This window comes from Leguminivora glycinivorella, chromosome 18, assembly GCF_023078275.1.
Source record: "Leguminivora glycinivorella isolate SPB_JAAS2020 chromosome 18, LegGlyc_1.1, whole genome shotgun sequence".
Taxonomy (NCBI): domain Eukaryota; kingdom Metazoa; phylum Arthropoda; class Insecta; order Lepidoptera; family Tortricidae; genus Leguminivora; species Leguminivora glycinivorella.
Window position 1 is genome coordinate 371,517 of NC_062988.1, and position 67,387 is coordinate 438,903.

Genomic DNA, 67,387 nt, shown 5'->3' on the forward strand with positions numbered 1-67,387 from the left:
GGATTACATCACTGGGTTTGTTAAACCCATACTGACTGAGGCAGTCTACGCGTGACGGTGCTAGCAGGATTTTATATTTCTTTAAAAAGGTACCACTACTTCCGTAGCAACCCAGTGACAACCACAAATATTGCGTGTTTATCCGCGTTGTGGGTAAATTCTGTAGCACACTGTTCCTCACCACTGCTGTTACTAACAACTCGTGTACAGCTCGAGACGGCTCGTTCCGTGACGCTCAATCGCATCAAGCAAACAAGTTCCAAGAAAATACTCGCCACACAGTGCAACAGCAGTCAGCACGTGGAACCATGGTCAGTTGACAGGAATGCCAACTGTTGTACAGCTCAGTGTACTTAGGGAAATCAGAAAACGAAAAGAACTGTGACAGTATAAACACTGGCAAGGACGACTACGGAGTAGGCTACGCACATCCCTAGAAATAGAAAACATACTCGTATTGGTCGAAGATCGTCAATCAAACATGGCACGTGACTTGCAACGACTGCAGTTAATGTGGCGGGAGCTGCCGTTAGACAGAAGCAACTTTCGTGACGGATCGCGCGAAAATTATAAGTGAAGAAACAGCCTCAGCGAGAATATGTCTTCACCTGCTGGAAGTCATGGAGCAACTAGTATGCATCTGTATAGTCTGTGTCGTTTTAAAAACCATGTCAAAAAAAACCCAATGAATATCAGATCGGCGGATCTGATAACGCTGGTAGTACAGTATCAGTTGTCCACCGCAACACCGGATTACATCACTGGGTTTGTTAAACCCATACTGACTGAGGCAGTCTACGCGTGACGGTGCTAGCAGGATTTTATATTTCTTTAAAAAGGTACCACTACTTCCGTAGCAACCCAGTGACAACCACAAATATTGCGTGTTTATCCGCGTTGTGGGTAAATTCTGTAGCACACTGTTCCTCACCACTGCTGTTACTAACAACTCGTGTACAGCTCGAGACGGCTCGTTCCGTGACGCTCAATCGCATCAAGCAAACAAGTTCCAAGAAAATACTCGCCACACAGTGCAACAGCAGTCAGCACGTGGAACCATGGTCAGTTGACAGGAATGCCAACTGTTGTACAGCTCAGTGTACTTAGGGAAATCAGAAAATGAAAAGAACTGTGACAGTATAAACACTGGCAAGACCGACTACGGAGTAGGCTACGCACATCCCTAGAAATAGAAAACATACTCGTATTGGTGGATCGAAACCGCAGAGAATCTATCGTGTACTAGAACTTTAATAACTGCATGGGGCCTTCGAGAAACATTCGCAGATTTTTATACCACTTCAATATCTATGCTGTACATTAAAGTTATCAATTAATAAGAAGACTGCCTTTCGAAGAACCAGTAGTGGGGTAATCCGCTACGGTCCTTTCAAAAGCCACATCAGATTATCGATGGCTGGAATCCAATAAATGAAGATCGTCAATCAAACATGGCACGTGACTTGTAACGACTGCAGTTAATGTGGCGGGAGCTGCCGTTAGACAGAAGTAAATTTCGTGACGGATCGCGCGAAAACTAATATAAGTGAAGAAACAGCCTCAGCGAGAATATGTCTTCACCTGCTGGAAGCCATGGAGCAACTAGTATGCATCTGTATAGTCTGTGTCGTCATAAAAACCATGTCTAAAAAAACCCAATGAATATCAGATCGGCGGATCTGATAACGCTGGTAGTACAGTATCAGTTGTCCACCGCAACACCGGATTACATCACTGGGTTTGTTAAAGTACTACTGACTGAGGCAGTCTACGCGTGACGGTGCTAGCAGGATTTTATATTTCTTTAAAAAGGTACCAGTACTTCCGTAGCAACCCAGTGACCACCACAAATATTGCGTGTTTATCCGCGTTGTGGGTAAATTCTGTAGCACACTGTTCCTCACCACTGCTGTTACTAATAACTCGTGTACAGCTCGAGACGGCTCGTTCCGTGACGCTCAATCGCATCAAGCAAACAAGTTCCAAGAAAATACTCGCCACACAGTGCAACAGCAGTCAGCACGTGGAACCATGGTCAGTTGACAGGAATGCCAACTGTTGTACAGCTCAGTGTACTTAGGGAAATCAGAAAATGAAAAGAACTGTGACAGTATACACACTGGCAAGACCGACTACGGAGTAGGCTACGCACATCCCTAGAAATAGAAAACATACTCGTATTGGTGGATCGAAACCGCAGAGAATCTATCGTGTACTAGAACTTTAATAACTGCATGGGGCCTTCGAGAAACATTCGCAGATTTTTATACCACTTCAATATCTATGCTGTACATTAAAGTTATCAATCAATAAGAAGATTGCCTTTCGAAGAACCAGTAGTGGGGTAATCCGCTACGGTCCTTTCAAAAGCCACATCAGATTATCGATGGCTGGAATCCAATAAATGAAGATCGTCAATCAAACATGGCACGTGACTTGCAACGACTGCAGTTAATGTGGCGGGAGCTGCCGTTAGACAGAAGCAAATTTCGTGACGGATCGCGCGAAAATTATAAGTGAAGAAACAGCCTCAGCGAGAATATGTCTTCACCTGCTGGAAGCCATGGAGCAACTAGTATGCATCTGTATAGTCTGTGTCGTTTTAAAAACCATGTCTAAAAAAACCCAATGAATATCAGATCGGCGGATCTGATAACGCTGGTAGTACAGTATCAGTTGTCCACCGCAACACCGGATTACATCACTGGGTTTGTTAAACCCATACTGACTGAGGCAGTCTACGCGTGACGGTGCTAGCAGGATTTTATATTTCTTTAAAAAGGTACCACTACTTCCGTAGCAACCCAGTGACAACCACAAATATTGCGTGTTTATCCGCGTTGTGGGTAAATTCTGTAGCACACTGTTCCTCACCACTGCTGTTACTAACAACTCGTGTACAGCTCGAGACGGCTCGTTCCGTGACGCTCAATCGCATCAAGCAAACAAGTTCCAAGAAAATACTCGCCACACAGTGCAACAGCAGTCAGCACGTGGAACCATGGTCAGTTGACAGGAATGCCAACTGTTGTACAGCTCAGTGTACTTAGGGAAATCAGAAAACGAAAAGAACTGTGACAGTATAAACACTGGCAAGGACGACTACGGAGTAGGCTACGCACATCCCTAGAAATAGAAAACATACTCGTATTGGTGGATCGAAACCGCAAAGAATCTATCGTGTACTAGAACTTTAATAACTGCATGGGGCCTTCGAGAAACATTCGCAGATTTTTATACCACTTCAATATCTATGCTGTACATTCAAGTTATCAATCAATAAGAAGAGTGCCTTTCGAAGAACCAGTAGTGGGGTAATCCGCTACGGTCCTTTCAAAAGCCACGTCAGATTATCGATGGCTGGAATCCAATAAATGAAGATCGTCAATCAAACATGGCACGTGACTTGCAACGACTGCAGTTAATGTGGCGGGAGCTGCCGTTAGACAGAAGCAACTTTCGTGACGGATCGCGCGAAAATTATAAGTGAAGAAGCAGCCTCAGCGAGAATATGTCTTCACCTGCTGGAAGCCATGGAGCAACTAGTATGCATCTGTATAGTCTGTGTCGTTTTAAAAACCATGTCTAAAAAAACCCAATGAATATCAGATCGGCGGATCTGATAACGCTGGTAGTACAGTATCAGTTGTCCACCGCAACACCGGATTACATCACTGGGTTTGTTAAACCCATACTGACTGAGGCAGTCTACGCGTGACGGTGCTAGCAGGATTTTATATTTCTTTAAAAAGGTACCACTACTTCCATAGCAACCCAGTGACAACCACAAATATTGCGTGTTTATCCGCGTTGTGGGTAAATTCTGTAGCACACTGTTCCTCACCACTGCTGTTACTAACAACTCGTGTACAGCTCGAGACGGCTCGTTCCGTGACGCTCAATCGCATCAAGCAAACAAGTTCCAAGAAAATACTCGCCACACAGTGCAACAGCAGTCAGCACGTGGAACCATGGTCAGTTGACAGGAATGCCAACTGTTGTACAGCTCAGTGTACTTAGGGAAATCAGAAAACGAAAAGAACTGTGACAGTATAAACACTGGCAAGGACGACTACGGAGTAGGCTACGCACATCCCTAGAAATAGAAAACATACTCGTATTGGTGGATCGAAACCGCAAAGAATCTATCGTGTACTAGAACTTTAATAACTGCATGGGGCCTTCGAGAAACATTCGCAGATTTTTATACCACTTCAATATCTATGCTGTACATTCAAGTTATCAATCAATAAGAAGAGTGCCTTTCGAAGAACCAGTAGTGGGGTAATCCGCTACGGTCCTTTCAAAAGCCACATCAGATTATCGATGGCTGGAATCCAATAAATGAAGATCGTCAATCAAACATGGCACGTGACTTGCAACGACTGCAGTTAATGTGGCGGGAGCTGCCGTTAGACAGAAGCAACTTTCGTGACGGATCGCGCGAAAATTATAAGTGAAGAAACAGCCTCAGCGAGAATATGTCTTCACCTGCTGGAAGCCATGGAGCAACTAGTATGCATCTGTATAGTCTGTGTCGTTTTAAAAACCATGTCTAAAAAAACCCAATGAATATCAGATCGGCGGATCTGATAACGCTGGTAGTACAGTATCAGTTGTCCACCGCAACACCGGATTACATCACTGGGTTTGTTAAACCCATACTGACTGAGGCAGTCTACGCGTGACGGTGCTAGCAGGATTTTATATTTCTTTAAAAAGGTACCACTACTTCCGTAGCAACCCAGTGACAACCACAAATATTGCGTGTTTATCCGCGTTGTGGGTAAATTCTGTAGCACACTGTTCCTCACCACTGCTGTTACTAACAACTCGTGTACAGCTCGAGACGGCTCGTTCCGTGACGCTCAATCGCATCAAGCAAACAAGTTCCAAGAAAATACTCGCCACACAGTGCAACAGCAGTCAGCACGTGGAACCATGGTCAGTTGACAGGAATGCCAACTGTTGTACAGCTCAGTGTACTTAGGGAAATCAGAAAATGAAAAGAACTGTGACAGTATAAACACTGGCAAGACCGACTACGGAGTAGGCTACGCACATCCCTAGAAATAGAAAACATACTCGTATTGGTGGATCGAAACCGCAGAGAATCTATCGTGTACTAGAACTTTAATAACTGCATGGGGCCTTCGAGAAACATTCGCAGATTTTTATACCACTTCAATATCTATGCTGTACATTAAAGTTATCAATCAATAAGAAGACTGCCTTTCGAAGAACCAGTAGTGGGGTAATCCGCTACGGTCCTTTCAAAAGCCACATCAGATTATCGATGGCTGGAATCCAATAAATGAAGATCGTCAATCAAACATGGCACGTGACTTGTAACGACTGCAGTTAATGTGGCGGGAGCTGCCGTTAGACAGAAGCAAATTTCGTGACGGATCGCGCGAAAACTAATATAAGTGAAGAAACAGCCTCAGCGAGAATATGTCTTCACCTGCTGGAAGCCATGGAGCAACTAGTATGCATCTGTATAGTCTGTGTCGTTATAAAAACCATGTCTAAAAAAACCCAATGAATATCAGATCGGCGGATCTGATAACGCTGGTAGTACAGTATCAGTTGTCCACCGCAACACCGGATTACATCACTGGGTTTGTTAAAGTACTACTGACTGAGGCAGTCTACGCGTGACGGTGCTAGCAGGATTTTATATTTCTTTAAAAAGGTACCAGTACTTCCGTAGCAACCCAGTGACCACCACAAATATTGCGTGTTTATCCGCGTTGTGGGTAAATTCTGTAGCACACTGTTCCTCACCACTGCTGTTACTAATAACTCGTGTACAGCTCGAGACGGCTCGTTCCGTGACGCTCAATCGCATCAAGCAAACAAGTTCCAAGAAAATACTCGCCACACAGTGCAACAGCAGTCAGCACGTGGAACCATGGTCAGTTGACAGGAATGCCAACTGTTGTACAGCTCAGTGTACTTAGGGAAATCAGAAAATGAAAAGAACTGTGACAGTATACACACTGGCAAGACCGACTACGGAGTAGGCTACGCACATCCCTAGAAATAGAAAACATACTCGTATTGGTGGATCGAAACCGCAGAGAATCTATCGTGTACTAGAACTTTAATAACTGCATGGGGCCTTCGAGAAACATTCGCAGATTTTTATACCACTTCAATATCTATGCTGTACATTAAAGTTATCAATCAATAAGAAGATTGCCTTTCGAAGAACCAGTAGTGGGGTAATCCGCTACGGTCCTTTCAAAAGCCACATCAGATTATCGATGGCTGGAATCCAATAAATGAAGATCGTCAATCAAACATGGCACGTGACTTGCAACGACTGCAGTTAATGTGGCGGGAGCTGCCGTTAGACAGAAGCAAATTTCGTGACGGATCGCGCGAAAATTATAAGTGAAGAAACAGCCTCAGCGAGAATATGTCTTCACCTGCTGGAAGCCATGGAGCAACTAGTATGCATCTGTATAGTCTGTGTCGTTTTAAAAACCATGTCTAAAAAAACCCAATGAATATCAGATCGGCGGATCTGATAACGCTGGTAGTACAGTATCAGTTGTCCACCGCAACACCGGATTACATCACTGGGTTTGTTAAACCCATACTGACTGAGGCAGTCTACGCGTGACGGTGCTAGCAGGATTTTATATTTCTTTAAAAGGTACCACTACTTCCGTAGCAACCCAGTGACAACCACAAATATTGCGTGTTTATCCGCGTTGTGGGTAAATTCTGTAGCACACTGTTCCTCACCACTGCTGTTACTAACAACTCGTGTACAGCTCGAGACGGCTCGTTCCGTGACGCTCAATCGCATCAAGCAAACAAGTTCCAAGAAAATACTCGCCACACAGTGCAACAGCAGTCAGCACGTGGAACCATGGTCAGTTGACAGGAATGCCAACTGTTGTACAGCTCAGTGTACTTAGGGAAATCAGAAAACGAAAAGAACTGTGACAGTATAAACACTGGCAAGGACGACTACGGAGTAGGCTACGCACATCCCTAGAAATAGAAAACATACTCGTATTGGTGGATCGAAACCGCAAAGAATCTATCGTGTACTAGAACTTTAATAACTGCATGGGGCCTTCGAGAAACATTCGCAGATTTTTATACCACTTCAATATCTATGCTGTACATTCAAGTTATCAATCAATAAGAAGAGTGCCTTTCGAAGAACCAGTAGTGGGGTAATCCGCTACGGTCCTTTCAAAAGCCACGTCAGATTATCGATGGCTGGAATCCAATAAATGAAGATCGTCAATCAAACATGGCACGTGACTTGCAACGACTGCAGTTAATGTGGCGGGAGCTGCCGTTAGACAGAAGCAACTTTCGTGACGGATCGCGCGAAAATTATAAGTGAAGAAACAGCCTCAGCGAGAATATGTCTTCACCTGCTGGAAGCCATGGAGCAACTAGTATGCATCTGTATAGTCTGTGTCGTTTTAAAAACCATGTCTAAAAAAACCCAATGAATATCAGATCGGCGGATCTGATAGCGCTGGTAGTACAGTATCAGTTGTCCACCGCAACACCGGATTACATCACTGGGTTTGTTAAACCCATACTGACTGAGGCAGTCTACGCGTGACGGTGCTAGCAGGATTTTATATTTCTTTAAAAAGGTACCACTACTTCCGTAGCAACCCAGTGACAACCACAAATATTGCGTGTTTATCCGCGTTGTGGGTAAATTCTGTAGCACACTGTTCCTCACCACTGCTGTTACTAACAACTCGTGTACAGCTCGAGACGGCTCGTTCCGTGACGCTCAATCGCGTCAAGCAAACAAGTTCCAAGAAAATACTCGCCACACAGTGCAACAGCAGTCAGCACGTGGAACCATGGTCAGTTGACAGGAATGCCAACTGTTGTACAGCTCAGTGTACTTAGGGAAATCAGAAAACGAAAAGAACTGTGACAGTATAAACACTGGCAAGGACGACTACGGAGTAGGCTACGCACATCCCTAGAAATAGAAAACATACTCGTATTGGTGGATCGAAACCGCAAAGAATCTATCGTGTACTAGAACTTTAATAACTGCATGGGGCCTTCGAGAAACATTCGCAGATTTTTATACCACTTCAATATCTATGCTGTACATTCAAGTTATCAATCAATAAGAAGAGTGCCTTTCGAAGAACCAGTAGTGGGGTAATCCGCTACGGTCCTTTCAAAAGCCACGTCAGATTATCGATGGCTGGAATCCAATAAATGAAGATCGTCAATCAAACATGGCACGTGACTTGCAACGACTGCAGTTAATGTGGCGGGAGCTGCCGTTAGACAGAAGCAACTTTCGTGACGGATCGCGCGAAAATTATAAGTGAAGAAACAGCCTCAGCGAGAATATGTCTTCACCTGCTGGAAGCCATGGAGCAACTAGTATGCATCTGTATAGTCTGTGTCGTTTTAAAAACCATGTCTAAAAAAACCCAATGAATATCAGATCGGCGGATCTGATAACGCTGGTAGTACAGTATCAGTTGTCCACCGCAACACCGGATTACATCACTGGGTTTGTTAAACCCATACTGACTGAGGCAGTCTACGCGTGACGGTGCTAGCAGGATTTTATATTTCTTTAAAAAGGTACCACTACTTCCGTAGCAACCCAGTGACAACCACAAATATTGCGTGTTTATCCGCGTTGTGGGTAAATTCTGTAGCACACTGTTCCTCACCACTGCTGTTACTAACAACTCGTGTACAGCTCGAGACGGCTCGTTCCGTGACGCTCAATCGCGTCAAGCAAACAAGTTCCAAGAAAATACTCGCCACACAGTGCAACAGCAGTCAGCACGTGGAACCATGGTCAGTTGACAGGAATGCCAACTGTTGTACAGCTCAGTGTACTTAGGGAAATCAGAAAACGAAAAGAACTGTGACAGTATAAACACTGGCAAGGACGACTACGGAGTAGGCTACGCACATCCCTAGAAATAGAAAACATACTCGTATTGGTGGATCGAAACCGCAAAGAATCTATCGTGTACTAGAACTTTAATAACTGCATGGGGCCTTCGAGAAACATTCGCAGATTTTTATACCACTTCAATATCTATGCTGTACATTCAAGTTATCAATCAATAAGAAGAGTGCCTTTCGAAGAACCAGTAGTGGGGTAATCCGCTACGGTCCTTTCAAAAGCCACGTCAGATTATCGATGGCTGGAATCCAATAAATGAAGATCGTCAATCAAACATGGCACGTGACTTGCAACGACTGCAGTTAATGTGGCGGGAGCTGCCGTTAGACAGAAGCAACTTTCGTGACGGATCGCGCGAAAATTATAAGTGAAGAAACAGCCTCAGCGAGAATATGTCTTCACCTGCTGGAAGCCATGGAGCAACTAGTATGCATCTGTATAGTCTGTGTCGTTTTAAAAACCATGTCTAAAAAAACCCAATGAATATCAGATCGGCGGATCTGATAACGCTGGTAGTACAGTATCAGTTGTCCACCGCAACACCGGATTACATCACTGGGTTTGTTAAACCCATACTGACTGAGGCAGTCTACGCGTGACGGTGCTAGCAGGATTTTATATTTCTTTAAAAAGGTACCACTACTTCCGTAGCAACCCAGTGACAACCACAAATATTGCGTGTTTATCCGCGTTGTGGGTAAATTCTGTAGCACACTGTTCCTCACCACTGCTGTTACTAACAACTCGTGTACAGCTCGAGACGGCTCGTTCCGTGACGCTCAATCGCATCAAGCAAACAAGTTCCAAGAAAATACTCGCCACACAGTGCAACAGCAGTCAGCACGTGGAACCATGGTCAGTTGACAGGAATGCCAACTGTTGTACAGCTCAGTGTACTTAGGGAAATCAGAAAATGAAAAGAACTGTGACAGTATAAACACTGGCAAGACCGACTACGGAGTAGGCTACGCACATCCCTAGAAATAGAAAACATACTCGTATTGGTGGATCGAAACCGCAGAGAATCTATCGTGTACTAGAACTTTAATAACTGCATGGGGCCTTCGAGAAACATTCGCAGATTTTTATACCACTTCAATATCTATGCTGTACATTAAAGTTATCAATCAATAAGAAGACTGCCTTTCGAAGAACCAGTAGTGGGGTAATCCGCTACGGTCCTTTCAAAAGCCACATCAGATTATCGATGGCTGGAATCCAATAAATGAAGATCGTCAATTAAACATGGCACGTGACTTGTAACGACTGCAGTTAATGTGGCGGGAGCTGCCGTTAGACAGAAGCAAATTTCGTGACGGATCGCGCGAAAACTATAAGTGAAGAAACAGCCTCAGCGAGAATATGTCTTCACCTGCTGGAAGCCATGGAGCAACTAGTATGCATCTGTATAGTCTGTGTCGTTTTAAAAACCATGTCTAAAAAAACCCAATGAATATCAGATCGGCGGATCTGATAACGCTGGTAGTACAGTATCAGTTGTCCACCGCAACACCGGATTACATCACTGGGTTTGTTAAAGTACTACTGACTGAGGCAGTCTACGCGTGACGGTGCTAGCAGGATTTTATATTTCTTTAAAAAGGTACCAGTACTTCCGTAGCAACCCAGTGACCACCACAAATATTGCGTGTTTATCCGCGTTGTGGGTAAATTCTGTAGCACACTGTTCCTCACCACTGCTGTTACTAACAACTCGTGTACAGCTCGAGACGGCTCGTTCCGTGACGCTCAATCGCATCAAGCAAACAAGTTCCAAGAAAATACTCGCCACACAGTGCAACAGCAGTCAGCACGTAGAACCATGGTCAGTTGACAGGAATGCCAACTGTTGTACAGCTCAGTGTACTTAGGGAAATCAGAAAATGAAAAGAACTGTGACAGTATACACACTGGCAAGACCGACTACGGAGTAGGCTACGCACATCCCTAGAAATAGAAAACATACTCGTATTGGTGGATCGAAACCGCAGAGAATCTATCGTGTACTAGAACTTTAATAACTGCATGGGGCCTTCGAGAAACATTCGCAGATTTTTATACCACTTCAATATCTATGCTGTACATTAAAGTTATCAATCAATAAGAAGATTGCCTTTCGAAGAACCAGTAGTGGGGTAATCCGCTACGGTCCTTTCAAAAGCCACATCAGATTATCGATGGCTGGAATCCAATAAATGAAGATCGTCAATCAAACATGGCACGTGACTTGCAACGACTGCAGTTAATGTGGCGGGAGCTGCCGTTAGACAGAAGCAACTTTCGTGACGGATCGCGCGAAAATTATAAGTGAAGAAACAGCCTCAGCGAGAATATGTCTTCACCTGCTGGAAGCCATGGAGCAACTAGTATGCATCTGTATAGTCTGTGTCGTTTTAAAAACCATGTCTAAAAAAACCCAATGAATATCAGATCGGCGGATCTGATAACGCTGGTAGTACAGTATCAGTTGTCCACCGCAACACCGGATTACATCACTGGGTTTGTTAAACCCATACTGACTGAGGCAGTCTACGCGTGACGGTGCTAGCAGGATTTTATATTTCTTTAAAAAGGTACCACTACTTCCGTAGCAACCCAGTGACAACCACAAATATTGCGTGTTTATCCGCGTTGTGGGTAAATTCTGTAGCACACTGTTCCTCACCACTGCTGTTACTAACAACTCGTGTACAGCTCGAGACGGCTCGTTCCGTGAAGCTCAATCGCATCAAGCAAACAAGCTCCAAGAAAATACTCGCCACACAGTGCAACAGCAGTCAGCACGTGGAACCATGGTCAGTTGACAGGAATGCCAACTGTTGTACAGCTCAGTGTACTTAGGGAAATCAGAAAACGAAAAGAACTGTGACAGTATAAACACTGGCAAGGACGACTACGGAGTAGGCTACGCACATCCCTAGAAATAGAAAACATACTCGTATTGGTGGATCGAAACCGCAAAGAATCTATCGTGTACTAGAACTTTAATAACTGCATGGGGCCTTCGAGAAACATTCGCAGATTTTTATACCACTTCAATATCTATGCTGTACATTCAAGTTATCAATCAATAAGAAGAGTGCCTTTCGAAGAACCAGTAGTGGGGTAATCCGCTACGGTCCTTTCAAAAGCCACGTCAGATTATCGATGGCTGGAATCCAATAAATGAAGATCGTCAATCAAACATGGCACGTGACTTGCAACGACTGCAGTTAATGTGGCGGGAGCTGCCGTTAGACAGAAGCAACTTTCGTGACGGATCGCGCGAAAATTATAAGTGAAGAAACAGCCTCAGCGAGAATATGTCTTCACCTGCTGGAAGCCATGGAGCAACTAGTATACATCTGTATAGTCTGTGTCGTTTTAAAAACCATGTCTAAAAAAACCCAATGAATATCAGATCGGCGGATCTGATAACGCTGGTAGTACAGTATCAGTTGTCCACCGCAACACCGGATTACATCACTGGGTTTGTTAAACCCATACTGACTGAGGCAGTCTACGCGTGACGGTGCTAGCAGGATTTTATATTTCTTTAAAAAGGTACCACTACTTCCGTAGCAACCCAGTGACAACCACAAATATTGCGTGTTTATCCGCGTTGTGGGTAAATTCTGTAGCACACTGTTCCTCACCACTGCTGTTACTAACAACTCGTGTACAGCTCGAGACGGCTCGTTCCGTGACGCTCAATCGCATCAAGCAAACAAGTTCCAAGAAAATACTCGCCACACAGTGCAACAGCAGTCAGCACGTGGAACCATGGTCAGTTGACAGGAATGCCAAATGTTGTACAGCTCAGTGTACTTAGGGAAATCAGAAAACGAAAAGAACTGTGACAGTATAAACACTGGCAAGGACGACTACGGAGTAGGCTACGCACATCCCTAGAAATAGAAAACATACTCGTATTGGTGGATCGAAACCGCAAAGAATCTATCGTGTACTAGAACTTTAATAACTGCATGGGGCCTTCGAGAAACATTCGCAGATTTTTATACCACTTCAATATCTATGCTGTACATTCAAGTTATCAATCAATAAGAAGAGTGCCTTTCGAAGAACCAGTAGTGGGGTAATCCGCTACGGTCCTTTCAAAAGCCACATCAGATTATCGATGGCTGGAATCCAATAAATGAAGATCGTCAATCAAACATGGCACGTGACTTGCAACGACTGCAGTTAATGTGGCGGGAGCTGCCGTTAGACAGAAGCAACTTTCGTGACGGATCGCGCGAAAATTATAAGTGAAGAAACAGCCTCAGCGAGAATATGTCTTCACCTGCTGGAAGCCATGGAGCAACTAGTATGCATCTGTATAGTCTGTGTCGTTTTAAAAACCATGTCTAAAAAAACCCAATGAATATCAGATCGGCGGATCTGATAACGCTGGTAGTACAGTATCAGTTGTCCACCGCAACACCGGATTACATCACTGGGTTTGTTAAAGCCATACTGACTGAGGCAGTCTACGCGTGACGGTGCTAGCAGGATTTTATATTTCTTTAAAAAGGTACCACTACTTCTGTAGCAACCCAGTGACAACCACAAATATTGCGTGTTTATCCGCGTTGTGGGTAAATTCTGTAGCACACTGTTCCTCACCACTGCTGTTACTAACAACTCGTGTACAGCTCGAGACGGCTCGTTCCGTGACGCTCAATCGCATCAAGCAAACAAGTTCCAAGAAAATACTCGCCACACAGTGCAACAGCAGTCAGCACGTGGAACCATGGTCAGTTGACAGGAATGCCAACTGTTGTACAGCTCAGTGTACTTAGGGAAATCAGAAAACGAAAAGAACTGTGACAGTATAAACACTGGCAAGGACGACTACGGAGTAGGCTACGCACATCCCTAGAAATAGAAAACATACTCGTATTGGTGGATCGAAACCGCAAAGAATCTATCGTGTACTAGAACTTTAATAACTGCATGGGGCCTTCGAGAAACATTCGCAGATTTTTATACCACTTCAATATCTATGCTGTACATTCAAGTTATCAATCAATAAGAAGAGTGCCTTTCGAAGAACCAGTAGTGGGGTAATCCGCTACGGTCCTTTCAAAAGCCACATCAGATTATCGATGGCTGGAATCCAATAAATGAAGATCGTCAATCAAACATGGCACGTGACTTGCAACGACTGCAGTTAATGTGGCGGGAGCTGCCGTTAGACAGAAGCAACTTTCGTGACGGATCGCGCGAAAATTATAAGTGAAGAAACAGCCTCAGCGAGAATATGTCTTCACCTGCTGGAAGCCATGGAGCAACTAGTATACATCTGTATAGTCTGTGTCGTTTTAAAAACCATGTCTAAAAAAACCCAATGAATATCAGATCGGCGGATCTGATAACGCTGGTAGTACAGTATCAGTTGTCCACCGCAACACCGGATTACATCACTGGGTTTGTTAAAGCCATACTGACTGAGGCAGTCTACGCGTGACGGTGCTAGCAGGATTTTATATTTCTTTAAAAAGGTACCACTACTTCCGTAGCAACCCAGTGACAACCACAAATATTGCGTGTTTATCCGCGTTGTGGGTAAATTCTGTAGCACACTGTTCCTCACCACTGCTGTTACTAACAACTCGTGTACAGCTCGAGACGGCTCGTTCCGTGACGCTCAATCGCATCAAGCAAACAAGTTCCAAGAAAATACTCGCCACACAGTGCAACAGCAGTCAGCACGTGGAACCATGGTCAGTTGACAGGAATGCCAACTGTTGTACAGCTCAGTGTACTTAGGGAAATCAGAAAACGAAAAGAACTGTGACAGTATAAACACTGGCAAGGACGACTACGGAGTAGGCTACGCACATCCCTAGAAATAGAAAACATACTCGTATTGGTGGATCGAAACCGCAAAGAATCTATCGTGTACTAGAACTTTAATAACTGCATGGGGCCTTCGAGAAACATTCGCAGATTTTTATACCACTTCAATATCTATGCTGTACATTCAAGTTATCAATCAATAAGAAGAGTGCCTTTCGAAGAACCAGTAGTGGGGTAATCCGCTACGGTCCTTTCAAAAGCCACATCAGATTATCGATGGCTGGAATCCAATAAATGAAGATCGTCAATCAAACATGGCACGTGACTTGCAACGACTGCAGTTAATGTGGCGGGAGCTGCCGTTAGACAGAAGCAACTTTCATGACGGATCGCGCGAAAATTATAAGTGAAGAAACAGCCTCAGCGAGAATATGTCTTCACCTGCTGGAAGCCATGGAGCAACTAGTATGCATCTGTATAGTCTGTGTCGTTTTAAAAACCATGTCTAAAAAAACCCAATGAATATCAGATCGGCGGATCTGATAACGCTGGTAGTACAGTATCAGTTGTCCACCGCAACACCGGATTACATCACTGGGTTTGTTAAAGTAAAGCATAGTTAATTTAGAATTGGTACGCGATGGGAGGAATTTAATTTTTAAATGAAAAAAAAAAGTAAACAATATTTTTAATTGCAGAATATAAAAGATCGTTTATTAATTTATAGCGTGTCACATATATTTCAATCATTCAGTATGTTTATGCACAAAATTACGGACTTTTCTGAAAATAGTATTCATCATCCTCTGAACAAGATTTTCATCCATCTTTTTTGTCTGTTGATTCCGTGTGGACCGCAAGGAGTGGATATTTTGAATTATTTTGCCACTATTATTTAATTGTCCTTTAATGAAATAATGATTTGGGCAATAATTATTGCCTAGTAGTTTTCTGGAAATTCAACAATTTAGCAATCATTGACCCAGACCAAGGGGATTTTTCACGTATTTGTTCACAGTGCATTTTCGCCGGTCAACGTCCATCATCAATAACTTACAAACGCAAAAAGTTAGATCAACCAAATTTCTAATATAGAGTTATCAACGTATTAAAATTAAGATGTGATTATCAGTTTTTTTTAATTTTTAAATATATTTTTTTATTCGTCGCTAAACGCGTGCCAATACTATGTTAACTATGCTTTACTACTGACTGAGGCAGTCTACGCGTGACGGTGCTAGCAGGATTTTATATTTCAAGGTAAATTCTGTAGCACACTGTTCCTCACCACTGCTGTTACTAACAACTCGTGTACAGCTCGAGACGGCTCATTCCGTGACGCTCAATCGCATCAAGCAAACAAGTTCCAAGAAAATACTCGCCACACAGTGCAACAGCAGTCAGCACGTGGAACCATGGTCAGTTGACAGGAATGCCAACTGTTGTACAGCTCAGTGTACTTAGGGAAATCAGAAAATGAAAAGAACTGTGACAGTATAAACACTGGCAAGAGTTAAGAGCATTATGTTAATGCCTAAATTGAAGAATAAAGAATTTCATTTCATTCATTTCAGTTCATTTCATTTCAAACGAAAAAAAGCTGAAGTGCTGCACATGTACCTACAGCATTTCTTGACAAGACTAGGGTTGTAAATAGAAAAAAAACCAAATGTTTTTTTTCAGAATTGTGAAAAAAAACATGACAAAAAACCGAGCACCATGGTTTTTTTTAAATATGGTTTTTTTTCAGATGAACAAATATTATAATACGACAATAACGGTTTTTCGTTGAGTTGTAACGTGTTTCAATAACAATAACGTACATTTTAATTCAATTAACATTCAGTATACAAACGTTTATTGGGGAATTCCCGATGCTGCGTGTAGCGTGGAGAGGCGGTGGTGTTGCCAACAGTAAATAGTGATAACTAACAACTACAGATTTCGTAAAATGTTACTTTTATAAGACCAGAAATTAAAGGTTTTTGATTAAATTCGTTTAATAGTTAACATTAAGTCTAAAAAAACCGGCCAAGTGCGAGTCGGACTCGCCCACCGAGGGTTCCGTACAAACTTTTAATGGTCAAAATAATCTAATACTACTCATACTCATTTATTTGTAACGCCATTTTACACGTCAAGATTTGATTTAAAAAAATAATATTCATACAACAATAATACTTAGAAAATAAATAGACAGAAGATTGAAATTACAAAAAGTTAGGCAATATTCACATAAAAAATTAACAAAAATATTTTTCTAATTAGGTAATAAAAAAATTGTCATAAGTGTAGAACGGGTGCTCGACCAGCCAATTTTTTAAGCAATACTTAAAGTTCGACACTCTAGGTACTTCAACCACATATTGCGGCAATTTATTATAGACGGCAGGGTCCATCACATGTGTTAACTTGTTGGATTTCGCCAATATACGGTCCATACCTACTAACTTTCCGGCATTTAGAGTGTTGTACTTGGAACACATGTTGTTAGTGTTGTCACAGAATATATACAAGTACAGAAGGCTCACTCCTTTGATGTTCACAAAATACCGCCATTCTAAATTATTACCTTCATTAACAAACGGACCGTACGCGAGCAGCCAACATTGCATTTTATTTCGCCGCGCGAAGGTCGTCGCCAATGAATGGGCCGCGAACTCGCGGCCGCTGACATGTACTTGTAGCGCGGCGATAGAATCGCGGAGTCAGCCACCCCTGGTTTTGTATGCTTCCAAGTTCTCTCTTACATAAATGGCTACCCGCATGATAACTATTGCAGGCAGTCTCAGGATTCTTATTTTTTAAAGAGTTCTTTGGCCGGGGTGTCTACAGGTACCTGAGTAACGATCCTGATAGCTCGTTTCTTAAAGCGAAAGACCCTCTTCCATTCAGCACAACGCGCAACGTCCCCAGAGCTCCACACCGTACTGTATTAATGAATGGACAGTGGCGAAATAGGATGTCCAGGCTACTTCTGGAGCCACAGACTTTGCAACTCGACCTAAGGCAAAGCACGCACTGCCCAGACTATCACACAGTTTATCTACTTGCTGGTCCCATTTTAAGCCGTGATCTGTAGTCGTGGATGCCATCTATAGTCCCGTCTGGCAGAAAACATGAAACTTGGCATGTATATAGCTTATAGGATTATAAGAAAAAAATGAAGTAGAAACACGCCGAGGTGTCAATGTTTCCCCTCCTCCCCACTTTTGTATCCCTGTTTTCAGTTTTTTTATATTTCCATGAAAACCGTAAAAGCTACAACAATAACGTCTAAGAGAAGTATATTCTCTATAAAATTCTCTACAATACTGTCTTTGGAAGTATATAGCTAGAACTTATAATTTTCAAACTATGCTCATTTTACCTTTGCCATATTTGTGTTTGGTGACCAGTAGGATAAGTAAGGCCCAGCGACTTTGCACTTTTGCCTGTGGCGATGCTGCTTGGCAAAATTGTTCCTTGGGTCAAACTGATCCGATTTATCCCAATAGTCATGAAATCGCACGTGACTACTCCCCACAAAGAGAAGGGGAAGGGGCCGGTTCCCTCGATGAAATCTATGCAACCGACGCCAACGACGAGCGCCAACGCCATCTATCAATGGCTATTTCACGAAATTGATGAACGCTCTAAGGAATAAGGGCTCTTAGTGTAGTGGTTATGCCAGTCGACACTAGATGGCAGCATTAAAAAACACTGGGTTACACTGTATGACATTTTTTCATTTCAACATTAAGTAAATAGCATTCGTTATAAGTAAATAGTATACGTTAATTCGTCGCTCAGTTTTGCCGTGAAGGACGGACAAATAAATAGACACACACACACTTTCCCGTTTATAATATTAGTATGGATTAAAATAAACATTAAGTTAATAAAAACAAAATGCAGTATTATTGTGTGCTATTTAAAACTTTCCTTGTTAGTATAAAACCCGGAGTTCTTAAAAAAACCGGCCAAGAGCGTGTCGGGCCACGCTCAGTGTAGGGTTCCGTAGTTTTCCGTATTTTTCTCAAAAACTACTGAACCTATCAAGTTCAAAACAATTTTCCTAGAAAGTCTTTATAAAGTTCTACTTTTGTGATTTTTTTCATATTTTTAAAACATATGGTTCAAAAGTTAGAGGGGGGGGGACGCACTTTTTTTTTCCTTTAGGAGCGATTATTTTCGAAAATATAAATATTATCAAAAATCGATCTTAGCAAACCCATATTCATTTTTAAATACCTATCCAACAATATATCACACGTTAGGGTTGGAATGAAAAAAAAATTCAGCTCCCACTTTACATGTAGGGGGGGTACCCTAATAAAACATTTTTTTCCATTTTTTATTTTTGCACTTTGTCGGCGTGATTTATATACATATTGGTACCAAATTTCAGCTTTCTAGTGCTAACGGTTACTGAGATTATCCGCGGACGGACGGACGGACGGACGGACGGACGGACGGACGGACGGACGGACGGACGGACGGACGGACGGACAGACAGACATGGCGAAACTATAAGGGTTCCTAGTTGACTACGGAACCCTAAAAAGAGACAGTCAAACGATATTTTTGTATGAAACCGGCAAAAAGAAAGTGAAATTTTTAACTTGGTACTCAAACACTTGCATTGTAGTAAAGAAAAAATTACATCATATATTCGATTAAGTATATCGAAAACAGTTCACAGAAGTACAATTCATCCATTGAATTACTATGTACTAACATACTAGAAATTACACCCCAAACAATGTCTGTGCTCCGGCCGGCAGCGCGCGGCGCATGCGTGGGGAGGTACCGTGTCATAGAGTAAGACTTGACCAATGACCACCTAGACGCGACACTCTTAGTGTAGACCTTTTTTATACTTTTTGTAAAATACTAACCCTTTATTCATAAACGCACACTAAAGTTATCAAGCCGATAAAGTTCGTTTGTCCCTTTTCGGCGTATTGGTGTGATAGAAAGGGACAAACGAACTTTATCGGCTTGATAACTTTAGTGAACGTTTATGAATAAGGGGGTAAGTAGTTTAATTTTAGCACTATCATACATTGTGCTATGTTTAAGTTCTACTAAGTGAAACAAAAATACATTATTGATTTTTTTCATATACCTACTTTAATTGCCCTTGAAGAAAATCATAGGTTATTATTGCAGTGGCGGTACAGCCATATAAGCCCAAAAGTCGGGCTTGCCCTAACATTTTTAAAATCGCGCGCTAATATTAGATATTATTAAGTTCTCCATAAGTGAAGCTCACGGCCGACCGACCATACGGTACAGACCACAGCATGTTGCCATGTTTTGCCGTGGCGCTAGTGCAGCGCGGAAGAGCACGTTCACTACGTTCAGCTATATCTTGCTCGCTCGCACTCGTTGGCTTGCAATGGGGCTTGCTCTTGCATCCTTTTTTTCCTAGCTTTTAGCCTACATTCTGCCTAGCAACTTATATAACTATTTGTAGGTATATATAGAACATTTGTTCCACGATTTAAGCCGGGCTTTTGGTATGAAGTGAGGAACAAGATTGAGCGCGCGTTTGATTGACAACTTCAAGTGTATTATTATTTAGTCGAAAGTTTTATTTGCGTTAAGTGAATGTGCTCTTCTTCGTTTTCTTGTTATTAAGTGTTTAATTCGTTTAAAAATCCAATTGACAATGGATGAATTTGTTCCTTGTGACGGTGACAAATGCGTGGTACACATATTACTCGACGAAGGCAAGGTAAAGTAGTTAAATTTTGCCCAAAAACGAGACATTATTTCCGCGCGAAAACCAACGCCCGGCTTGTGTATTTCTCAGAAAAGTGCGGCGCGTAATAGAACATTTTGTAGGGCTGTGAGTTCGAAAATTGAAGATTAAGTAGTTAGATATTGCCAAAACGTACCTTTCGGCTTGCCTCACTTTGAAACCCTAGGCACGCCACTGTATTATTGTATGAAAATATCGATTACAACTCGTGTTAGAACTGTGTAGTATTCATAAGTATAACGTGAAATAAATTTAACATTTCTCTTTTATATATTACAAACAGAATATAATCACAATTACTATACTTCATTACCTACATGTCAAGTCTGTGCGATTATGATGCGATTAATCTATGATTTCGTTCAACAAAATGGCAGCGATAGCTTCGCGTTTGAGGAGCGCGTCCCTTCATTGAAATAATTACTTAAATAAAGATCGATTAACATAGCGTGTATACTAACCGATGAAATGTGACACGTCAGTTTTATTCGATTTTCTCGTATGGCTTAAACAGCATCTTGTTGCGCAGGAAGGCATTTTTATTACATTTTATTTGTGTGCAGGCAGAAACATAAGTCCAATGGACTTATGTTTGCAGCGCAAACGTTTTGCTCGCAGTGTCCTCTCTAGTATTACCTCAATGAATTCATCATTATCTTTAGTGAAGTCAGTCATTTTTAACCCCCGACGTAATAACACCCCGTCGTTTTTAAAAAACCACAACACATTCTATGAACATTGGTCAAGTGCGAGTCGGTTTTCGACTTTTCCATACAAAGAACTCATGAGCGCCTGAACGACTGTGATGGCAAAGTTAACTTTTCGCACTTTCAAGACTTTACGTATATATCTCGGAAACGATAAGAGATAGAGCAAAATGGACTTCAGATTTGGGCTGTCGTTGGCACAAATTCTATGTTTTCGTCAACAGACACCTTTTTTTGGACCGATTTGAACAAAATTTTGCTCAGTCCACTTACTAAACGGTCTTAAGCGCCTCCTTTTTAGTAGGAACTTAAGTCATTTTGGCAAATGAAAAAAAAAAATTGAACAATTTCTAAAAAAAAAAACAGAAATGAATTTCTTTCTACCTGTCCAACACGCTTACACAATTTTAAGACGTTTAGTAACTACTTGCAGCGGCAGTGAGTGAAATTCTTAATCTGAGTTTTTTTCTCTTAAGTTCCGACTTACGCTTGACTGTAGATTTCTAATAGGTTTTCCTGTAATCTACAGGTAGAGGGCTATCTCGTGTATTTTTTTGAAAATTTTACGCTAAGTAGTTTCGGAGATAAGGGGGGGGAATGGTCATTTTTTGCTTATTTTCTTAAATTACTTCTAAATTACCAAAATTAAAAAAAAATATATTTCAGATGCTGGTAAAATGCTCTTTCATTTGATATATAACACAATATAGTTTTAATAACTTTGATTTTTAATTTTCAATTTTACCCCCAAAAGTGACCCCTGTGATTAAATTTCATTTAATTAAATTACATGTCCGTCTTTGGGCCACAGGTTTACATACGTGTGCCAAATTTCAAGTAAATCGGTCCAGTAGTTTCGGAGAAATCGGCTGTAACAGAGGGACAGACAGACACACGAGTGATCCTATAAGGGTTCCGTTTTTCCTCTTTGAGGTACGGAACCCTAAAAATAATAAAAAAGTAGAATCTTAGAGAAAGAAATAAGCAGGTAAATAAAATCAAATAATCCATACTGATTAAACTGGAAAGTGTGTGTGTGTCTGTTTGTTTGTCCGTCTTTCAAGAGAAGCCGCGGGCAAAAGCTAGTAGAACATAAAAGAAAAAAAGTAAATAAAAATGCAAAAAGATTGCGTGAGCCGAGATTCGAACTCACGACACTCATGGCGCAAACGATTCCACCTAGAAGTCAAACCCGCTAGACCATTTGCACATTGTGAAAAACGGCGAATCTTCTGATTCTAATCACCAAATGCTAGTGCCGAAGTTTCGCGCGATGGATACGCGATGACCTTGAGCCATCGCCGTCGCATCGCGTCGCGTCGCCCGTCGCTCACGCAAGACAGAGCGTTACTCATTGTTCCTGCCGGTGAGTAAGGCAGCCAGAGCTCAACGAGGAAGGACCTACGGAACTAATTAGGACAATAGATTGTCCTTTGAGTCGTCGGCACCCAGGCCCCTTCTAAGTACCTACAGGTTTGTACAAGTTTCTAATGAGTCGGCAACGCACATGTGCCACTCCTTGAGTGGCAGGCGTCCATAGGTTACAGTGACCGCTTTCCATCAGGCAGACCGTATGCCTGTTTCCCACCTACGTGGTACAAAAAAAACTGTCGTCGAATTCACCTTAAACATTAAAAACTAAGTCAAAATCGATTGATTCGTTCGGGAGCTATGATGCCACAGACAGACATGTCAAGCGTCAAACCTTAAATTATTATAAAACACTCCGTCGTTTTTGCGTTGGTGGTTAAAAACAAGAAACTTCCTTCAAAACTATAATAAAACACAACTTTCTATGAAAATTGGTCAAGTGCGAGTCGGATTTCGACATTTCCATACAAACAGGTCATGAGCGCCTGACGAAATGTAATGGCAACGTACATTAAATTTCGTACTTAGATTTCGCGTATATTTCGGAAACGATAAGAGATAGAGCAAAATGGACTTCTGATTTTGGTTGTCGATGGCACAATTTTTTTTGTTTTCGTATATATACACCTTTTTTGGACCTATGTGGGCAATATTATGGTCAGTGAAGTTCTAAACGGTCTTAAGCGCCTCTTTTTTAGTAGGAACTTAAGTCATTTTGGAAAATGATTTTTTTTTTAACAATTTCTATAACAAACGAAACCGAAATTAATTTCTTTATACCTGTCCAACGCGATTACAACATTTTAAGACGTTTAGTAACTACTTGCAGCGGCAGTGAGTGAAATTCGTAATCTGAGTTTTTTCTCTTAAGTCCGACTTACGCTTGACTGTAGATTTCTAATAGGTTTTCCTGTAATCTACAGGTAGAGGGCTATCTTGTGTATTTTTTTGAAAATTTTACGCTAAGTAATTTCGGAGATAAGGGGGAATGGTCATTTTTTGCGTATTTTCTTAAATTACTTCTAAATTACCAAAATAAAAAATAAAAAATATATATTTCAAATGCTTATAAAATGCTCTTTCATTTGATATGTAACACAATATAGTTTTAATAACTTTGATTTTTAATTTTCAATGTTACCCCCAAAAGTGGCCCCTGTGATTAAATTTAATTTAATTAAATTACATGTCCGTCTTTGGGCCACAGGTTTACATATGTGTGCCAAATTTCAAGTAAATCGGTCCAGTACTTTCGGAGAAATCGGCTGTGACAGAGGGACAGACAGACACGCGAGTGATCCTATAAGGGTTCCGTTTTTCCTCTTTGAGGTACGGAACCCTAAAAACCGGTTTGAAATGTTGCAGGAATAATTGGGATATTAATTAAGGATTATAAGTCAAGCTCGTAAGTTATAAAGAATAGATAAACGACCGACAAAAGACCAAAGATATTCAGCGAAAAACGAATTAAAATACATACGAGAATGGGGTAACTACCAGCCGCTCGCGCCAATCATGAGCTAAGCCTGCTGTAAAACGTTTAGGTATCTCACAAAAACTATTCTCTCAACGTTTGTCTTTAGGTATATAGTAATTAAACGAAAAAAAGCTGAAGTGCTGCACATGTACCTACAGCATTCCTTGACAAGACACAAAAAAAAACAGTACAATTAATTGTTGACCAGCGAATTTGAATCAAATATGCCCCTTTTTAAAATTAACACAATTTTGCAACCAGACTTTTTGTAAAAAACGTGTTTTTATTTTGAAAAAAATCACAATGTTAATTGATACAAAACATTAACAAAATAATGGTTGTTTTAAACGAAAACTAAACAATGAGATGCACTTAATAATAGCAGCGTGACTTATTCTATTTTTTGTGCATTTTTATTTAAAAAAAAAGATAAAATAATTTGGTACAATTACAGGTCGATTCACGAAAGCTGGCACGAATGAAATGAACGAAACTTTGATTGTGTGAGTGACACCTGTATTGGTATACAGTCGTAACTGTCAAGAGCCACCATTTTATTGGTTAATCTGTCACACACATGCATATTTTCATTCAAACATTCGTTCCATTCGTGCCAGCTCTTGTGAATTGACCTGTACCTCACCAATAGAATTGTGTAGGTATGCAGTGAGATAATTTTCTCTGCAGCTGACTATCAATTCAATAATTATATTACGAAGGAATAACGACCAAGACCCTTTAGCACAACTTGCCTTGTCGCGCGCGAGTCCATACTTGAAGTCGCGCTTGATGTACGGACGCGCGCGCGACAAGGCAAGTTATGCTAAAGGGGCAGGGGCCCATTTCTCGAAGCCACAAGTTACAATTTGTAGTCACTGTCTAATATGACAAGTTAGAAAGAGGCTTCCGTAAAATTACTAGTTACAAGCGGAAGTCTCTTTCCACTTGTAACTATTCCGACAAACTTGTAAATTGTAAGTTGTAAAAGTAAAAAGCATTTACCTAATAGGCTAGTTTCCTATATTTAAAATAAAATATTTTATGCACTGCACGAAATAAAGCTCCACAAAATATGAAGAAATATATGGACAGTAGTTATATTTCAACAAAACTTCTATTTAATAAGTCAAAGAGAAAGATAAAAAGTAAATGAATTGACCGTGACGTCACTCCTCAGTATTTCATAGTAATTCCATACTAGCAAATCGTTTTGACAGTTCTTAAAAAGAAGCTGATTTGACTAGTAGGAAACTAGCCTATTGTCCAACATAGGTAATATATAGGTACATAAGTACAGGTCTCATTACACATTTTTGTCTCACTATGTGGTGCCGTGAGGCGTACAACTTTTAGTAAGTACTGTAGCTTCCAGAAATGGGCCCATGACAGAAAACCAAACAACTAGCCAAACTCTGAATCAAGATTGCATAATCACAAATAGAATTATTTTAATATGGTTTTGAAAAGAGATGGCTGGCAGAACCACAAGACATTTTTTACTGTTATTTTTAGGTATCTCAAACAATTGCTAAATAATTGACACAAGATTTTTTCATGTTGTAATTACACAAATTGTCACCAAAATTATTTAAAGTACAACAAAAAAAACAAAAAAAATGCCAAACAATTTTAATTTTCAGTTCGTATTTTCATGAGACTAAGTTGTAGAACTTGGAGAAAATTTGAAACGCTAATTTAACGAATGACCATGCGAGAAAAACTCAAAAGATGGAAAAATTCAAACCAAACTAACCCACTATTGCGAGCCAATTACCTTAGGCTATGAAACAAGGTTCTGACGAAAATAGAAACAACGACGACATGAAATTTTTCACAATTTTTAACTAAAATGATTGCCAAAACTAACAAGATTGTGTCAGATTTTTTTTACTTAGATCATAAAAATAGCTTTTTCATTAGATGTTCGTTTGAAATTGATACTGGGGTGCGAGTCCTTTTCCGCGCTGGGCGCTGTGGGGACTGCGTCAGTTCGCGCCCTATCTCTCTGTGTCTGTCTTCCGCCATCATTTTGTGGATGGCTGTGTTCGGCATTTGTTAGCCTGTCACCACCAGCCGTTATCCAACCCCGCGGCTCCTAGCCCGGTGATACCGTTTGAGCGGGGCTCCGCGGCCGCAGTGAAGGCGACCGGCAGCTGGGGCTAGCGTACCCATCTTTTTCTCCTCTTCCTCTTCTTCAGTGGTTTTTTCATATTGGTGTTTCCCTTCAATTGTGAAAGCTCGAAAAGCTGAACATTAAACTTGCCAAAGGATACCACATCACAAACAATGAAGTGCAAAAAAATTGACCCAACAAGAACCATAAAATACAAATTATAAAGACGAAATTAACCTGATGTCAAAAACGAAAAACAATCAACCACTTTTCAATGGAGCACATAAAACCATGGTTTCAAGAAATGTGTTTATAAGTCAAGGGATACGTTTTGTATAACATTATTATAAAAGTAATAATGTTCTCCTTAAATATATTGTTTGGTATAGACCAATTCTTAAAGAGGTTTCAATAACAGGTCTGGAATAATAGTCATTTTTAGTATCTCCTAAATTGTTTCTTAAATCTCTCATAATGATAATCATCTGTTGCTCGTTCACCTTTCGCTTTCTTAACAATTTTATCTACACTCTCATCTATAGCACTCGTAGCAGTTTTTGGAGCCTCTGGCTTCTCTGCTTTCCGTTTCTTTGCATCACTATCTAAATTAAACCTATTGTGCTGTACGAAGTTCACAGCCATGTTTGTTGGAACAAATTGTGACGGACCATCTTTTTTATTTCGTCTTTCCCATAATAGTTTCATTTTTGCTTCTTCTGTGGCCTCAATATTTTTAATTTTTGCGTCAATGCCCAAGTCAACCTCGGGGATGCCGCTCAGCATTTGATTTGAGAGCATCTCTTCGGATCTGTGAGTGGAAGAGACGCGGAGGTGCTCGGGCAGGGATAATAAGGCAGCTTCTTCGGGAGATAAATACTTGAGCGAGTCATTGTGCTCCGAATCTTTGTTGTCATTGTTGCGTCCCTCTGCAATAAAAAAAAGAATAATGTTAAGATTAATTAATTAACTAAGTTCATCTTGTAGTCATAGAAAGTTGTAGAAAACTTTAACTACAAGGTTTTTGAATGACAGATGCCTTGAATTAGACTAGTTAATTGAGTTAATATACAACTTCAAAAATGAGAGAAAGACTTGGTTTGCTTTGCACATGCCAAGAAAACAAAACAGCTGCAAACATGACACAAACAATGCGACATGTGATGCAGTGTTCCCTGTGTCCTGCTCAGTGCACTCAAGATCTTGTAGAAGCTATCCCAATGGCTTATTATCTAGTATATGTATGATAACCTGTATGGTGACGGGTTGAGAATTTCACCACCCCCTTTCTTCCCGTGGGTGTCGTAGAAGGCGACTGTGGGATATGGGTTAAATTGTGGCGTAGGCGAGAGGCTGGCAACCTGTCACTGCAATGTCACAGTTTCGTTTTCTTTCAACCCCTTATTTGCCATGAGTGGCACTGAAGCTTTAGTAGTTTCATGTGTTCTGCCTACCCCTTTATGGGATACAGGCGTGATTGTATGTATTGTATGTATGTATGTATATGTATGATCATTTCACATGATAAGAAGTTGAAGGTTAAACATTTAAAAATATACACAATAAAGGGAATTATACCTTTCCGTTTCGCCAGCTGCTCATCTATGTATTTCATCATTTCCTCGTCTTCATCTCGCTTGTTTGTCTCTGCAGAGAACTGCGTCCCTATGCCAGTGTCGTACGCATCATCCACTTGCTTCACCTTCCCGCTTTTCAGCGCTTGCATATTGACCATGCCCCCCGCTTTCACCTTAAACGGATCCTTGCATGTTACTTCTTCCTCGATCGTTACTTTTTGACCTGTAGCGAGCGCTATGACGCTCACTCCGTTTGGACGTTCTCGAAGCTTCTGCAGCTCTTTCGTCTCTTCTAATTTTGCCAGAATATGCTCTTCATCGTCGGATTCTTCGTCCTTAATACGCTGTCGAAGGTTTCGCTTTTTGATCGGTTTAAATTTCACCTCGGGGGCCTCGCTCGTTGTCGCCATTATGGTTTTGGGTTTGCCTTGCGCTTTCAACTCCACCAATCCACTACAATACCGTCGATCAATACGATGCAATTGAATGAAACGAAATAAATTATTGATTGGAAGTGCAGTGCAGATGCATGCAGAATGCAGTAGTCTCATCTCATGAACGAATTGAACGATACATGAACGAACAAGAACTAAATAAAAATGAACGATTGAAAAAAAAACTTTGATATCCAACCACAAACACACCGAACCATACAACACATATTCACACGAACGATTGACAGTGTGTTAACAAAATTACAAGAGAAAGAATAAGTATAAAAATAAAATAATATTTAAGTTGAAGCTAAACGAAATCATGATAATATATCATTCTGATCACGTCATATCAGTAATCATCAGTATCTTCTGAATATCGAACATTTCGAAGTCTATAGAGCCCTTCGTGGATATTCGAATCAAGTCGAATGGTTTTCCCATAGACATTTTAATTGTGTTTTAATTTATATTGGGTTGGTAAGAAAGTAATGAGCGATCGATTGAATTCCATATAACATTTTTAAGAGAGTTCTAGAATCTTCTATGGTCGAAAGTATATAAAGGGCGAGTCGCACAGTTTCTCGTCAGTCATTCACTAGCTGTCGCCGAGCTAATATAAGGAAGAAAATGGACGAATTAAAAGTGCATGTAAGGCATTGCTTACTATATGAATTTCAGTCTGGCCATTCAGCCGCCGAAGCAGTGCGTAATATATGTCAGCGTGTTGCTCCTGAAGTTGTGTCTGAGGCCACGGCGAAACGATGGTTCCAGCGGTTTCGTAGTGGTGACTTTTCATTATCAGATCAACCTAAGTCTGGTCGACCGGTGAAGATTGATGTAGCCAAATTAAAAACCTTAATTGAAGGAGATCCGAGGCTAACGAGTCGTACTCTTGTTACCGAGTTAGGCTGCTCTCATGTCACCATAGAAACACATTTACACGATTTGGGAAAAAACTACAAATACAGTGTTTGGATACCGAACGAACTTGATAGACATCAACTAAACCGCCGTGCCGATATCTGCATACAACTTCTGTCTTTTCGCCGCACATTCAACTGGTTGGACCATCTTATCACTGGAGATGAAAAATGGGTCTTATATATAAATCACACACGCAAACGTCAGTGGCTAGCTCCAAACGAAAAAGGAATAGAGGCACCAAAAACAGAGCCTCACCCGAAAAAAGTTATGCTGTCCGTTTGGTGGGATATTCATGGTATTATTCACTGGGAACTCCTACCAAGTGGAATGACTGTTACCGCATCAGTATACTGTAATCAGCTTGAAAATTTAAACCAAAAAATCTGTCAGAATCGTCCACAGCATGCTAAAGTTTTTTTCTTACACGACAATGCTCGCCCACACATTGCAAAAGTGACTCGGCTAAAGCTATTGGAGCTAGGTTGGAAAGTGATACCTCATCCACCGTACTCTCCAGACTTGGCACCTACGGATTACACATTGTTCAGATCGCTAAGCAATGCCTTGAATGAAAAAAAGTTCGATGATCAAGCCCATCTACGACAGTACATAGCTGAGTTTTTTGAATCTAAACCTAAGAACTTCTTCGCCGATGCTATTCATTCTTTACCAGAACGATGGAGACAAGTAGTAGATAACGAAGGCCGTTATATTTTTGATAAATGATTAAAATAATAAATTAAATAATAATTACAATATTGGTTATGATTCGCTCATTACTTTCTTACCAACCCAATAGTTTTGACGTTGTCATTCCTCTGACAGATTTCTATCTTCTGATAACAAAAATAGAAAAAAAAAAGCTGATAAGGAAACAAACTTTGACCTTCGTAATGTATTTACTTCAATATAAGTTGTTGTCCGACGGTGAAAGACTCTATAACATCGAGTTACTTCTTAAGAATTGGTTGTTCCTTTGTTAAGTAACATATAAAATGGCAAACGTAATTATACTTCAATCGCCGCCACCAAAGTTAGAAGATGTCCAAAAAAAAGTTTTTAGCACCGGGGCCTTAGAGTTTTTGGCTAATTTACACAGGGAATTCGATGAAGAAATAAGCCAACTGTATGAGAACAGACAAAAACGGGCGGTGGAGTTACAATCATGTCCAAAACTGGACTTTCAGAAATCGCCGGAGAGGTTGGATAAATCATGGACTATTGCACCATTGCCGTTGAGACTTCAGTAAGTACAAGACAAAATACTGTAGTAAATAAGTAACTAATTAATGAGTTAATTTTCCTGGTTAAGATTCTTTTTAGTTTACATTGTTGTTGTATAGGTATCAGTGGCGTAGCGTCGATACAACTCGATTCCCAATGGGTTTCCTAAAATTCTGCAGTATCTGTTGAAGTCCATACAAAAGATCCCAAAAACCCCTCCGGCTTTACCAATGAAAATCTTCACGCCTTGCCACTATGCACTGATAGGTATAATTCATCTATTGCTTGCTTTTGTACATATAAAAATAAAAATAAAAAAATGGTTTATTTCAGACCATAGTATGATCCATAATAGGTTAGTAGATACAATTACACAAAAATCCTACAATACAATGATGCAATAGATCTTATAACTAAAAATTAGTACTTTTACCGCAAACCCTGTTAGGGCCTTGCATAATTAGGTACTTATAAATTATGTAAGTATTTAGTCAGTGTTATAAATTGTAAATCCTTACTGAGGTGTTGATTACAAAATCCTCTTTTTAGAAACCGTCATCTAGATCTCGGGGATGTCTCCCCCACTAACACAGCACATTTTGTGTCTGCGCTCAAAACCAATGTGCAAGGCATCCAAGTGGACTTTGATGACGGGCACTGCCCAACGTGGCGCAACCAGCTGGTGGGCTACCAGAACATCTACTTGGCTGTGAACGGGAAGCTGCAGGGAGCTCCGGTGAGCATCAGCATGTGCCCTGTCCTTATGCTCAGGCCCAGAGCTTGGAATATCATTGAGCATAATATTCTGGTAAGTGTTGCATTAACAAACAAATATAAGATAAAAACTGTTAACAATAGATGAACCCAGTTTAAACCCAGTTGGACTCAAGAGAAAAGGCTCCAATCCAGAAAAATCTGTCAATATAATTAGAATTTTCAATCAAACAAAAATCATTTATATCAACTGTATCTTTCAGAGGTTGGATCCTTTTGTTTCACTACATCCTAATAAAAGCCTGAAGCCATACTCATGTCCCAGTTTTGCATTTTTAACAGTTATATTAAGAGTTAAGTGTGTGACCACACCAATGTTATCTTCTTAGCTCTTCTCTAGCAGTCAACCGTTCCACCCAAGCATCTCCATTTGGCCCCAGCTCTCATGAGGAGCATGTGAAGTTAAATACCAATAAATAATTCACATTGTTTTCAGATTGAGGGCAAGGAAGCAATAGGACCACTTGTGGATTTCGCAATCCTTATGTACCACAATGCCAAAAAGCTTCACGAAGCCAACAGCGGACCGTACTTCTACTTATCCAAACTAGAGGGCGCAAGGGAAGCTAAACTGTGGAATAGCATATTCGTCTGGGTGCAGCAACAGCTGGACATTCCTCAAGGAACTATCAAGGCTTGCGTTTTGATTGAAAATATTGTGTCCACGTTTGAAATGGAAGAGATCCTGTATGCTCTAAGGGAACATTCGTTGGGATTGAATTGTGGTATCTGGGATTATTGTGCATCAATTATCAGTAAATTCGGTAAGTATTTTACTATTTTTTATAGGTGCCTAACTTTACTGCCCTACCCATTACCTACCCATGTACTCTTAAGCTCGGAATTCCGGTGTGAGCCGACCTTAAGTGCAGATAGATGATGATGTGTTCCCGTTAATCCATCATTTTATGGACATACAATAATGTAGACTGGCCACGGACCATCTCCAATATTAGACCATGGGAACTGACTGGTCAAAACCCTTTAGACAAAGAAATTCTGCTGCGGAAATGGCGCTGGATAGGTCATGTTTTACGAAGGGCAAACAACCACCCATCCAAGCAAGGGTTGACCTGGAAAATTCCCGGAAAAAGAGGGCAAGGTCGCCCACGTACCACCTGGAGAAGCACAGTGGAAAAAGAGGCGGCATCAGTTGGCCTCGGCTGGGCGGAGCTGGAGGAGGCCGCGATGAACCGCGAACAATGGAAATCCCTTCTGAGAGCCCTATGTCCCTGAGGAGGGATAACAGGATATCATCATCATCATAATGTAGATAGAGCTTCCAGAAGAATATTCGTTTTTTTAGGCTCGTTAAATAAGTTGGACGTAGTTACGCAGAAACGTTCCAATCCACATGAAATTGTCATTTAGTTTTAGACCTTGTATGAAAAATAAAAGTCTTTCATTTCAATGACAATTTCAGATGGATTGGAAAGTTTCTGCGTAACTACGTTCAGTTAATGGGCGTTTCCCAAGCAATGGAATCTAAAATTACAGAGACTCATGTTAATTTGCTCCCAGGCAGCCGCAAAGAGTTCCTTCTCCCGGACCGCAACAAGTACGTGAACATGTCTCGACACTTCCTGAGCTGCTACATGCGCCTGGTGGTGGGCACGTGCCACGCGCGCGGCGCCCCGGCCACCGGCGGCATGGCCGCCGCCATGTTGAAGCCTGGAGCCACCGCTGACGACAGAGAGTGAGTTTAGACTATAATACACCAGGGCTCGGATACCGGTTCAATTTTCAAACCGTTATCATGTACTTGCGGCAAAACTTTTAAAGGCCATGCCAGGATAAGCTAAGTGAATCTGCCCCCAGCGAGTTTTGGCTTGAATTTTTTTTTATTGATTCGGCTTTGTATTAGTATCTAGTATACCAAATTTCAGCTCCTAAAACTTTACAGTTTAGTGATTTAAAAAAAAAGAAATTTAAACTTTTTTTTTTTTTGTAGGACATTCTTACACAGATTGACTGAGGCCCACGGTAAGCTCAAGAAGGCTTGTGTTGTGGGTACTCAGACAACGATATATATAATATATCACAGAATTAGATTTAGATAGAAGAAACGAGTTCATTTATTTGTATGGCGACCGAGCGTGTCAGATTTTGTACTGAAGTTGTTACTTGCCTGTGATTTTAAATATGTCTCAGGCCCTTGAGTGTTGATAAGTTTTATGTTGTTGCAATTAAATATCATGTAACGAGGCATTTTTAATGTTTTTGTTGACTTCAACTTACAAAAATTGACGCCCGAAAGCTGCAAGCTGCGATTAAAGACGGACAACTCAGTGGATTTCACTGAGTTCATTTGACACGCAAAGTAGATACGTTTGCTTGATCTATGGTTTATATGACATCTGTGTAATATATAAATACTTATATACATAGAAAACATCCATGACTCGGGAACAAATATCTGTGCTCATCACACAAATAATGCCCTTACCGGGATTCGAACCCGGGACCGCGGCGTAGCAGGCAGGGTCACTACCGACTGCGCCAGACCGGTCGTCAAAACTTTCTTCGATATTTTTAACTATAAGATCCTTTCACTTGCTCGTTTTTCAATTCCACACTCGGTGTTAAAATACAACTTTGCACCCTTGTATAACAAATAACTATTATTTGCCTAGATCCAAGGAGATAATAAACAAGATATTGGAATCGAAGATTAAGGAGATCGAGGCAGGCGTCGATGGGTTCATGGTGTATGACTCCAGAGTTGTGCCCTTCGTTAATGAGGTGGGTACGGGTTCATGGTGTATGACTCCAGAGTTGTGCCCTTCGTTAATGAGGTGGGTACGGGTTCATGGTGTATGACTCCAGAGTTGTGTCCTTCGTTAATGAGGTGGGTACGGGTTCATGGTGTATGACTCCAGAGTTGTGTCCTTCGTTAATGAGGTGGGTACGGGTTCATGGTGTATGACTCCAGAGTTGTGTCCTTCGTTAATGAGGTGGGTACGGGTTCATGGTGTATGACTCCAGAGTTGTGTCCTTCGTTAATGAGGTGGGTACGGGTTCATGGTGTATGACTCCAGAGTTGTGCCCTTCGTTAATGAGGTGGGTACGGGTTCATGGTGTATGACTCCAGAGTTGTGCCCTTCGTTAATGAGGTGGGTACTTTTAACCCCCCACGCAAAAACGACGGGGTGTTATAAGTTTGTCGTGTCTCTCTGTTTCTGTTCCCGAACGGGTGGACCGATTTAGATTTAGTTTTTTTTTTTGTTTCAAAGCTGAATTTGGTCGGGAGTGTTCTTAGCCATGTTTCATGAAATCGGCTCACTATGTTGGGGGTCTTTTGAATATTTCCAATTTTTTATTTAGATTTTTAATTTAGATTCCAATGCTAAGCTAACGAACCATAACTTGTGTAGAATCTTGATGATTAATTGGTTCTGAAGAAGTAATCGAAATAAGGCAAATACAATCAAGGTTATCCTTAATATCAATTTGTTTTTTATTGCAAGGTAATTGTATTGATAGATGACGATTAGGTATAGGGACGGTTTTTTTTTTCGAGGAAATAATTTGTGTTTTAATTTGAAATTAACGTTAATCGTTTCTTAATAGAAACGTAATAGGTAATCCTATCGAATTTCCTATCTATCATGGAAAGTCAAGGATTTCATTACTTTAATGTTTTTATTTATGTACTCAATTAATTGGATGACAGATTTAAGTAAACGGCTTTGCTCGCGGCTCAATATTGACACGTGCGGTTAGACAATAACTTTGCCCCTTGTAAAACAAATAATACTTGCTAATGTCATATATTTACACTAGCTTTTTCTCGCGGCTTCGCTCGCGTTAAATTCGGAAGTTGCGGAATGGTTCATACAAACTTCCACCCCCCATTTTAGGGAAGTGGAGGGTTAGAAAGAGACATACAGTAGCATATGTCACTCTCCATCCCTTCAACTATCTCCAGTCAAAAAAATCACAAAAAAAATGTTATAAGTTTGACGTGTCTGTCTATCTGTCTGTGGTATCGTAGCTCCCGAACGGATGAACCGGTTTAGATTTTTTTTGTTTGGGGTGTTCTTAGCCACGTTTGATGGAAATCGGTACACTATGTCGAGGACTTAAAAAAAAAATTTTTAAACTACGTCGGTGGAAAGCAGTCACCGTAACCTATAGGTAGTATTAGACACAGACATTAGTAGAGTGTACAAGTTTCTAATAGTACCGTATGTAGTATTAGAAACTTGTACACTACCTTTTGCTGTGTCAAGTACACAGCAAAAAGGAGTGTACAAGTTCCAAGGAGGGTTCGGGTTGCCGACGACTCAATGGACAACGTATTGTGTTTATTTTCAGCTGTGGAACAAAAGCAGCTCCACCCCCAACCAGATATCCAAACAGCTGTCGCTCCACATAACCGCCGAGGACCTGCTGACCATCCCCAGCGGCGGGGTGAGCCTGCAGGGCCTGCGCCACAACGTGGCCGTCTCCATCCTGTTCATATACCACTGGCTGGCCGGCGTCGGACACTTCTTCTATAGCGGGAATGTTGAGGACTCCGCCACCGCGGAGATTTCCAGGACACAGATTTGGCAGTGGATCCGGTTTGCTGTAAGTGATATTTTAATATGAACCTTATACATGTTTTTAAGATCAAAATCCAGGAAGCGGTGTGTATTTTACGAAAGTTATTCTATAAAAGAAAACTATCAAAAAAGTAAGTGCAAAGTCGGAGAAAAAGTGTTGTATGCAACGGTGTTTAACTGAGTCAAAAATTATTCGTGGCGTCTTTATTAACAATTTTTTCGGCTTCGCCTTAAATTGTTACCCACGCTACTCGCCTTTTTTGATCTCTTTTATTAATCATTAGTTGTATAATACTAGGTACATTACGATACAAGTGCGTAAAAAAACCGGCCAAGAGCGTGTCGGGCTACGCTCAGTGTAGGGTTCCGTAGTTTTCCGTATTTTTCTCAAAAACTACTGAACCTATCAAGTTCAAAACAATTTTCCTAGAAAGTCTTTATAAAGTTCTACTTTTGTGATTTTTTTCATATTTTTTAAACATATGGTTCAAAAGTTAGAGGGGGGACGCACTTTTTTTCCTTTAGAAGCGATTATTTCCGAAAATATTAATATTATCAAAAAACGATCTTAGTAAACCCTTATTCATTTTTAAATACCTATCCAACAATATATCACACGTTGGGGTTGGAATGAAAAAAAATATCAGCCCCCACTTTACATGTAAGGGGGGTACCCTAATAAAACATTTTTTTCCATTTTTTATTTTTGCACTTTGTCGGCGTGATTGATATACATATTGGTACCAAATTTCAGCTTTCTAGTGCTAACGGTCACTGAGATTATCCGCGGACGGACGGACGGACGGACGGACGGACGGACGGACGGACGGACGGACGGACGGACGGACGGACGGACGGACGGACAGACAGACATGGCGAAACTATAAGGGTTCCTAGTTGACTACGGAACCCTAAAAAGGAAGTTCGAAACGAGTGGCGATCAATTAAAACACGACCGAAGGGAGTGTTTTAAATCGACATGAGTTACGAATATCGACACGAGTTATGTTTTCGCACGTGTATCGTACGACGTTTTTCAGTACAGATGAACCTCCGAAGTTTCGACCTGGCATATAATGAACCACTTCTCGCACTAATGAGTAAAAACCGGCCAAGAGCGTGTCGGGCCACGCTCAGTGTAGGGTTCCGTAGTTTTTCGTATTTTTCTCAAAAACTACTGAACCTATCAAGTTCAAAACAATTTTCCTAGAAAGTCTTTATAAAGTTCTACTTTTGTGATTTTTTTCATATTTTTTAAACATATGGTTCAAAAGTTAGAGGGGGGGGACGCACTTTTCTTTCCTTTAGGAGCGATTATTTCCGAAGATATTAATATTATCAAAAAACGATCTTAGTAAACCCTTATTCATTTTTAAATACCTATCCAACAATATATCACACGTTGGGGTTGAAATGAAAAAAAAAATCAGCCCCCACTTTACATGTAGGGGGTACCCTAATAAAACATTTTTTTCCATTTTTTATTTTTGCACTTTGTTGGCGTGATTGATATACATATTGGTACCAAATTTCAGCTTTCTAGTGCTTACGGTTACTGAGATTATCCGCGGACGGACGGACGGACGGACGGACAGACAGACAGACAGACATGGCGAAACTATAAGGGTTCCTAGTTGGCTACGGAACCCTAAAAAAACACCATCTGTACTGAAAAATATATATTTTAAAACATAAAGAGTTTTTGCGTGTCTAAGTAAAGCCCGGAGGTAGATTTTCAGAGTCGAAACAGTTATAAAGGTAGGTCTTATACCGACTAAGTGACTTTTCACTGAAAATCACACTTTGGATAGTTGCCTTAGCAGGCAAATGTGTTTTTTTTTTTAAATGATCGGTTGACTTTAATATCGTATTATAACACCAACTAAGTGACTGAACTTTTGACTGAAAACCACATTTTATTTATTTATTAAACATTTATTATTATTATTTTTTTTAACTTTATTGCTAAGTAAAAAATGTACAAAATTCGAACTTAATGCCAGAAGCATTCTCTACCAGCTAACCTTTGGGCCAAACAGTGGTCACATTGTGGATATTAGGCTCCTAAAGAAAGCTTGAAACACAACGTTTAAAAGTAGGCGAAATATCCTCAATTTACGTTTTATTTCCCTTCCAGCCTCACCTAGAAGACGAGCCGAAGCAGCAGGTGACGGCGCGCCTGGTCGACAAGACGGCCGCCAGCTTCGCCGCGCACGCGCACAAGAACCTCTGCCGCTCCAGCGCCGAGAAGAAGAGACTCACTGCTGCGAGGTAACCACACATAACATATGTACAATATTTACACGTGTACATAAACTCACAAAATATTTTCCTTGTGGTGTGGTGAAAAATGTTCTAGTGAAACAGAACTCGACGCATCGCTCAAGATTTTACTTCTCGAATTTATTGTCCCTTACAATCCTTGCCCCCTTGTACAACAGATAACTATACTCTGTCAAACAAGTCTGTCAGTAACTAAGAACAAAGAAAACTATATGCATCCTTTTCTTTAGGGTACTAGAGAAAAGGATACCTATAGTTTTCTTTGTTCTTATTTACTGACAGACGTGTTTGACAGAGTTCATTATTTATTTGAATGTTGTCAGATACATGAGCATGGAGTTGTTCCTGGCGCGGAGCCCGCCGGAGTTCGTCACGAGCTTCCTCAACGACAACCACAAGTTCCGCACGCTGCACAACAAGGCGCTGCTCAGCAACCTCTAACCTGCACACAATGTTACTGCTTCAGCCGCCAACGACTATTTATACACCGTGTTTTTTTTGTTTTCCGTTAAATTCGATATTCCGTTAAATTCGGAATTTTTGAGTCTCACGCGTTCGAATTCAAAAAATTGTCACTGAAAATAATAAGCGAGTCACTGTTTTCAACCGGTATTTTAGTGACAAAATCCCGTATGCGAGATTAAAAAATCGCCCCCCAGGAACCATCCTGTATATCAGTTTTAATTAAATTCGCAAAAAAAAATTTTTTCATCGTTTTCATACATATAATAAATGAACTAATTAGTGTGAGGGACCCTTAAGAATAATATTCAAGTTAGTGTCTAGTGATTGACGGCACATGTCAAAACAAATAACATTGGGAAGTGGTAAAGGCTGTCCCACACGTTCTCAGTAATTATTTCTTAATTATCTCGATAACTGTAAGAGTTGAGATGCTAGTTTCTTAGAGAAATTAATTGTATTCAGTCTAAAGAACCATCCCTTAAAGTTAACGGAATTCAATAAAAACAGGGTGTGTAAATAATCCTTGTATAGGATTTACAAACTTCATACTAAGAATCATACCTCGATTTTTTAGCGCCACCTATTAAATAAATGTCAAATATATTACTGGGACCAAAATAAACCTTATGTTACTAGTACCAAAGAGTATACATACCAGTTATTGTTTTGTTTGCCGGTTAAGTTTTATATTGTTGATTAGAATAAGTATATAAGGTCCTAATTTATTAGATGCAGATATTTTTACAGCTGATAGTACTCGGTCTCTGGAGTATATTAAACCGTGAAACATTATAGCTTTTACGATGTTTTTTTGGAGAAAACGGAAAAACAAATTTGCTACGTAAAAACATCCTGTTTATGTGATTATTAAATGAAAACTCATTGAACAGATTCTAGTACCTCTTTTACGTACCACTTAATTGTAACTGGCCACTTCAATGACATGTGCAGTTTTCCCGCCGAACCTTTACGACATTTACAACAAACAATTGTTGACATGACAGACAGTGTTATTGTGACATGTGATAATGCACATGATGATTTTTTTAGACGAAATTATAATTAATTTTTTGTTAGGAAAATGAAATCAAAAAAGTGACATGAAAAGATTTCTTAATTTATATTTAAAGTTAATTATTTTAATGTAAAGTATCATGTGTTAAAATATCTGCAACTAATAAATTAGGACCTTATATAGGTACTATGACATATTTATAGATGGTGTAGTACTGTTGTGAAATTAAGCTTTACCATAATTCATAAACTGAGTACCGTCAAATGGGGCTAATAGGAACGAAACTTAAAATGTAATTTACCTAACAATTTCTGTATGAAATAGTACTGAAACTAAAATAACAACACCACACTGGGGGGCGCCAAAAGCCTTCGGTAATTGTGTCATATACTTCAAAATCGGCCCTTGCCACCGTGTCCGAATGGCCGAGTGGTTTAGGCATCCGTCGCTATAACGTAGGACGCTGGTTCGAATCCAGCTTTGAACACTTGGTCACTTTTTCTTTGTATATGACATTTATTTCAGACCACACTTAAGATAAACCTTGTGTAATTAGAATTAGACCCTATTTTAAATTACGTCTCTATTCACCCCGATTGACAGTACCTACGGGTTACGAGGTTAACTAATGACTATATTTAGGATTATGTAAAAGTAGGTAAGTATAAATGGTGCTGGCTTAAGGCATAAACAAGATCTATTCCAATGCTTCATGTTTTCTGTGATATTTATGAGCAATTTACATTGTCTAATCTGAATCCACATTGAATTTTTGAATAAATTTATCTTTATTATTACTTGTGATTTTATTTTTTGTGTCAATAATACCAGTAATACCTAAGTATCTGTCTAGTCATATAGTAGTTTTTTTTTAAGAAACTGAGCTGCTGTATAGTCTGTGATCCACAATAAATATACTTACAATCTGGGTGTATTCAAGTCAAGAGTGAATAGGCTATTACTGAACCAGTGAGCTACAACCGCGGCCTTGTCGTCACTTTCCATCAGGTGCGACTAAGGTCACTGGCCAGATTATAACATAAAAAAAACAGTTTGCGATGCCAAAACCATTCTTGGATACATGCCTTAATCATGGGGAAATCTACCTACATACTGTTTTTTTATGCGATTGGCGGCAAACGAACAGACAGGGCAAAATTGAAGGGACGAGACCTCAGCCCCCCCCCTACTTGGTGGTGTGATGAAATTACTGCACCCATGCGGTTAAAACTGCCCCAGGCTATTCGCTTGGCGAACAGATGCCTATGAGGAGGCACACTCTAAGGTTATGATAGATGGCGCCACCCTATTAGTCCATTGCACAGATATAGAATTTCATACGTAAGAGCGAGAGATGATGCTTTTATTCTCTCTCACACATATGTGACAATGACATGCCTGGGTACTTGCACAGGCGCCGCCTGGAGGGATAAAATATCAGTGTACCTTCTCATTATGGAGGGAACACACTCTCACTATAATAGGAAACTTGACTGTTCTTAAAATAAAATATTTTATACCTTGCACGAAATAAAGCATCAGATAAAATAAGAAAAACATGGATAGAAGTTATTTTTATATCCAACTTCTATTTAATAAGTCAGGTAGAAATACTTATATAAAGTAACTGAGTTGACCGTGACATAAAAGGAGTCTGTAATAAAACACAATAACTCAGTTAACATTGATGTATATCTCAAAAATATAGATCTTGGTAATTCTTAGCTAAAGTGAACACAGCAAGCTAAGGTGTTGACAGACTGCACCCAAATAGGTTGTGGCAATATTAGTCGAGTTCAGTTATATATAGGGTGCATTAGGGTAATTACGAAAGTCGTCTAATTTCGAAAGTTGCATAAAAATCACCTTTATCGAGGGTTTACTGGTGAAACCCGATAAGTTGAGCAAACTGGTTTTTTGAAATTCGAACTATGTGCAATTTCCACAATGTTATTTCAAGGACAAATTATCTCGACGGGTTTGGCTAGTAAAACCTCGTTATTTCCATCATATCAAAAGGTTCCCCTTTCTAAATTACCCAAGCATTTCTGTCCTTCGGAATTACCCTAATGCACTTTACACAGTGCCGTTAACATAAATATGCAAACACTTAGGGGTTCCCCAAACCTTTTGCCGACCAAAAACAGCTTAGTATGAAGATGCTTACGCGTCGTCGCTGAACGCATCCGTACGCATGTTCATGAGAATCATGGGTGATTTTTCGATAGGTTTGAAGAGACCCAGAGTCTACTATGATCTAAAAGAATGTTTAATAGAATAAGATTGACACTATGCCATATTATTTTTAATAATTAGTATTTTTTCATAATAAATTTTATTAGGTACAGCGGGGCAAATCTCGACTGGGGGGCAAATTGTAACTGATCCACTTCTTCCATTATTACACTATTGAGTTCCACTCAACACGCGGCCATATTTATTATTTAACCAGTGAGCACTCTATTTAATAATGCAATCATTGTAAAACATGGAAAAATCATGATCACAATGCATGAATAAATAATTCCATTTCAAAAAATGGATCAGTTGCATTTGCCCCCCCAGTCAAAATTTTCCTGCTGTACCTTAATGATAAAACCACCTATTTAGGTTCAGTTATACATTCATGTGATTTTTCAAAAAACTGAGCAAATCCGTGTCGATCGACAAGCGTGTCTTTACGTCAAAACTCTTACCATAGACAAAAGTTAACTGAGCAGAATTTATACAACATTTTAATGGCTCCACTTTTACAAGTTTGGTCAGTTTGGTGAGCTGAACCTCTATCAGTTATACTTGATCATAGAGGAATACGTAAAGGAAGAGTTGTAACTCCAATAACTCCACACATCAGTAAATGCGGGTTATTTGTATAGGCATAGCTAACTGACATCTAGCGACAATCACGCGTCAAATAGCGTGAATTATCAGTACTGCTACTTGTCAATAGATGTCGCGACGAACGAAAAATCTAATGCTCACCAATTTTAAGCTAATATTACAATAGTATTAATCAGTATCATGTTTTCAATTCCTTCTGCTTGTAATATAAGTTGTAAACTGTTCTAATATTAAATATTTGGCCGACGAGACACTGTTGCCACCTAGTATCGAGTAGTGGTACTGATAATTCGCGCTATTTGACGCGTGATTGTCGCTAGATGTCACTTAACTATGCCTATACAAATAACCCTCATTTACTGATGTGTGGAGTTACAACTCTTCATGTAGGTACTTATTCCTCTATGTACTTGATAGATTAAACGTCACAGTAAATTACATGAATTGTATGGAGACAGTGAACAGCGCCGTCAAAAGGTAACTAGCTGGAATTAAAAATTACATACATTTTCTTTGACGTTCAAACTCATTGTAGGTGCTCAGACAAGTTACAAGTACGGCCACCATCAGATATATCTGAGCGGCCGGGGCGCTAAAAATATCTGAACACGTCTTATCGCCTTCACAGTAAAGGCGTGTTGAGATATTTGTGAGAAGCTTCACCGCTCCGATATATCTGATGGCGACTGTATTTATAGTCAACCGAGTTTTATACAATTATCAATACAATAAATGCTTAAGTCTTTTTGAAATGAAATATAATACAGTAAAATCTCGATAATCCGGCACCTTCGTCTCAGCAACACTGCCGGATTATTGAGATGTACTTTCAATAATATAAGTTATAATAAAGATTGACAAGAGCTTAATAATATTAAAATATTACGAGAAAATTATACCAACACTAACATCTAATAAATTGAACAGTAAGATATGTTTAAACAATCATAGAATTTATAATTGAACATTCAAATAGTGCATTATGTCAAAACAACCACGAATTACAATCAACTGATCATACTTTATTTATACGTGTCTCGTTCTATGCTGCATAGTGACTTCTGAGGTAATAATGAACAAGAGAAGGGATTTTTTATTAGCCTTTTTTATGTACCATGGCTTATAATATGTACATACTTATTAATATTATGCTTAAATAACAGCGTATTATTCGTTTAGACAATGTGGTACTTAGCTCTTACTTGGAATTGTCACAAATACTTATATTAATTGTAATTAGTGGCTTACCTTTACAATAAGGTTACTAATCTTATATAATGTATTTCATACTTACTGGACCCAATATAGTAGTATATTAAAGTTACAATCATAAAAATTAAGAGATTTATACATAAAATCCTGATTATGTATTTTTTTGCGAAAGATCCATTTTTAAAAATAAAACGACACGACAAACATGAATTCAAAATTTAATTATCTTGACATTATATGACGTTTTCGAGTAAAAGGTCATTGTCGCTTACCATAAGGACGAAATTTGCTCGCAACTTTAGCACATTGGTTAGACTGGTTAGACGACCTTATGCTTAAGCGACAATGGTCGGTCGACTGTGGTCGCTTTTGATTGAGAACGCCACATATAATGGACATAGACCAACTGTCTTTTCCATGGAATGTGAATTAACGATTGTTAGAAAGGGATCAGCAAAATAAATTCAAAAACATTATTAGAAAAAAAAAAACCAGTTAAGTATTTTCAAAGAGTCAGTTCTTATCCATGGTCAAATTATTAAAATACTTTTTTTTTCTTTTGCTGACTCAACGCCGATCTCTTTTACAAAGTGTAATAAGAGTTTTAAATGATTTACGGTTAGTTTCATAATACTTATATTGACCGGGATATAGACCGTGATTACCTTTTTGATTTTTATTGAGGTCCCGATATTCGACGCAGTTGCATGCATCATGATCACGGAAAACTAAAGACGGCGGGTGGATGTCAAAGTTGCGTAGATAATTTCAATAAAAATCAAAAAGGTAATCACGGTCTATATCCCGGTCAATATGTCTAAAGTGTAATAAAATAACTTAAGAATCAAAAATCATCATATTTATACACATCATCATCATACGAATACGCCTTTTCACCTCGGCCACCGGTATTATAAAACATATAGTATATATACTTCAAACTAGCCAGTACATATAAAGTAATAAGTATAGCCGCTATAATCACCAAAATATCGCAGAAATTGTGTTGGGGGTCGATTCGATCTCGTGGCGAGCTGACGCTCCGGTCCGGGCCCCTAGCTTGGGTTTGACTGCCTAAAGCTGTTAGCAATACAATCCAGTTTTAGTATGTACATCGAAAACGCGCTTAGTGGCTGTGGGTGTGCACTTTTGCAGTCACAAGGTGTGATGAGCTTATAGTTTTTTTTTAATGAATGAATAATTGTTATTTAATAGTCTGTTACTAGTCGGTCGGAAACTCTCAGTATAATTATTCTGAACTAATGTTTCAAAAATGCAACGACTACGAGTATTAATTTAAGTGCAAGGCTATACTGAAATTTATAGTAGGTATAGGCATTTAAAAATCCATACTAATATTATAAATGGGAAAGTGTGTGTGTGTCTGTTTGTTTGTCCGTCTTTCACGGCAAAAGAGAGCGACGAATTGACGTGATATTTTAAGTGGAGATAGTTGAAGGGGTGGAGAGTGACATCTTAGGCAACTTTTGTCTCTTTCTAACACGAGCGAAGTCGCGGGCAAAAGCTAGTAATTTGATAATGCATACATTTGATCTGAAATTAATTGGACAATCATGAATTTTAATAATAGGTACACATACTGTGGGATAACGGCCCAAAAGGTTAGTATTTTTATAACTGGACATTGCAATAATTATTAACGTAAGCGAAAATGTCATAGAACAGCCAAAGCTAAGCGTTAGGGGCCTTTTAGATCTCCTAAGATACGCAACACAAAATTTTTTATTGCTCGATCCGATTTCTGCGCTTTACAATAGGTACAAGTTTAGTGGCGTATCTTGAAACATCGTAAAATAGATCAAATTCAACAATACATAATATTTTTATAAAGCATAGATATTTAGGTTACAATTTGTAAGTTCCAGAGTAAAAGGTACCACATCATCGGTTATAATAAGGACGAAACTTACTCGTATATTTTTTCAAGTGTCTTTATTAAACGAGATAAAGGTAACTTTTGCTTGAAAACAACATATTTATTCTCAGTTACAATAGTGATGTTTTTACATATAAGTAATAATAATCACAAGCACATGGTACATACATAAGATACATACTTAGGTTTATTTATATTAGCACACCCTTTTTGCTATTATTTTTTGCAAATATAATCGAACAATATGACGTAGAACGTTGTCAAGCGTACCAGGCGGCCTAGCCAAGGTAACAAGGTAAATGTTTTGTGATTATGGAGCGTAAACGATTGTCACTTTGGCTACGCACCCAGTTAGTCAGTTGATCTCTTAATTTATTATATACATATAGGTATTTGTGACAATATTATAATACATATTAATAATAGTAGCACATGCGTATTGGATGAACAAGAAATTCATAAAATATCTCATAAGAGACTGGTCATTTTAGTCGCTTTTTAAAACTTTTCATTGTACCTACCGGGCTACATTTGACAAATCAGTGAATCTTTTATAATACGCTCATAAGTAAATTTCTAGGAGGCCATTTCGACCCTTTAAATACATTAATATGAGTCTTTCGAATATCGCTCTGGCTTTCTTTAATATAAGCTAGTTAGTCTTCTCATGGATGTATTAGGTCTTCTAAAAATTGTGCACGGTTGTTGGGGATATATTAGGGGTCCTAGAAACTGTACAAGTTATTTTCTCCACAATACGTTACCATGTTAATTAAGCTAGTCGCGTCCTATTGGAGATGCATTAAGTCTCCTACTTGGAGATATATTAGGTCTCCTACAAGTTGTGCACTGTTAGAAATTGTACAAGTTCTGTTCTCCACGATCCCCATACCCATTTTAATTAAGCTAGTTGCGTTTTATTGGAGATGTATTAAGTCTCTAAGTTGGGGATGCATAAGGCCTCCTATGAGACGGTGCAGCGCGAGTTCTGCTCACCTCCGACGCGGCGCGCCAGGGCTCTCGCGACGGCCACGTCGCCGCCGCCCAGCGCCGCGCTCTGCAGCGACAGGGACAGGGCGCGCGCTAGGGCTTCATCCTCCGACTGGAAATAAAAAATAAATCTTGTAATCAGCATGAATATTAAGGCCTTCGTGACTTAGTTGGTAAAAGCGATTGGACTGGTATTCTAAAAGATTGCAGCTTCTAATCCTAAATTGTTCTATTTTTCCTTTATTCATTTTTTACGCGATTGGAGGCAAACGTGTAGACAGGAGTGACTGGACAGGTTGCCTGATAGTAAACGATCACTGCGCCCATGGACACCCAAAATACCAGAAGGGTTAGAAGTGCGATGCCGGCTTTTAAAATGGGTGTAAGCTCTTTTCTTGGACATTTGAAGTTCGTATCGGTCCGGAAATATTGCAGGCAATTCATTAAACAGTTTAGCTGTACGGCAGGAAGTTTCTGGAGAAACGCACAGTTGAGGGCTGCCAGCCATCTAAGTGGCGGATATGAAAATGTTGTCGCCTAGGGCGATGGCGGAAAGAAACGGCAGTGTCTGTCTGTGGCATCGTAGCTCCCGAACGGATGAACCGATTTCGATTTAGTTTGTTTTTGTTTGAAAGATCGGTAGTGTTCTTATGTTTCATGACAATCGGTCCTCTATGTCGCGGTCGGGGGTTTTTTCAAAATTTTAATTTTGTGGTTAGGTGATTTCGTTTTCCTTATTAATATTTATTTACCATATTGCCCTGCACGTCTTGTAGAGTGGCGACGTGCGTTCGGCCCGCGTCGCTCGCCACCGGCGTCTGGAACTGGAGCTTGCTCGCCTGGCCCCCTTGTAACCGAGCCATGGCTGCTTCGCTGTTCACAAAAACGTAATACTTCATTATAATAAAATAGTATATTTGGGGCTTAATTACGACACTAGTGCGATAGTTAACACGCATGATAATTAACAACTATGACAAAAATTTAATGGCTCTAAGTATCGTCATCATCATATCTCCTCCTAGCCGTATTAGAGACCGGCCACATCTAAGAGGCGCATGTCCTGAGGTGCGGAACGGACGTCCGCGCCACGCCGCCGGAATGTAATTCAAAACGTCTCCTCAGTACATTTTGTATAGGAAGGACGTAAGACGCGCCCCAGGCGGCGCGGCGCGCGCCACGCCACCGCCACGCCGCCTGGGGCGCGTCTTACGTCCTTCCTATACAAAATGTACTGAGGATACGTTTTTTGAATTACATTCAGGCGGCGTGGCGGAGACGTCCGTTGCGCGCCCCGAGACACGCGACGCTTAAGTGGGAACGCTGCCTTAAGTCTTCTCAGGTGACTGACTGATGTAGCCAATTTTTGCTTTATAGCAATATGTATGACACACGCGCGAATAGGTAATTTCGCCGCCGCCTCGGAAGTAAGCAGAACTCGCGCTGTACATTCTCATAGGACCCCTTATACATCCCCAACAGTGAACAATTTGTAGGAGACCTAAAGCATCTCCAAGTTGGAGCTTAATACATCTAACTCGTGATGATCCTCCTTGCGTTATCCCGGCATTTGCCACGGCTCGGGAGCCTGGGGTCCGCTTTGACAACTTATCCCAAGATTTGGCGTAGGCGCTAGTTTTTACGAAAGCGACTGCCATCTGACCTTCCGACCCGAAGGGTAAACTAGACCTTATTGGAATTAGTCCGGTTTCCTCACGATATTTTCCTTCACCGAAAAGCGACTGGTAAATACATCTAACTCGTGTTGATTTAAAACATATCCTTATTTAATCTTATAAGGTGTAGTGATAGTGACTTGGTTCCAATTTTATTTTAAAGGTCTTCAGATTTTTTTATATATTTCTTGTAAAAAGCAGAGAGTACTTACGCGGCGCGTTTCCGTTTGGCCGCGAGCGGGCCCTCGCAGGCGTGGTCCGCCGTGTGTCGGTGCTTGAGGCAGTAGTTCAGAGTGCACTCCCCGCACGTTATGGGGACCATCTCTTTCGTCTTGCAGCCTTTGTAGGCGCAGCGGTTTATGTATACCTGAGGAAGTAAGGTAAAAACTGATAAACTATTGCAGGATATCATGGAAACACACAGACCTATCATTTCGCTTATGCTTTTAAAGTAAAGACAGCTGCACTGCAGTGTGCGAAAGAGAAGCGGTCACATATATGGATATCCCATGAGTGCAAAAGAAGCAGATCACAAATCAGGAAACGTGACCATTTCTAAGACTCGAAGGCGGACGTAAAAAGTTTAACGGATCAATCGGACTTTTCAGTACAAAATGTTGTAATTAAATTAATTAAATTAGAAAGTTACTACCAACACCAAATTGGTATCAACCTGTTTGCTCATTTTTACAAGACTGAAAAAAGGACACTGTTGCATATTAATGTTTTTATTATTTTCTAAATACAACGTAAAAACGTTTATTCAGCAAATAGACAAGGTCTCTTTTACAACAGGCTGGGTAAACTTTACATTTATAATAATCTTCAAAATAAAGAAAAATAACAGAGATGTATATGTATAGTCTCTGGAGATCATAATAAAAATAAAAATTAGGGATGTAAAAGGTCCCCAATGTTATAATACTAAAACTATTAAGATGTGGAGCTGTAAAGTCTCTCCAAGTGTCAGTTCTGTTAGTATTTACCTTTTTTCTCCTCTCTTTAGCCGGGTCCGACTGGCATTGGTTGTCTATGTGTTCGCTGACGGCCACATCCGGTCGCTCTCCTCTCTTCCCCGGGACTGGCGCCCCGCAGAGAGGACATTCAGGTACTTGGACATCTCGAGTGTTGGGTGCGGGGCAATCATGGTTTGTGTAGGCAAAGTGGTCTGAACTGGAATACAAAATGGGATAAATTAGCCAGGCGTAATGTAGGTGATGCTGCAATTATTTAAACCAATGTGTTTTATAGTGCAAAACAGATTGTTTTTATTGATACAGATTTTCATGAAGTAAGTCATAATAATAATATTGAATATCAATACCATTGTGTTATATAAACTAGTTTTCAGACAAATAGAATTTCTGTTGGGAAAAACATGCATAATAAAAGTGTATCCAAGGTCATAATAATATGCATTGAATTATGTTTGTTTTGTTATCTGACCGCAAACACCAATGTGGGAAGTTTTATCACAATGATAAACTTAAAAATTGTGAATAGACATTCATTAAAATTAATAAAAAAATATTTAATGGGCAAAACTAAGAATACTGTACAACTTAAAATTACGTCTAAAATGATAAATAAAGATAAAAACTACATTAAATAAAAGTAAAAGCAACCAAAACCTTATAATTTAATGAGAATAAAAAATGACTTATTTCCCTTGTGTAGGCAATGGGTACCAGTCTCAGCTTGATTTTCAGATTAGTCCAGTATAATTACCAGTATAAGATATATCTTTCAAGGTAGGATGAACTTAAATAGTGGCAAGGTGAAATATAGGAGAGGACAAGTTACAAGTCAATGCTCATGGGATATAGTCATCTGAAGATATATCTGAGCAAGTGAACAGTCAAGGTGCTCCAAACATATTAACATATTCTCTAACACCTTGACAATTGAGGCATGTACAGACATTTAAATTTGTGAGAGCCTTGATATATCTAATAAAGACTGTTCAATGGTTTCATTGACTTGTTTGTGATAGAAGGCACACATAATTTAACTATTAAGTAGATACATAGAGTATAAGGAGTAATTATACTTACAACTTTCCAAATACAGTCATTGAGATATACAGAAATGCAACATGATGCACAAGGGAGTAAGTGTAACCTTGGAACTACCAAAAACAATTACTAAATGGGGTGATATTGATATTTTTAAAGTAAATAGCTTACCAGAATGATTCTAGACAAGCCCCACATTTCATGGGCAGGAAATCTGAAAAACCAGAATATTCTTTTAACTTAATGTAAACAAGCTAAGTCTTTCAAGTATGAAGTAGTAAAACTTGCGAATCATGCAAGTTGGGGTAACTTCTAGAAGTAAAGTACACTCGTTTAAATATCGAAGAAGACGCCGAGACTGTAAAATATTGTTTTTACTTACCCAATCTATTACAGGTGCTGAAAGCACAATTTCGTCCTAGGTGTGGAAACTCCATTATAATTTAATTGTTTTAACTACACTTCACAAGTCACGGTCGGGCTAAAACCACTCTCACTGACGTTCGAAGAATAAACTGTGCTACGCGTTGCAAAACAAATTTATACGTTCAATGATAATGAATTCGTCATCACATCATTTCTCAATGAAACGACATTTTCGCATCATTTTCGAAGAATTACAGTTTATGAAAGTAGCTATAACTGACATTTATGACTGTCAGTGTGTTCTTTAGTTGGGTTAAATAAATATTTAGTATCGGATAGCCTTATTTTTCAAATATAAACAATCTGGGAAACAAATTCTATGTGAAAATCAAATTAGAAATATTAAATAAACCGAACAAAATTTCGACTCAGTTGTTTTAGCTAGCTCTAATAACAAGTACGATGTGTCAGTGTCAGCGTGACTTGCATTTGACATTGACGTATAGAATATGGTACAATCGTATTCAAGATTTATTTAATACTGCCGAAATTCATTTACTTACTTATATGCTACTAAATTTACATGTATAACAAAAATTGTAATCATGTATTATTAATACATTTACTTGATTCTTTACAAACAAGATTTGAGGAATCAATTTTTATTTTATAAAGCATTTCAAAAAATAGCGGTGATAGACGTGTCACAAATGTGTGACCTTTTTGTCCTGAATGACATCTGTCAACTCTTCACGATCAAATAGTCGGGGGTCGGGAAGTGTTTCAAGAATTAATATCAATTAAATTGAATAAAAGTGGTCCTATTTGTGGATCACTGATTTATACTGGGCTTTATAAAAGATTTAGTGACCAAAATGAGTAAGCTAATCCCCTCTGCCGCTAAACTTTTGTCCGGAAACACAATCACAGTGAGTACTTTGTTTCGTTGCAAATTTTCGGCTTTCCTTTCTGCTAACATGATCAGTGAATACTTGGTAAAAGTTGATATTGTTGTTCTAAATGTATTGTTATTTTGTAGAAAGCGGCCACCCCGGTTGTAACGACCACGAAATCAAAGTACAGCACGAAAAGTGAAGCTCGGTTTGAGATTAAGGTAAGCTTCAATAAGCCGTTATTGATGGGAATCAGATGAACTTACTGAGCTGTGTCAAGGTCAAAGTTAGTATTTCTTAGTTAAATGGCAGGTTAAGTTAAAGTTACTTTCACTTTAATTGTAAATTTCTTACTTATGTAACCTAACCTTCAAAAGTATTTATTTTGAACTTGACATTATCTTTCTGTATCACATGTCGGGGGCCTGATGTCTTAGATATAAATATGGTATTCTGAACGCATCTATAAACTATCTTGAGACATCTTACATTGTATATACTTTGTTGCTAAGTCTTCTGTTTTTAAATGAAGTAACTTTGTAAAATGTAATTATTGAAGAAATTGTTTGTTTAGCAGTTTATAGTTCAATTTTCGTTGGTCAGTACTAAGACTATTTACATACAAATTCACTTGAACCACCAATTACTAATCAAAATCCTCAATATTATAATTGTTCATAAAAAATGTTTAAAAAATGATTACCTTATTGCTTACAAAATATAACCAATACACTACTTTATTTGAACTTTAAACCTAGAAAATATGAATAAAGTGCAGGTTCTTGGAAATATTTAGAGATGGGCCGAATATTCGGTATTCGGCATATTCGGCAAGATTTTCAATGTTCGTATTCGGCCGAATAATTCAGTAGCATTGCCGAATATTTACTGAATAAACAAAGTAAATAACTAATGAAGATCTTACATATTCCATTGGATAATAAGCTCCCATTTTAGTAGTTTTCTAAGGAACTACTAAAAAGAGTTAATTAATACATCAAAATATGTTTAAAAAAACCATAGCTTAAGAGTTGAGAAGAGTTCAGAGTTGTTTTAACTAAGTTTTAGTTATCCACTAAATCATAAGAACATAGTTGTAGTAACATATGTAACCATTATCATTTTTCAATCATTTAATAGTTTTACTGAACATCCGCTTTGAAAATATGGCGTAACCGAATATTCGGCCGAATGTTCGGTTCGGTAAGAGCTGAACCGAATGTTCGGCCGAATATTTGTATTCGGCAATGTCCATATTCGGCCCATCTCTAGAAATATTTATATAATAAATAATATATAGTAAAATGTTTATATTTTTAACCCCCGACGCAAAAACGAAGGGGTGTTATAAGTTTGACGTGTCTGTCTGTCTGTCTGTCCGTCTGTCCGTCTGTCTGTCTGTCTGTCTGTCTGTCTGTTTGTTTGTCTGTCTGTGCGTGTGTCTGTCTGTGGCATCGTAGCTCCCGAACGGATGAACCGATTTAGATTTAGTTTTCTTTGTCTGAAAGCTGAGTTAGTCGGGAGTGTTCTTAGCCATGTTTCATGAAAATCGGTCCACTGTGTCGCGGTCGGGGGTTTTTTCAAAATTTTAATTTTGTGGTTAGGTTATTAGAAGAAATTTCTGTTTCACACAATATGTGAGAAATTAAATTCAGAATACAATTCCCTAAAAGACAATTCATTTCATTTGACTGCACTCTCCAGCCCTACAAACTCCACAAATTGGACAAGGGCCCCGCCGAGTCGGCCACCCTGACATCGGAGGATGCACTCAAGATCTATGAGCAGCTGGCCACCCTGCGCAGGCTCGAGACGGCCTCCGGGAACCTCTACAAAGAGAAGATCATCCGAGGCTTCTGCCATTTGTATTCAGGTGGGTATAGATATGGTTACCATTGTTTATGGGTGTACATTGGCTTACCAGAGAAGGAAAACAGATTTTGATTTCAGAGTTTAATTAACAAGAAATAATATGTGTTTTCCTTTGGTTTCTGTATTTGTGTTCATTGAAATAAAAAATTTGTAAAGATTTATTGCCAATCGTAAACTAGAACTTTCCTTTGCTAATCCGCGAATAGATAACGTGCAAGTCAATCAGTGCTAACCTGTTATAATTACTTGCGTATTTTTTACATGCTATTAATTTTCCCACCCTCCCACCGCAAAAATAAAAATAAATACGCAAATAAATATAACATGCAAAAAATACAATAGCATAATAATAATAGCATGTAAGTTAAGTGATAATAGATCGACCGCAACGCCGGGCAGTGCTCGTTGACATCACCATCCCCCATGATGAGAATCTCGTGAAAGCCGAGAAGGACAAGTCCAGTAAGTACCTAGACTTGGCTCACGAGATAACCGCCATGTGGGATGTTGAATCAACGATCATTGTTCCGATAGTCGTTTCAGCGAACGGTCTCATAGCGAAGAGTCTCGACCAACATCTTAAGAGACTCTCGCTAGGTGGCTGGATCAAGGGCCAGATGCAGAAGGCGGTGATCTTGGACACGGCGCGGATAGTCCGACGGTTCCTCTCTCTGCAGCCCTAACCACCGGCAGCTTGGGCCCTGCCCCGCTGCTGGCGGCACCCTAGGTTAGGTTTTTTATAATGTGTTTATATGTGTTTTATATTGTTTTGTAAGTGGTTTTGTATTTTACTTTTATATTCATATTATAAACAGCCTAGCCTAAGATTTGAAAGAAATAAAGAGAATAGCATGTAAAAAATACGCAAGTAATTATAACAGGTTAGCACTGATTGACTTGCACGTTATCTATTCGCGGATTAGCAAAGGAAAGTTCTAGTTTACGATTAACATGGATTTCCGCAAAGTAACGCCTGATTCCATCGATTAAGATTTATTGCAGTAAATTTGTCTCCTGGAAAACCGTCCAACTTTATTGCTTCCAATAGTGATGCTTTGACAGGTTATTCACATTAAAATACAAGCAACTCCAGTCCTTATGATAAATGAAAAATAGATTTTGCAGTTACTTTTAATCTTTAAAAGTTCATGCTAAACAGGGTAGTGGTAAACACAAAATATTTTTCTGTCGTTCCACTGGAACTGTCAAGGTCGCTGCGCTAATAATTTTTTCTTCTTACCATTCTTACCATGTGTATACATGTCGGTCATTAAATAAGAAAGCCTCAAATCACATGTGTGACTGTGTGTGTTGTACTCCCGAAATTGGCAAACTGTTGGACTTATGTGCGCATGCAGCGATCTCATTGTACAGTCAAGTGCAAAAATAAGTATCAAAGAAATCTACTCAAAAATATGGTACTACGCTCTTATTACACCGGACTAAGGTGCTATGGGACATATTTTTGAGTAAGATGTGTACACCCATATTTTTACACTTGACTGTACACAGTTAAGACAATAAATGAAATGAAATGTCTTGACTAAGATCTGAGACATTTCTTACTTGGCATGTAATCTATTGTTGATTTAAGAGGGCTTTCGTGTTAAAAATAGTGAAATCGCAACCGAGCGCTCGATCATACCGCGTGTGGTATCAAATTAAAGGGCTTTGCGAGTAGTTTATAAATATATATCACATTATAGGACTTTTTCTACTTGGTCTAACAAAATATGAGAAAATGTCCAAAAGTGGTAATAATTGTACCGAAGAAGGCTCGTTTTCAAAAAATTGGCAAAAATCAATAATAGCAATTTATAATCACTAAGGCATAACAGCAATTTAAGTAAACGTTGCAATTAATTTAGTACAAAACTTACTTCGATGTGATGTAGATTTTCAAAGAAATTGTCACTTAATTTTAGGTAATTTCTGAAAAAAATTGAATTCGCCTTAGGCTAGTTTACTCTTTTTCAAAAACTTAAAATAAAAATCTAGTCTGAAATGATTGTGGTACAGGATATACGAATTATAAATTTACCCGTTTTAATATTCAAAATTGTCCAAATTTTACAAATAAGATCGACTGATTCAGCTCTATACGTGCGTTTTTCTAAACGTGCATTAGAGAAAAATTCATAATTAATTTAGTGAGTTAGTTTTCAAAAATTCAGTCTTATAAAAATCAAGATAATAAGATGCTCTAACTGGAACTTGAATTAAATAAATCTATTGGATAACGAAAAGTGTAGTATTTCACCGACTAAAACTATCAATTTTACATTATTTTGACGTTTTTTTTGAAAGCAGCCTTAATAAATTGTTGAACAGGGCAAGAAGCGGTAGCGGTGGGCATGCGGCAAGCCATGCGGGACGTGGACTCGGTGATCACGGCGTACCGCTGCCACGGCTGGACGCATCTCATGGGCGTCAGCGTGCTCGGCGTCCTGTCCGAGCTGACCGGGAGGAGGACCGGCTGCTCGCGCGGCAAGGTACACTAGTGATAGGAAACAGTAGAGAGCATGCATTCCTCTTGGCAAGGGTAGAACAATTGAGATAAGCTGCATCTCCAGCTAGACAACATAGACAACTGTCGCCTGCAGTGTTTGACGGCTGATACGACCTTCAAACCTTGAAGAAAGGCCGGCAACGGTCCTCCTACCCTTCTGGTATTTCGGGTGTACATGAGCGGCAGTGATCGCTTAACATCAGGAGACGTCTATTCGTTTGCCCCCTATCGCAAAAAAAAGCCAATGCAGATGAACTGCACTGAATAGACATCCCCAACTATTGTTCTGGGGCCCGTTTCTCGAAAGGTACAAGCCTTGTATTACAAGTGCGCGAACTGTCAAATCGTATGGGTTTCCATGGAAACACACTTGTAATACAAGACTTGTACCTTTCGAGAAATGGGCCCCTGGTGACTGAACTCGAAAATAGTGCTCGCTGGGTAGCTGTGGCCAAAATTATGTTTACATTATTATCATTATCTCACACAATAACTCAATTTAAATGGAGAATAAAAAGTAAAATACTAAATTATTTAAATTTAAGTGTAGACAACACAATAACATAATATTATTTGTTTGTTCAGGGTGGCTCTATGCATCTTTACGGAAGAAACTTCTACGGCGGCAACGGAATCGTAGGAGCACAGGTCAGTATAATAACTACATGTTATCTTTTACAACGTTTATATCAAGTTTATAACACTGTCACTAATGTCGTATGCTAGCAAAGTTCTCCTACGCATTATAAACGTTAGACTCTCGTCCTATTTGGACCACCACCACTTTGGACCCTAAAAAGCTGTGACGTGGCTAAGATTGACGCTTTTGAGATGTGGTGCTGGTGAAGACTGCTACGTATACCTTGGACAGCAAGAAGAACTAACATCTCCACACGCCTCTCCAAAATATGCCAGGAGCGAACCCTTAGATTTTTCGGTCACATTATGAGATCACCAATGCATAATATTTAGAAGTGTATCATCTTGGGGCGAATGAATGGTAAACGCGCTTGGGGTGGGGCTCGTAAGAGATGGTCTGACTGTGTGAAGAAGTCGACTGGCGGCAGCCTATACCGTGCAGTCCACATGGCTTATGACCGCGTTCAATGGAGACACGCTACTTGTGCTCGCGATCCTCAGCATTGAGGGAACGAGGAAGAAGAATCAAGTTTATATAAATAATTTCTGTTTGTTGACTCTACAAGACTCAAAGTTGTTATCGGTTTCACTAAATCGGTTTTGGAACTTCGAATATTGAACAGCATGCAGCATTCAAGAAACAACACGCAGTAAGTAGACCACATAAACAACCAGTTTTATTATTACCTTTTATTTACTTTCACCAGTTTCACCTATCCCGTTGTCTGTCTGTAATCAAATCTTGCAAGTAAAATTTTACCCACTTTCCGATTGAGCTGAAATTTTGCACACATGTAAATCACGTGACAATGCAATATTATGGTATCATGGAGCTGATCTGATGATGGAACAGAAAGGTGACCATAGGAACTCTGTAATGAAATGTGGTATTCCCATCGACCAAGGGGTTTTTATGTTTAGAAATGTCTCGGAGAGTAGTATGACTGTTGAAAGAAAAGTACAGTCGGCGATAAAAGCTTGTGCTAAAAATGAAAGTCTTGTGAAAGAAATGTTTTTGTCCAGGGCCCGCTGGGCGCCGGCGTGGCGTTCGCACACAAGTACAGGGGGGATGGCGGCGTCTGCTTCGCGTTGTACGGCGACGGCGCCGCCAACCAGGGCCAGCTGTTCGAGGTCTACAACATAGCCAAGCTCTGGGACCTGCCGTGCGTGTTCGTGTGCGAGAACAACGGCTACGGTGAGCCCCGTCACATATACTCGTCCTGTACTGCAGGCAGTAGGCCAGCTGTTCCAGGTCTACAACATAGCCAAGCTGTGGGACCTGCCGTGCGTGTTCGTGTGCGAGAACAACGGCTACGGTGAGCCCCGTCACATATACTCGTCCTGTACTGCAGGCAGTAGGCCAGCTGTTCCAGGTCTACAACATAGCCAAGCTGTGGGACCTGCCGTGCGTGTTCGTGTGCGAGAACAACGGCTACGGTGAGCCCCGTCACATATACTCGTCCTGTACTGCAGGCAGTCAGGGCCAGCTGTTCCAGGTCTACAACATAGCCAAGCTGTGGGACCTGCCGTGCGTGTTCGTGTGCGAGAACAACGGCTACGGTGAGCCCCCGTCACATATACTCGTCCTGTACTGCAGGCAGTCAGGGCCAGCTGTTCCAGGTCTACAACATAGCCAAGCTGTGGGACCTGCCGTGCGTGTTCGTGTGCGAGAACAACGGCTACGGTGAGCCCCCGTCACATATACTCGTCCTGTACTGCAGGCAGTAGTCCAGCTGTTCCAGGTCTACACATGGCCCAGCTCTGGGACCTGCCGTGCGTGTTCGTGTGCGAGAACAACGGCTACGGTGAGCCCCGTCACATATACTCGTCCTGTACTGCAGGCAGTAGTCCAGCTGTTCCAGGTCTACACTTGGCCCAGCTCTGGGACCTGCCGTGCGTGTTCGTGTGCGAGAACAACAGCTACGGTGAGCCCCGTCACATATACTCGTCCTGTACTGCAGGCAGTAGGCCAGCTGTTCCAGGTCTACAACATGGCCAAGCTCTGGGACCTGCCGTGCGTGTTCGTGTGCGAGAACAACGGCTACGGTGAGCCCCCGCCACATATACTCGTCCTGTACTGCAGGCAGTCAGGCCAGCTGTTCCAGGTCTACAACATGGCCAAGTTCTGGGACCTGCCGTGCGTGTTCGTGTGCGAGAACAACGGCTACGGTGAGCCCCCGCCACATATACTCGTCCTGTACTGCAGGCAGTCAGGCCAGCTGTTCCAGGTCTACAACATGGCCAAGCTCTGGGACCTGCCGTGCGTGTTCGTGTGCGAGAATAACGGCTACGGTGAGCCCCCGCCACATATACTCGTCCTGTACTGCAAGCAGTCAGGGCCAGCTGTTCCAGGTCTACAACATGGCCGAGCTCTGGGACCTGCCGTGCGTGTTCGTGTGCGAGAACAACGGCTACGGTGAGCCCCCGCCACATATACTCGTCCTGTACTGCAGGCAGTCAGGCCAGCTGTTCCAGGTCTACAACATGGCCAAGCTCTGGGACCTGCCGTGCGTGTTCGTGTGCGAGAACAACGGCTACGGTGAGCCCCCGCCACATATACTCGTCCTGTACTGCAGGCAGTCAGGGCCAGCTGTTCCAGGTCTACAACATGGCCAAGCTCTGGGACCTGCCGTGCGTGTTCGTGTGCGAGAACAACGGCTACGGTGAGCCCCCGCCACATATACTCGTCCTGTACTGCAGGCAGTCAGGCCAGCTGTTCCAGGTCTACAACATGGCCAAGCTCTGGGACCTGCCGTGCGTGTTCGTGTGCGAGAACAACGGCTACGGTGAGCCCCGTCACATATACTCGTCCTGTACTGCAGGCAGTCAGGGCCAGCGGTTCCAGGTCAACAACATGGCCCAGCTCTGGGACCTGCCGTGCGGGCACTATAGGGCGGTACAACGAGGGTCTGATCAAGATCGGAGGTCGAGGTACAATCGCTAAACGGACCTGTGTGTTGAAGTGTGAGTCTTCAGAAATGTCATATATAATGGACAGGGCCCGTAACTTTCATGCCGATGACATAAATATGACGTCACGTTACATATAGGATGATTCAAGAGTTTTATTTAATAATTAAAATAAATCATAATCTTGGGTTTCAGCTATTTTACCGCTTTCGATCCCTGAGTACTGTAACCGATTATTTCCACTTACCATTTCTATAAACAATACTTGTTTCGCAGGAATGGGCACGAGCGTGGACCGGTCCTCAGCCAGCTCTGACTATTACACGCGCGGAGATTATGTCCCCGGCATCTGGGTCGACGGCATGGACGTCCTAGCGACCAGGGAGGCCACACGATACGCCATCGACTACTGCACCAGCGGGAAAGGTAGGGTGTCTCCCCGGCGGGCGCCAGTGAGGACAGGTCTGCTACGGAAGTGGACCTGATGATTTTGAATGGAATAAATAGACACTGTGTTACAAAAAGACTGTATGTAAATCGGGGCGTAAGAATATTGAAAAGTCGAGTCTTTAAATCGCTCTGGCAAGCCATCGCGAATTAACTTACTCTCATTAGCAATATTCATTATATTCAACTACCCCAGGCGCACGCGTTGCAGGCGTCCATAGGTTACGGTGACCGCTTTCCATCAGGCGGGCCGTACGCTTGTTTGCCACCGACATAGTATTTTTAAAAAAAAAAGAGTTAAAAAAAGGGTCAAGTAGCTTATTCTATTCTAAATGTATACGTTGTTTCCCCAGGGCCGCTAGTAATGGAGATGGAGACATACCGATACTCCGGCCACTCCATGTCGGACCCGGGCACCTCGTACCGCACGCGCGACGAGGTGCAGGAGGTGCGGCAGACCCGCGACCCCATCACCTCCTTCAAGGAGAAGATCCTCACCAACGAGCTGGCCACCCCGGACCAGCTCAAGGTATGTTTACAGAACTGACGCAGAAAACTGACCACTGTTCTGGCGTTCCGGTCTTGGGTATTTGTGTGATGAACATATTATATTATTGTTATTATGTATCATCCCAATATAAAAAAAGCGTGATAAATTATGTTTATTGTAAGTTTTTGAAGGGTAAAGAGCGAGAGAGAGGTTACTTACGCGATTAAGTCCCATTTTAAATTAATAATACGTATGGGTAAAATAGTTGATCAATATTTCAGGAAATCGACGCTAAAGTCCGTACAGAAGTGGACGAGGCGACAAAGCAGGCGAAGTCGGAGCCCGAGATAGGCGTGGAGGAGCTCGCGGGCGACATCTACTACAACAACGCGGAGCCCTACATCCGCGGGCTCCACCCCGGCGCTCCGCTGACGCACGTGGAAGTCATGCCTAGGGCGCGCAACTAATGCTCTAGCCTATTACAGCCTGGGGCCGTAAGCATTTCTTTTTTTTTGCCAATAAAAACATTTTGATCGTTTTAGGGAATTTTAGGTCAATTATACTCAGAATCACGAGTACTTTCAATCTCACTGGGAGACAGAGTGTCCCAGACTTATATTGACCGGGATATAGACCGTGATTACCTTTTTGATTTTTGTCGAGCTCCCGATATTTCGACGCAGTTGCATGCATCATGATCACGGAAAACTGACGAAGGCGGGTGGATGTTAAAGTTGTATAGACAGCGCGCGATCTACCCTCCTTCGCGCGCGTCGGCTGCGTTCACTTTCAGCGTTACCACTGGTCGCGTTCACACTCGATGGTCTGTCCAAACACACTACACTCACAGTGTCACTACGTTTGTTCAATTCTGACTTCACCGGTTTTTTACACAAACAAATCACTGGATTCCATACATTAGATAGTTTGAAGCCATCCTCACGATTGAAATTTTTATATTTGTGAATCTCAATGGCTTCTCTTACCAATCTCGGTATGTAGTGGCGTTCCGTCGAAATTACCTTAGGACTATGCAACTCGATCCAATGATTTGCACCCGACTCAATGAGATGTTGAGCAATAGCAGACTTGCGAGTATCGTTCTTTTTGACTGCAGCAATGTGTTCTTTAATTCTGCAGGCAATAGTGCGCTTGGTCTGCCCTATGTAAGAACTGCCACAACTGCACTCAACTTTGTACACACCAGGTTTTTCCAGAGGAAAATTGTCCTTAGGTGACCGCAAGAACTGTGCAATTTTCCTGTGTGGGGTGAAGATAGTTTTTACAGAGTAATTGTTTAGTATTTTAGAGATCTTATCTGTCACTCCCTTTACGTACGGCATAAACGCTGGTTGTCTCACTGTGAGTGTAGTGTGTTTGGACAGACCATCGAGTGTGAACGCGACCAGTGGTAACGCTGAAAGTGAACGCAGCCGACGCGCGCGAAGGAGGGTAGATCGCGCGCTGTCTATACAACTTTAACATCCACCCGCCTTCGTCAGTTTTCCGTGATCATGATGCATGAAACTGCGTCGAAATATCGGGAGCTCGACAAAAATCAAAAAGGTAATCACGGTCTATATCCCGGTCAATATAAGTCTAATGAAAATAACCGTGAATCATTCAAAACTCTTAGAGTGTCCCAGAATTTCCATACATTTTTGTTACTTTCCTCTTTTGTTACCCCATACAATATGTACGGAAATTGGTAAGAAAATAAGAAAAAATCGTATGGGACAATTTTTTTAACTACTAGGATTGGAAAAGCTAGTAATTCTGAGTAGAAATAGCATTTTTTTTTTCAAAAATACACACTTCATAAAAGTGGCAAAAAAAAGAAATGCTCCCGTAGCCGAATGACATTTCTGCGACGCGAAACGAAAACGAAACGCCGCGAAAGGTAGTCTGGCTCTGTCGCGTCAATACGCAAGAGCGATAGAGACAGATATCTACGAGCGTTTCGTTTCGTGAGCGTTTGTGCCATTTGGCTACGTACTCGACCAGAAATATGAATATTGTCAAAAGGGCGCTGTTGTTCTGATGTATGTGACAGTTCAGTTTAGTATGAAGAAAATAGTTGTAATGTAATTCCGCAAGATGGCGCCTAGTCATATATTTCTGGTGAGGCTTTAATTTAAGGCTCTTGCCACTAAAATAATGGCCTCCGTACAAAGCCGGTTTAGAATGAGGAGGCACACTGACATTTTATCCCGGCAGGCGGCGCCTGTGCGAGTGTCTAGGCATGTCACTGTTATTCATATGTGAGAGAGAATAAACATATCATCTTCTCGCTCTCACGTATGGACTAACTAGCTTTTGCCCGATTCGCTCGCGTTAGAAAGAGACAAAAAGTAGCCTATGTCACTCTCCATTTCTTCAACTATCTCCACTTAAAAAATCACATCAATCCGTCGCTCCGTGTTGCCTTGAAAGACGGACAAACAAACAGACATACACACTTTCCTATTTATAATATTAGTATAGATAGGGTGGCGCCATCTGTCATAACCTTTGAGTGTGCCTCATCATTAGACTCAAACGAATACAAAACTTAGATATGTAATAAGAGTCATGAAAATTATGCAATAATTTTCTTATACTCTATAGAGAGTCTTACAAAAACCGTTTTTAATTTCTACTGTTTTTATTCTGTTCTGTTTACTGCAAAGTTTATCCGACGAATAGATAATTATAGATTATAGTAAATATATTTGTAAGAGAATTGTGACGAAATATCGGCTTTATACCTACGCAATTACTTTTTGAAGCACTTTATTGTACAAAGCATTATTAGTAGAAGTTTTTAGCAAATGTGATGAGTAAATGAATATCGTAATATAGCTGTTATCTTATGTCATTGTATATATGTATAAATATAAATCAATATGTATATTTAGTTGGGATTGAAGATCTAACTTGTCCGGGGTTACATAGAAATGTTTAAATCAACGAATTTGACATAGCATGTATGTGGTGCGAAATGTTTTCCTTCGTAATTTCTCGGAAACGTTCGTATTTGTCATGCTAGTTCGGTCAACGTACTTGTACAGTCAACAACACAGCGGTGAATACAGACATAGTGCTAAAATATGTAAACAGAACTTTATTGCCTGTACATTAAGGTGTGTTTATATATTTTTGGCACGTTGTATTTACAGCTGTGTTGTTGACTGTACTGAGACTGAAATAGCATGACAAGTTCGTAAACCGTGAAAAATACTAAAGAAAAAATATTTCGTACTATAAGTATCTGTATTATTTAACTGTTTCCTACGCTGCATGGTGAATAGGGCTATAGCATTTTTATTATTGTATTGTATCCATAAACAGCTATACCAGACAAAAAATGGCGAAATACGTCAGAAAACTGTCGTAATTTATAAACGCCCGCGGCGCTTGTACCATGCGAAAGTGTAAACTGCCAAAACTTATCAATCGCATGCCATTATCGAGTATAGAGGGAACGCACATGATCAGTTGTTACGTTGCACGTGTTGATATGTCTATAAGGGTAATTAAATTATTAATAAAAAATATTTCAATAACTTTGTTCTTTTTATTACTAGTCGTAGGTACAATCTGGTCTGAAAGTTAGCGTTGTTGTTGTATAGGTACTTAGTACGTTTTCACATTATCCGATCCGATGTCGGACCGATATCCCATGCATTACAGGCGCCATCTTGGATTTTTTCTATTGAAATCCTTCCGACATCCGATATCGGATCGGATGTGAAAACGGCCTTGGGATGCATAAATTCTGATGTTTTATTGTGAGGTGTAGTAACGAGGGGAAGAAATGCATTTGCAGTCTGTCTCGTAAGGCCGTTTTCACATTATCCGATCCGATATCGGATGTCGGAAGGATTTCAATAGAAAAAATCCAAGATGGCGCCTGTAATGTATGGGATATCGGTCCGACATCCGATATCGGATCGGATAATGTGAAAACGCACTTATCCTCTAAGTATGTACGCAATCGATTTTGGCTTTGAATTATACAAAAACATAGAGGTTGAGATGTAGACCTTTAATAGGGACTGAGTTCACACTTTTTGCCATACCTACTAAATTGAACCTTATCACCAGGCCAGAAAGGCGTCCGTGTCAGACTAGCAAAAACGGTCCATATGAGAGGGCCAAAGTTGGGTCTGGTGTCCCTCTCGCACTTATTCCCACTGCCAAAATCATTTGAATGTCGTCATCACATCACTTTTTGGCCAATTAACTAATGGCAAATCTAGATTATCTATAATTCTATGGGTTAGAACGTCAAATCTTATGCAAATATTAGCAAGGACGTAAGGGACCTCTTTGTCATAAAATTTACTTTTTTTTTTTTCGTTCTTCTGGACAGGCTAGGACCATAGGCCATACCGCCTCATAAAATTTACTTAAAAAAATATATATATTTTTCAATGAATGCGCCAGGAGCGCGATGCCATTAAAAAAAAAAATGTCATAACATTGACACCAACGTGACACTGACAGTTTCATAACATTTTACAACCATTTCAAACAGTTTTGTAGTTAAATAATTCAAATCCAAATTTCAGATAACAATGTTAGGTAGGTGCAGCAAACTGTTTCATGGCAAGTTCAAGGATTTAGTAAAGTATGTTTTGGTAAGTACCTATCAGGCTATATCGATATAATTATGTTCTATTAGTATTTGAAATATGGAGACTTATTTAGTTGGTCATGATCATGAGACTCGATAAGATAAACCACGTAAACAACAACTAATAATGGATAGTGAAAACTACTGGCCTAAAGAAGTACTTAAAACATGCCTAGTAGCCTAGTTGTTTATTTTTCGGGCTTATAAGAGAAAGTCAGTAGGTATGATTCTGAGTGAGTAAGTGAGTTTATGTAGGTATGTAATGTATGTATATATGTCCTGTAGGTATTACTAAAGGCAAAAATTAATAGGCACCGCCGAATACCAAAACAAATATATCGTCACTACTTTTAAAAAATCTCGTATCTCACGCTGTTCCTCAAAGTTAAAACGCAGTAAGTCAATGTGCATTCCATACACACTTACTACAATTTTCTTTTCATTGACAGACGAACATACAAGTTTTTTTAAAAGTAGTGACGATATGTAAGTAGTAAATATGGAATATAATTATGATGCTGAAGAATGCTAATTAAAATGAACAAACTTAACAAACATACTCTTATACCCGTGCGAAGTCGCGGGAAAAAGCTAAGTAATTAATGTATAAAACCATACCCTACCGAGTTGCCAGGCGACCTTTTGTAGGTATTGTAACATCTGTAAATGTACCATGGTTTGCTGCATCGATTGATGGAGTCTTCCTTCACTGACCGTGATTGAATCATCAACAACACACACTACATCAACGTCACGCAGCACAGTCTATAGAGATTCCCATACAAACAATTTTGCGAATTAAAACCGAAATAAATTACACATATGAAAGAAAAACCGGCCAAGAGCGTGTCGGGCCACGCTCAGTGTAGGGTTCCGTAGTTTTCCGTATTTTTCTCAAAAACTACTGAACCTATCAAGTTCAAAACAATTTTCCTAGAAAGTCTTTATAAAGTTCTCCTTTTGTGATTTTTTTCATATTTTTTAAACATATGGTTCGAAAGTTAGAGGGGGGGGGACGCACTTTTTTTCCCTTTAGGAGCGATTATTTCCGAAAATATTAATATTATCAAAAAAACATCTTAGTAAACCCTTATTCATTTTTAAATACCTATCCAACAATATATCACACGTTGGGGTTGGAATGAAAAAAAATATCAGCCCCCACTTTACATGTAGGGGGGGTACCCTAATAAAACATTTTTTTCCATTTTTTATTTTTGCACTTTGTTGGCGTGATTGATATACATATTGGTACCAAATTTCAGCTTTCTAGTGCTTACGGTTACTGAGATTATCCGCGGACGGACGGACGGACGGACGGACGGACGGACGGACGGACGGACGGACGGACGGACGGACGGACGGACGGACGGACGGACAGACAGACATGGCGAAACTATAAGGGTTCCTAGTTGACTACGGAACCCTAAAAAGTGACCAAGTCCTCTGGTGCCTTCACTTTTTCTTTCATATGTGTAATTTATTTCGGTTTTAATTTATATACATAGTAGTGTGACTACTTTAAGACAGCACAGGTTGAAATATTTTCAATAGATTATAATTTAACTTGTGTTTATTAGAATTTTGCGAATGCTAAATTCGGTGACAGGCGGTTTGGTGAAACCACAGTATAAAGACGACCCAGGGGGCCGATTTTTGAGTCTCACGCGTTCGAATTCAGAAAATTGTCACTGAAAATAATAGGCAATTCACCGTTTTCAACCGGTATTTTAGTGACAGTGAGACTCAAAAATCGGCCCCCAGTAGTGAATTTCCCGCGATCGGTGTTTGGCTCTCGCACGCGGCGCGGCGCGTACTGGCGCGACCGCAATCGTCTGTTTCCACATTGTACTCTTTGCACCTCGCTCGCGCAGAGCGATACTCAAGGACAAACCGCGCAGCGCAAAATTTGCTAGAAGAATTATTACTGCCCCTTTAGCACAACTTGAAACTTGTAGAATCAAGATTCTGTAAAATTTAAATTATGTAGAATTGGGAGTCTGTAGAGATAGAAATCTGTAATACAAATCTGTAGAACTGGGCCTAAACCCTACAGGGGCAGGTCTTATACTGTGGTGAAACTGACCCCGAGACTAGAAACAATCGCGTTTATTTTATCCTTTTTTTAACGGCTAGAAAGTGTTTCCGCCCCGCTCCCCGCGCCTGCAGCGCTTCCTGGCGCTGCTGTCCGTGACCTTGGGCAGCCCGGGCTCCCGCCCCGGCCCCGGCCCGTGTAAAGCCATTGACCGGAGGGCTGCAGACGACCCCGACATCGTATCGCCCCTCAGCCGTTTGTGTTGTGAGGCGTGGGAGCTATAGGTAGGTATTTTTTATTTTTCTTTCTAGTGATCCAGATCCTTGGGAGGCGCGTCAGCTATTCCTGGAATTTTTGTACTTAGGGTACGTTCGTAACCGAATGCACAAACGCTCACGAAACGAAACGCTCGTAGGTATCTATCTCTATCGCTCTTGCGTATTGGCGTGACAGAGCTAGACTACCTTTCGCGGCGTTTCGTTTTCGTGTCGCGTCATAGAAATGCCATTCGGCTACGGGACCTGACATGTACTTATTTTACTGATTTGTCACAGAATCCGATGAGACAATGTGCAGCGGAAGCCACAGTGCCCAT

General features: G+C 40.4%; 5 protein-coding genes across 7 annotated transcripts in view; 3 read left to right on the forward strand and 2 right to left on the reverse strand.

Annotated features, from left to right (window-relative positions):
* Window positions 1-25,897: 25,897 nt before the first annotated feature.
* On the reverse strand, window positions 25,898-28,307 carry LOC125236045 (telomere length and silencing protein 1 homolog). Its single transcript, XM_048142733.1, has 2 exons — window positions 27,715-28,307; window positions 25,898-27,065 (listed from the first exon to the last, which is right to left on the reverse strand). Exons 1-2 carry the CDS (start codon window positions 28,262-28,264, stop codon window positions 26,578-26,580), a joined length of 1,038 nt encoding a protein of 345 aa, XP_047998690.1. The 5' UTR covers window positions 28,265-28,307; the 3' UTR covers window positions 25,898-26,577.
* Window positions 28,308-29,919: 1,612 nt separating this feature from the next.
* On the forward strand, window positions 29,920-38,446 carry LOC125235867 (malate synthase-like). Its single transcript, XM_048142484.1, has 8 exons — window positions 29,920-30,320; window positions 30,848-31,106; window positions 31,509-31,836; window positions 32,594-32,768; window positions 33,706-33,814; window positions 35,390-35,644; window positions 37,757-37,890; window positions 38,226-38,446. The coding sequence occupies exons 1-8, from the start codon at window positions 30,070-30,072 to the stop codon at window positions 38,341-38,343; spliced, it is 1,629 nt and encodes a 542-aa protein (XP_047998441.1). The 5' UTR covers window positions 29,920-30,069; the 3' UTR covers window positions 38,344-38,446.
* Window positions 38,447-44,162: 5,716 nt separating this feature from the next.
* Window positions 44,163-50,598, reverse strand: LOC125235993 (AN1-type zinc finger protein 2A-like). Of its 2 annotated transcripts, XM_048142671.1 has the most exons (7): window positions 50,396-50,598; window positions 50,185-50,227; window positions 48,985-49,171; window positions 48,211-48,365; window positions 47,075-47,195; window positions 46,329-46,434; window positions 44,163-44,515 (listed from the first exon to the last, which is right to left on the reverse strand). In XM_048142671.1, the coding sequence occupies exons 1-7, from the start codon at window positions 50,448-50,450 to the stop codon at window positions 44,280-44,282; spliced, it is 903 nt and encodes a 300-aa protein (XP_047998628.1). In that variant the 5' UTR covers window positions 50,451-50,598; the 3' UTR covers window positions 44,163-44,279. The 2 variants fall into 2 exon arrangements, with proteins under 2 accessions (XP_047998628.1, XP_047998629.1); XM_048142672.1 differs by lacking the exon at window positions 44,163-44,515 and having other exon boundaries at window positions 44,615-46,434; window positions 50,396-50,594.
* Window positions 50,599-51,118: 520 nt separating this feature from the next.
* On the forward strand, window positions 51,119-60,748 carry LOC125235832 (probable pyruvate dehydrogenase E1 component subunit alpha, mitochondrial). The gene is made up of 9 exons (XM_048142432.1): window positions 51,119-51,308; window positions 51,419-51,493; window positions 52,977-53,145; window positions 55,476-55,636; window positions 56,239-56,301; window positions 57,316-57,487; window positions 59,479-59,628; window positions 60,003-60,178; window positions 60,421-60,748. The coding sequence occupies exons 1-9, from the start codon at window positions 51,255-51,257 to the stop codon at window positions 60,604-60,606; spliced, it is 1,206 nt and encodes a 401-aa protein (XP_047998389.1). The 5' UTR covers window positions 51,119-51,254; the 3' UTR covers window positions 60,607-60,748.
* A 3,890-nt stretch (window positions 60,749-64,638) lies between these two features.
* LOC125235914 (pyruvate dehydrogenase E1 component subunit alpha, mitochondrial-like) overlaps window positions 64,639-67,387 on the forward strand; it is a 14,813-nt gene continuing 12,064 nt past the window's right edge. Inside the window, exons 1-3 of one of the 2 annotated variants that reach the window (XM_048142551.1) lie at window positions 64,710-64,761; window positions 66,894-67,076; window positions 67,347-67,387. The exon at window positions 67,347-67,387 is cut by the window's right edge and continues 4 nt beyond it. In XM_048142551.1, coding sequence (XP_047998508.1) covers window positions 67,353-67,387 — 35 coding nt within the window. In that variant the 5' untranslated portion in view covers window positions 64,710-64,761; window positions 66,894-67,076; window positions 67,347-67,352. Of the gene's footprint in view, window positions 64,762-66,893; window positions 67,077-67,346 lie in introns of both variants that reach the window. The other variant, XM_048142550.1, reaches the window with a different exon arrangement.

Excerpts from the sequence above, each read along its gene's own strand:
- LOC125235867 (XM_048142484.1), top strand. The coding sequence starts at position 30,070 with ATGGCAAACGTAATTATACTTCAATCGCCGCCACCAAAGTTAGAAGAT. Across the intron at positions 31,107-31,508 it reads TCATTGAGCATAATATTCTG|ATTGAGGGCAAGGAAGCAAT; the intron begins GTAAGTGTTGCA and ends CATTGTTTTCAG. Across the intron at positions 35,645-37,756 it reads GGCAGTGGATCCGGTTTGCT|CCTCACCTAGAAGACGAGCC; the intron begins GTAAGTGATATT and ends TTTCCCTTCCAG.
- LOC125236045 (XM_048142733.1), bottom strand. The coding sequence starts at position 28,264 with ATGAGACTACTGCATTCTGCATGCATCTGCACTGCACTTCCAATCAAT. Across the intron at positions 27,066-27,714 it reads GCAGCTGGCGAAACGGAAAG|AGGGACGCAACAATGACAAC; the intron begins GTATAATTCCCT and ends TTTTTATTGCAG.
- LOC125235832 (XM_048142432.1), top strand. The coding sequence starts at position 51,255 with ATGAGTAAGCTAATCCCCTCTGCCGCTAAACTTTTGTCCGGAAACACA. Across the intron at positions 51,309-51,418 it reads TGTCCGGAAACACAATCACA|AAAGCGGCCACCCCGGTTGT; the intron begins GTGAGTACTTTG and ends GTTATTTTGTAG. Across the intron at positions 51,494-52,976 it reads AAGCTCGGTTTGAGATTAAG|CCCTACAAACTCCACAAATT; the intron begins GTAAGCTTCAAT and ends TGCACTCTCCAG.
- LOC125235993 (XM_048142671.1), bottom strand. The coding sequence starts at position 50,450 with ATGGAGTTTCCACACCTAGGACGAAATTGTGCTTTCAGCACCTGTAAT. Across the intron at positions 50,228-50,395 it reads CAGCACCTGTAATAGATTGG|ATTTCCTGCCCATGAAATGT; the intron begins GTAAGTAAAAAC and ends CTGGTTTTTCAG. Across the intron at positions 44,516-46,328 it reads CCTGGCGCGCCGCGTCGGAG|CTTTAGGCAGTCAAACCCAA; the intron begins GTGAGCAGAACT and ends TATTGCTAACAG.